The 72089-nt window shown below is 37.6% G+C and overlaps 3 protein-coding genes across 8 annotated transcripts; 1 reads left to right on the top strand and 2 right to left on the bottom strand.

The window, feature by feature from the left end:
• Nucleotides 1-27367: 27367 nt before the first annotated feature.
• Nucleotides 27368-34669, top strand: LOC107820856 (CDP-diacylglycerol--serine O-phosphatidyltransferase 1). Of its 2 annotated transcripts, none has more exons than XM_016647212.2 (13): nucleotides 27368-27757; nucleotides 29190-29393; nucleotides 30678-30743; nucleotides 30829-30888; nucleotides 31256-31346; nucleotides 31502-31556; nucleotides 31675-31754; nucleotides 31859-31975; nucleotides 32086-32170; nucleotides 33144-33235; nucleotides 33395-33648; nucleotides 33734-33822; nucleotides 34291-34669. In XM_016647212.2, the coding sequence occupies exons 2-13, from the start codon at nucleotides 29230-29232 to the stop codon at nucleotides 34416-34418; spliced, it is 1281 nt and encodes a 426-aa protein (XP_016502698.1). In that variant the 5' UTR covers nucleotides 27368-27757; nucleotides 29190-29229; the 3' UTR covers nucleotides 34419-34669. The 2 variants fall into 2 exon arrangements, with proteins under 2 accessions (XP_016502698.1, XP_075096925.1); XM_075240824.1 differs by lacking the exon at nucleotides 27368-27757 and adding an exon at nucleotides 27838-27969.
• Nucleotides 34670-36088: 1419 nt separating this feature from the next.
• LOC107820853 (palmitoyl-acyl carrier protein thioesterase, chloroplastic-like) lies at nucleotides 36089-40111 on the bottom strand. The gene is made up of 6 exons (XM_016647204.2): nucleotides 39509-40111; nucleotides 38963-39096; nucleotides 38391-38504; nucleotides 37740-37908; nucleotides 37401-37469; nucleotides 36089-37313 (listed from the first exon to the last, which is right to left on the bottom strand). The coding sequence occupies exons 1-6, from the start codon at nucleotides 40076-40078 to the stop codon at nucleotides 36963-36965; spliced, it is 1407 nt and encodes a 468-aa protein (XP_016502690.2). The 5' UTR covers nucleotides 40079-40111; the 3' UTR covers nucleotides 36089-36962.
• A 2252-nt stretch (nucleotides 40112-42363) lies between these two features.
• Nucleotides 42364-50937, bottom strand: LOC107820854 (uncharacterized). Of its 5 annotated transcripts, XM_016647205.2 has the most exons (8): nucleotides 48389-50937; nucleotides 48243-48298; nucleotides 47850-47902; nucleotides 47559-47630; nucleotides 46427-46553; nucleotides 46111-46279; nucleotides 42807-43194; nucleotides 42364-42725 (listed from the first exon to the last, which is right to left on the bottom strand). In XM_016647205.2, the coding sequence occupies exon 1, from the start codon at nucleotides 50778-50780 to the stop codon at nucleotides 48501-48503; it is 2280 nt and encodes a 759-aa protein (XP_016502691.2). In that variant the 5' UTR covers nucleotides 50781-50937; the 3' UTR covers nucleotides 42364-42725; nucleotides 42807-43194; nucleotides 46111-46279; nucleotides 46427-46553; nucleotides 47559-47630; nucleotides 47850-47902; nucleotides 48243-48298; nucleotides 48389-48500. The 5 variants fall into 5 exon arrangements, with proteins under 5 accessions (XP_016502691.2, XP_016502695.2, XP_075096881.1 ...); XM_016647209.2 differs by lacking the exon at nucleotides 46427-46553 and having other exon boundaries at nucleotides 48389-50921; XM_075240780.1 differs by lacking the exon at nucleotides 47559-47630 and having other exon boundaries at nucleotides 42364-43194.
• Nucleotides 50938-72089: the final 21152 nt, after the last annotated feature.

Below are 72089 nucleotides of genomic sequence, written 5' to 3'. Positions count from 1 at the left end.
CAAAAAAATATGTTTGAATAGAAAACCAAAAAATGTCTTGAAACTTTTCCAATATAAATAGGTTAATCTTTTATCATGATAAAACGCCATCGAGGTCACCATAAAAACAAAATTAGAAAGCTACTACACTTAAAAAGGTGATGCTTGACATTAATATATTCACCTTTGCTTTTATTTCTTAGATAAACTGATGTCCACAATGAGACATTCCACAAGAACAACAACATCGATCAGAAGTAGTAAGTACAAATGACCCATAAAATCTATCAATAAGTATCATCACTACGGATGGTAGAAGAAGCGATAAATATAGAAGAAAAAGTGAAGACTTGTAGGAATTCACCAAAAGAAAAATCAGAAAAATCAGAAGAGTTAAAACTATGCACGCAACATGATTCCAACCAGATGCCAAACGAAACCAAAAAAAATTCGAAGTGACATCAACACTAACAAACAGAAAATCAACAAAAATCGACACCAAAAACCAAAAGATTGAAACAACAAAGATAACACAAACCTACCTCAAAGGAAAGCAATTTGACTCTTTGTTTACAATTCTTTTCTTGTAGCCTTAATCGTCAAATTCAACTTCAAAATTGATACCTTTCGGGTTGTTGGGTGAAGCTAGAAGATGACAGGAAGGTGTGGTAAGAAGAGTATGGAGGAACCAAGAATCCGTAGGTTTAGAGACTCCTAAAAGAACTAATTTACCAAAAAAGGCTCAAAGTTGGCTTTATTTTCTAGAATCATTAATCCAAATTATGTAATAAACCCATAAAGCAAGGGCAAAAGGGTGTCGGTGATAATAAAGTGTCTGGTTTGGTTATGCCAATATGTCGTAACATTTGAAGCTAAAATTATTTTTTTAATTACCATTTTACCCTTCATAATATCATAATAACTTTCACGATACAAAAAGATTTGCACAAATTTACTAGCATTCCTAAATATTTCCAACGCACGACGAAGGTAATCGAGGCAACCAAAATAGTAAAGGGAATAAGAGAAGAAATTACAGCAGGTTGTAAATTGAACAATGAACCATTCTTATTTGATATTTCATAACCTTTTCCAATCATGAAGTCTTCCAATTTCCAATGACACCGGACATATAACGACCCGACCGAGTGTTTCATGAGTTACCGTTTCGTTTTTCCCATTTTAGCTTCTTTATATGTTGTTCAGCTGTGTTTCATTGCATCGTGTTTGTTTTTCTGTGTTTAGAGTGGTTTTGTATAGAAATGAGACACTTAGTCTCTTAAGTTGGTTATTTAGTTGGAAAAGTCAACCGGAAGTTGACTTGTGGAGAAATGATCTCGGAATTGATTTTTTATGATTCGGATAGCTTTGTCAGGTGATTTGGGACTTAGGAGTATGACCGGAATGTATTTTGGAGGTCCGTGGTAGATTTAGGCTTGAATTGGCGAAGTTGGAATTTTGGCGTTTTCCTGTCGGCAGTGGAAATTTTGATATCGGGGTCGGAATGGAATTTTGGAAATTGTAGTAGGTCCGTTGTGTCATTTGTGACGGGTGTGCAAAATTCCAGGTCATTTGGATAAGGTTTGATATTTTTTGCATCATTTGCGGAATTTGAAAGTTTGGAAATCCTTAGGCTTGGATCCGATGGTGATTTGATGGTTTGATATTGTTTAAAGCATTCCGAAGGTTGGAACTAGTTTGAATAATGTTATGAGATGTGTTGTCATGTTTGGTTGAGGTTCTGAGGGCCTCGGGTGAGTTTCGAGTGGTTAAAGGACCATTTTGGACTTTGGAAAGTTGGCAGAATTGCTGATACATTTGTTGCAGAAAACCCTTCTTTGCGTTCGCGATAGGCCCTCGCATTCGCGAAGGGTTGTTGAATGAGGTTGCAAGTTTGTTCTTCACGTTCGCGATGCATTTCCCGCGTTCGCGAAGGTTAAGGAGCGTAAGGCAACGCGCTCGTGACTAGAGTATCGTGTTCGCGTAGAGTCAGCCAGCTTAGGCATCGTGTTCGCGAGTGGGTCCTCGCATTCACGTAGAAAGTTTTTAGTGCCTGAGACATTTGTGCTTCGTGAACGTGAGGGCACTACCGCTTTCACGAAGGGTAAAATTTGGGAGGCAGTATTACATATCTAAATCGAGGGTTTGAACCCATTTATCATATTTTGGACTATAGACCACGAAATTGGGCGATTTCTCTTTGGGAATTTCAGAAAAGTGATGGAGGTAAGTGATCTTCACTTGTTTTTTTGTTAAATTCCATGATTGTGTCTTGATTTTCATCATCTAAATTGGAAATTGGGGTGTAAAATTTGGGAAAAATGGAAGAGAATTGGAGAGTTTGATTTGAAGATTTGAGGGACCAATTGAGGTCGGATTTTGATGAATTTGGTACGTATAGACTCGTGAGTGAATGAGCTTTCTAGTTTTGTGATTTTTGTCGGATTTTGAGTTGTGGGCCCGGGGGTCGGGTTTGGCCAATTTTAGGATTTTTGGGCTTCGTTCCTTTAGCGTATATTGATGATAATATACTGATTTTGGTTAGATTTGGAGCATTTGGAGGCCGATTAGAAAGGCAAGGGAATCGCGGGCTAGAGTTTGGACCGGTTTGAGGTAAATAATGATTGTAAATGTTGTCCTAAGGGTATGAAACCCCGGATTTCACATCGTTGTGCTACTTTGAGGTGCCACACACGCTAGACGAGAGTGTGGGGTCGTGCACCATTGGGGATTGTGACTTGGTCCATCCTATATGACTATTAAGTCGCGTATTTGACTGAAAACTATTTGATATCATTGTGTTTTGGAAAGTATTACTATGTTTTGGGCTGAATGCCATATTTGGGCCTCGTGCCGACTATTTTGGACCTTTAGGAGATTTTTACTACTATTCCTCACTGTTTTGACTTAATATCTATACTCAGTCATGCTGTATTTTTACTGATTTCATAACTCAGCCGTATTTACTCCGTTTTACTACTTTAAATGATATTTTTGGGCTAAGCATCCTATTTTATTGTTGCCCGAGTGGCTTGAGAGGTTTCTGACTGAGTGAGGCCGAGGGCCTGTGTTGTGAGGATATTATGGGATTGGGCTGCATGCCACAGTAGATTGTTACTGATTCATGATATTGTGAGGCCAAGGGCCTGATTGATTTATTCCACGAAGTGGCTTGATTGTTGTTATGAGGCCGAGGGCCTGTATGATTATGCCACGAGGTGGCTTGTTATAGCACTTGGGCTGTAGGAGCCCTTTCGGAGTCTGCACACCCCCAGTGAGCACGGGTACCCTAAGTGAGTGATATGATGTAGCCCGAGGGGCTGGTTATGATATGATATTTTGCCCGAGGGGCTGTTCTTGATCTATATTTTGCCCGAGGGGCGGTTCTTGATTCATGATGTGCCTGAGGGGCTGATTACGAGTGATTATGAGGTAGCCCGAAGGGTTAGTTCTGTTGATATGATGCCCGAGGGCAGTTTATGGTACATGTTTTTGCCCCGATGGGCCATTTATGTTTATATCATTTTTACTCACTGTTTTATCGCTCGTTTAAAACTATTTGAAACATGTTTTTTTTAAAAAGAAAAGGTTTTACTGAAATTGAGCTTGATTTACGAGATAATTGATTTATGTACTGTTTAGAAATGTACTGTAATTGTTGTAGTGCTATGACATGGAATTACCTATTTTCTTACTACTTAGCTTTCATTTACTTTTGTTACTTACTGAGTTGGCGTACTCACATTACTCCCTGCACCTTGTGTGCAGATTCAGGAGTTATGGGACGCGATAGTGTATATTGATTGTCCAGTTAGCAGGATTCCGAAGTCGACAAGGTAGATCCATGGCGTCCGCGGCCCTGTTCTTCTCCCTCATATCTTACTATTTCATTAGAGTTGTATTCAAGACTTGTTAGACTTTCGTACTAGACAGAGTTGTAGTTGCTCATGACTTGTGACACCCCGATGTCGGGCTTATGTTATTTTCTTCCGTGTTGGTTATTTAGACTTATATTATGGGATTTTAATTAATTAATGGCTTTAAATGACTTCTTATGATTCTCTGGTTGGTTTGAAGTTTGTGTCGGCTGGCCTAGTTTCATCATAGGTGTAATCACGACCGAGTCAGTTTTAGGGTTGTGACAAGTTGGTAGCAGAGCCTAGGTTACATAGGTCTCACGAGTCATGATCGAGTTTAGTAGAGTCTTGCAGATCGGTACGGAGACGTCTGTACTTATATTCGAGAGGCTGCAGAACCTTTAGGAAAACTTCTTCACATTCTTGAATTCCTGTCGTACGAATCTGTTGATTCTGGTAACTAAACTTCTGCTATTCTATTCTCTCATAGATGGTGAGGATATGTGCTACCGGTCAGGACGGACGACCACCAGTACCATTAGTTGGGGAAGCTAGAGGCCGGGGGCGCGGTCAAGGCTGTAGTAGGGGCAGAGGTGTAGCCCGCACAACAGCTAGGGCAGCACCTGCAGATCTACCAACCATCCCAGTTCAGGATCAGGTCCCCGTTGCGGATGCTCCAGCAGTACCAGCTCAGGCACCAGCTGTGCCTATTGTTATCCCAGGCCTTTAGGAGGCCCTAGCCCAGATTCTATCAATGTGCACTGGCCTGGCTCAGGCGGCCTCAGTTACTATGGCCGCAGCTACTTCTCAGGCCGGGGGAGGCACTCAGACTCCCGCCGCCCGCACACCTGAGCAGGTCATGTAAGGACTTCAGACACCAGGGGTACCTCCAGCCCAGCCGATTGCGCCTGCCCAGGATTATGTGGTACTAGTTATGCCTGACGACGAGCAGCATTGATTGGAGAGGTTTGGTAGATTTCGACCTCCGACTTTCAGTGGCAGAGAGGGCGAGGATGCCCAGGGTTTCTTGGACCAGAGTTAGATAATTCTTCGTACATCGAGTATTCTGGAGATCAGTGGGGTCTCATTCACTACCTTTCAGTTCTCTGGGGCTGCCTTCACTTGGTGGGAGGTGTATGAGAGGCGTAGGCCTGTTGGTGCAGTGCCCCTTACTTGGCAGCAGTTCTAGATTCTCTTTCTGGAGAAGTATATACCGCAGTCCTACAAAGAGGAGCTGCGTAAGCAGTTTGAGCTGTTGCGTCAAGATGATATGACTGTGATGCAGTATGAGATGAGGTTTTCTGAGTTACCCCATCATGCTATTTGGTTGGTTCCCACAGACCGAGAGAGGATCAGGAGGTTCGTTGATGGCCTCACTTATCAGCTGCGGATTCTTATGACCAGGGAGAGCGTGTCTAGTGCTTCTTTTGAGGAGGTTGTGGACATTGCTCGGGATATAGAGTCGATCCTCCGTCAGGAGCGAGAGGAGAGGGAGGCAAAGAGGCCTCAGGGATCTGGTAGTTTTGGTAGTATTCCTTCGAGGGCTCAGTTTCACCGTGGCAGAGGCCGTCCATTCAGGCATGCTTAATCAGCTCACCTAGATTATCGGGGGGTATCATTTGGCCATGGTTCTCATAGTTCTCATCAGGCTCATTCATCACTCAGTTGCCTACTAGCCCAGAGTTCGTCCCGTGCTCCATCAGTTCAGGGCTCTTCCATGTTAGGTTCTTCTGCTAGTCATCCCGGTGCGAGGGGTTCCCTTTAGTCCCCGTCTCCGTCACCGAGGGTAGTTATGAGTGTAGAGAGTTGGGGCATATGCGGAGGCAGTGTCCTCATTGTCTTGGGAGTTCATCTCGGCGGAGGAGTCAGCCATCGACTTCAACACCAGTTACGTCACCACCCACCCACCAAGCTACGGGTAGAGGACAGTCAGCTAGGGGTCACCCTAGAGGGGGAGGTCGATCAGGTAGTGGTTAGGCCCGTTTCTATGCACTCCCAGCTAGGCCCAATTCTATTGCTTTAGATGTTATGATCACACGTATTGTCTCAGTTTGCCACAGAGATGCCTCTGTATTATTTGATCTTGGCTCCACTTTTACATATATGTCATCATATTTTGCTCATTATTTGGATATGCCCCATGAGTCTCTTGTTTCATCTGTTCGTGTATCTACTTTGGTGGGCGATACTATTGTTGTGGACCGTGTGTATCGGTCGTGTGTGGTGACTATTGGGGGTCTGGAGACCCAAGTGGACCTTTTGTTGCTTTGTATTGCCGATTTTGATGTGATATTGGGCATGGATTGGTTATCTCTGTGTCATGCTATTTTGGACTATCATGCTAAGATAGTGACGTTGGCTATGCTAGGTGTGCCACGGATTGAGTGGCGAGGTTCGACTGATTTTGTTCCCAGTAGGGTGATTTCATTTCTGAAGGCCCAATGTATGGTTGGGAAGGATTGTCTTTCTTATTTGGCCTTTGTGAGGGATGTCAGTGTAGAGACTCCCACTATTAATTCCATCCCAATGGTACGAGAGTTCTCAAATGTGTTTCTAGCAGACTTGCCGGGTATGCCGTCTGACAAGGATATTGATTTCGGTATTGACGTGGTGCTGGCAACTCAGTCCGTTTCTATTCCACCATATCGTATGGCACCAGCGGAGTTGAAGGAGCAGCTTCAGGAACTCCTTGATAAGGGGTTTATTCAGCCTAGTGTGTCACCTTGGGGTGCGCTTGTTCTATTTGTATAGAAGAAGGATGGCACTATGAGGATGTGCATTGATTATAGGAAGTTGAACAAAGTTACAATCAAGAACAAATATCCTTTGCCTCGTATAGATGATTTATTTGACTAGCTTCAGGGAGCGAGGGTGTTCTCCAAGATTGATCTCAGGTCGGGGTATCACCAATTGAAGATCAGGAACTCGCATGTTCTTAAGACATCTTTCAGGACCCGATATGGTCATTATAAGTTCCTTATGATGTCTTTTGGGTTGACCAATTCCCCAGCAACGTTCATGCATTTGATGAACACCGTGTTTCGGCCCAATCTTGACTCGTTTGTTATTGTATTCTATTCATTGATGATATTCTGGTGTACTCGCGTAGTTAGAAGGAGCACACTGAGAATCTGAGAGTTGTATTGTAGCGGTTGAGAGAGGAGAAACTTTATGCAAAATTCTCTAAGTGTGAGTTTTGGCTTAGTTTAGTGGCTTTCTTGGGACAAGTGGTGTCCAGTGAGGGCATTCAGGTTGATCCGAAGAAGATATAGGCGGTCCAGAGTTGGCCCAGGCCGTCCTCGGCCACAGAGATTCACAGTTTTCATGGTTTGGCGGGCTATTACTGTCGGTTTGTTTAGGGATTTTTAGCTATTTCATCGCCCTTGACAAATTGACTCAAAAAGGTGTTCTATTCAGATGGTCGAATGAGTGTGAGGCGAGCTTTCAGAAGCTCAAGACTACCTTAACCACAACTGCAGTGTTAGTGTTGCCATCAGCTTCAGGTTCATATACAGTGTATTGTGATGCTTCTAGAGTTGGTATTGAGTGTGTGTTGATTCAGGAGGGTAGAGTGATTAATTATGCTTCTCGTCAGTTGAAGCCCCATGAAAAGAACTACCTTGTTCATGATCTAGAGTTGTCTGCCATTGTTCATACGTTGAAGATTTGGAGGCATTATCTATATGTTGTGTCTTGTGAGGTGTTTACCGATCATCGTAGCCTCCAACACTTGTTTAAATAGAAGGATCTCAATTTGAGGCAGCGGAGATGGTTAGAGCTGCTAAAGGACTATGATATCACTATCTTGTACCATCCAAGGAAGGCCAATGTAGTGTGTCGATGCCTTAAGTAGGAAAGCGGTAAGTATGGGCAGTTTGGCATATATTCCTGTTGGGGAGAGACCTCTGGCAGTTGATGTTCGGGCCTTGGCCAATCGGTTTGTGAGGTTGGATATTTCGTAGCCCAGTCAGATCTTAGCTTGCGTGGTTTCTCGGTCTTCCTTGTTTGATCGCATCAGAGAGCGCTAATATAATGATCCTTATTTGCTTGTCCTTAAGGACAAATTTCAGCACGACGATGCCAGAGATGTGACTATTGGTGATGATGGGATGTTGAGGATACAGGGCTGATTATGTGTGCCAAATGTAGATGGGCTTCGGGAGTTGATTCTAGAGGAGGCTCATAGCTCGCGGTATTCCATCTATCCTGGTGCCGCGAAGATGTATTAGGATCTGAGACAACACTATTGGTGGAGGATAATGAAGAATGATATTGTGGGATATGTAGCTCGGTGTCTCAATTGTCAACAGGTGAAATATAAGCATCAGAGACTGGGTGGCTTGCTTCAGTGGTTAGATATTCCAGAGTGGAAGTGGGAGCGGATCACTATGGATTTTGTAGTTGGACTCCCACGGACTTTGAAGAAGTTTGATGCTAATTGGGTGATTGTGGATCGGCTGGCGCACTTCATTCCTGTGTGTACTACCTATTCTTCAGAGTGGTTGGCAGAGATCTATATCCGAGAGATTGTTCGCTTGCATAGTGTCCCGATTTCCATCGTTTCAGATAGAGGTTCTCAGTTTACATTGTAGTTTAAGAGGGCAGTGTAGAGAGAGTTGGGTACGCAGGTTGAGTTGAGCACGACTTTTCACTCTCAGACGGACGGGCAGTCCGAGCGCACTATTCAGATATTGGAGGACATGTTGCGCGCCTGTGTCATTGATTTTTGGTGGTTCATGGGATTAGTTTCTACCGCTCACAGAGTTTGCATATAACAACAGTTATCAGTTGAGTATTCAGATGGCTCCATATGAGGCTTTATATGGGAGACGGTGTAGATCTCCAGTTGGTTGGTTTGAGCCGAGTGAGGCTAGGCTTTTAGGTACAGACTTGGTGTAGGATGCTTTAGACAAGGTGAAGATGATTCAGGAGCGACTTCATACAACACAGTCGAGACAAAAGAGTTATGCTAACAGGAAGGTTCTTGATGTGTCTTACATGGTTAGGGAGAAGGTTCTACTGAAGGTTTCACCTATGAAGGGTGTTATAAGGTTTGGGAAGAGAGGTAAATTGAGTCATCGGTTTGTTGGTCCTTTTGAGGTGCTTCGGAGGATTGGGGAGGTGGCTTATGAGCTTGCTTTGCCACCCATCTTGTCGAGTGTGCATCCAATATTTTATGTTTCTATGCTCTGGAATTATATTGGCAATCCGTCTCATGTTTTGGATTTCAGCACGGTTCAGTTAGATGGTGATTTGACTTATGATGTGGAGCCAATGGCGGTTTTGGAGCGGCATGTCCGAAAGTTGAGATCAAAGGATATAGCTTCAGTAAAAGTGCAATGGAGAGGTCGGCCCATAGAGGAGGCTACCTGGGAGACTGAGCGGGAGATGCGGAACAGATATCTTCACCTATTTGAGGCTTCAGGTATGCTTCTTAACTCGTTCGAGGACGAACGTTTGTTTAATAGGGGAAAGATGTAACGACCCGGCCAGTCGTTACATGAGTTACCAGTTCGTTTCCCCCATTTCAGCTTCTTTATATGTTATTCAGCTGTGTTTCATTGCATCGTGTTGGTATTTCTGTGTTCAGAGTGATTTTGTAGAGAAATGAGACACTTAGTCTCTTAAGTTGGTTATTTAGTTGGAAAAGTCAACCGGAAGTTGACTTGTGGGTAAATGATCTCGGAATTGGGTTTTTATGATTTGGATAGCTTCGTTAGGTGATTTGGGATTTAGGAGCGTGATCGGAATGTATTTTGGAGGTCTATGGTAGATTTAGGCTTGAATTGGCGAAGTTGGAATTTTGGTATTTTTCGGTCGGCAATGGAAATTTTGATACCGGGGTCGAAATGGAATTCCAAAAATTGGAGTAGGTCTATTGTGTTATTTGTGACGTGTGTGCAAAATTTCAGGTCATTCGGATGAGGTTTGATATGTTTTTGCATCATTTGCGGAATTTGGAAGTTTGAAAATCCTTAGGCTTGAATCCGATGGTGATTTGATGTTTTGATGTTGTTTCGAGCGTTCCGAAGGTTGGAACAAGTTTGAATGATGTTATGGGATGTGTTTGCATGTTTGGTTGAGGTTCCGAGGGCCTCGGGTGAGTTTCGGGTGGTTAACAGACCATTTTGAACTTTGGAAAGTTGGCAGAATTGTTGGCGTTTTTGTTGCAGAAAACCCTTCTTCGCGTTCGCGAAGAGTTGTTGAATGAGGCTGCAGGTTTGTTCTTCGTGTTCACGAAGATTCAGGAGCGTAAGGCTATGCGTTCGCGACTAGAGTATCGTGTTCGCGTAGGGTCAGCCAGCTTAGGCATCGCGTTCGCGAGTGGGTCCTCGCGTTCGCGTAGAAGGATTTTATGGCCTGAGGCATTTGTGCTTCGCGAACACGAGGGCACTACCACATTCGCAAAGGGTAAAATCTGGGAGGCAGTATTAAATATCTAAATCGAGGGTTTGATTTCATTTATCATATTTTGGACTAGAGACTACGAAATTGGGCGATTTGTTTTTGGGAATTTTAGAAAAGTGATCGAGGAAAGTGATCTTCACTTGTTTTTGGTTAAAATCCATGATTACGTCTTGATTTTCATCATCTAAATTGGAAATTGGGGTGTAAAATTTGGGGGGGGGGAATGGAAGAGAATTGGAGAGTTTGATTTGAAGATTTAAGGGACCAATTGAGGTCGGATTTTGATGAATTTGGTACGTACAGACTCGTGAGTGAATGGGCTTTCTAGTTTTGTGATTTTTGTCGGATTCCGAGACGTGGGCCCGGGGGTCGGGTTTGGCTAATTTCGGGATTTTTGAGCTAATTTGATTATTTTCGCTTGGGCTTCGTTCCTTTAGCGTATATTGATGATAATATACTGATTTTGGTTAAATTTGGAGCATTTGGAGGCCGATTCGAGAGGCAAGGGCATTGCGGGCTAGAGTTTGGACCGATTTGAGGTAAATAATGATTGTAAATGTTGTCCTGAGGGTATGAAACCCCGGATTTCACATCGTTGTGCTACTTTGAGGTGACGCACATGCTAGACGACGAGCGTGAGCTTGTGCACCGTTGGGGATTGTGACTTGGTCCGTCCCGTATGACTATTAAGTCGTGTATTTGACTGAAAACTATTTGATATCATTGTGTTTTGGAAAATATTACTATGTTTTGGGCTGAATACCATATTTGGGCCTCGTGCCAACTATTTTGGGCCTTTAGGGGCTTTTAACTACTATTCCTTATTGTTTTGACTTAATATCTATACTCAGTCGTGTTGTATTTTTACTGATTTCATAACTCAGCCGTATTTTACTTCGTTTTACTACTTTAAATGATATTTTTGGGCTGAGCATCTTGTTTTACTATTGCCCGAGTAGCTTGAGAGGTTTCCTACTGAGTGAGGTCGAGGGCCTGTGTTGTGAAGATATTATGGGATCGGGCTGCACGCCACAACAGATTGTTACTGATTCATGATATTGTGAGGCCGAAAGCCTGATTGATTTATGCCACGAAGTGGCTTGATTATTGTTATGAGGCCGAGGGCCTATTTGATTATGCCACGAGGTGGCTTGTTATAGCGCTTGGGCTGTAGGAGTCCCTCCGGAGTCTGCGCACCCCCAGTGAGCGCGGGTACCATAAGTGAGTGATATGATGTTAGCCCGAGAGGCTGGTTATGATATGATATTTTGCCCGAGGGGCTGTTCTTGATCCATGTTTTGCACGAGGGACGATTCTTGATTCATGATGTGCTCGAGGGGCTAATTACGAGTGATTGTGAGGTAGCTCGAGGGGTTGGTTTTGTTGATATGATGCCCGAGGGGCGGTTTATGGTACATATTTTTGCCCGAGGGGCCATTTATGTTTATATCATTTTTACTCATTGTTTTATCGCTTGCTTGAAACTATTTGAAAGATGTTTTTTAAAAAAAGAAAAGGTTTTACTGAAACTGAGCTTGATTTACGAGATAATTGATTTCTATATTGTTTGGAAATGTACTGTAATTGTTGTAGTGTTATGACATGGAATTACCTGTTTTCTTACTGCTCAGCTTTCATTTACTTTTATTACTTACTAAGTTGGCATACTCACATTACTCCCTGCACCTTGCGTGCAGATTCAGGAGTTGCGGGACGCGATAATGTGCATTGATTGTCCAGTCAGCAGGATTTCGGAGTCGACAAGGTAGCTGCATGGCGTCCGCAGTCCTACTCTTCTCCCCCATATATTCCCTATATTTCATTAGAGTTGTATTCTAGACTTGTTAGACTTTTTCGTACTAGGCAGAGTTGTAGTTGCTCGTGACTTGTGACACCCCGATGTCGGGGTTATGTTAGTTCTTTCGCATTGTTTATTTAGACTTATATTATGGGATTTTAATTAATTAATGGCTATAAATGGCTTCTTATGATTTTCTGGTTGGTTTGGGGTTTGTGTCGGCTGGCCTAGTTTTATGACAGACGTCATCCCGACAGGGAGGGGAGAGTTCTGTCACACCTCCTTTTTCTGCCCCCGCGAGGGTACAAGGGAGTTTTTCCAATTAAAGGACAATCGAAACGGGATTTGTTTATTTATTTCAGAGTCGCCACTTGGGAGATTTAGGGTGTCCCAAGTCACCAATTTTAATCTCGAATCGAGGAAAATAATGACTCTATATTACAGTCTGCGTACCAGAAATCCGGATAAGGAATTCTGTTAACCCGGGAGAAGGTGTTAGGCATTCCCGAGTTCCGTGGTTCTAGCACGGTCGCTCAACTGTTATATTCGGCTTGATTATCTGATTTTATACAAGTGTGAACTTATGTGCAAAATTTAACTTTTAACCGCTTTCATCATTTACTGTTTTTATCAAGAATTGCAACGTTGTGAAAATGTATCTCGAACCACGTTACAATCAATGTACCCGTGGTCGTCGACACACTTTGACTCCGTTGAGATTTAGATTTGAGTCACATCAATGTGCACCCGAGTTTAAGGATATTAAATTATTAAAGGCGTGCCTAACGCGACTAGCGTATTGTCATTTTGGGGAAGGCCGTAAAATTCGCTAACCGGCCTGTCCCGAATTCTAAGTGTTTTAATATATATACATTTAGAGGGCCCCGCAACTTTGTATTTTTTATTTGTCGAGGCTCATCTCATTCTATTATTAAAAGGAATTTACAACGTCATGGAAATGCATCTCAAACCACGTCACAATCAATGCACCCGTGATTAGAGACATATTTCGATTTCATTGAGATTTGGATTTGGGTCACATAAATGTGCACCCGAGTTTAGGGAGATACATTATTAAGACGCGCCTAAAGCAACCAACGCATTATTATTCTTGGGGAGGGCCGTGAAATTTGTTAAACGGCCCATCCCGGAATCTAAGTATTTAATACATATATTTTGTGAGGGCCCCGCAATTTGTCCCTTTTATTCGGCGAGGCTCGTCTCATTTTATTCTTTATTATTATTTTTTTTTCTTATATTTTTAAAAGGATGCCATTTTTACGTCTTTAACAATACTAAAACTTACAGCCTCTTTACAACTAAAATCCCATGACTTGTTAGAAGTTTAATAAAAGGAGTTTAGTGAATGAGTGTTTCGGGAGTAGTAACAGCATGCACTAATACTATTTTTTCCGAATGACCTAACCAAAGGAAAGGACGAACAGATTAACGTCAAACTTGTGTCATAGAACGACTAGTCCAACTTAATTAAATGACATCAAATAAACAAGAATAACATAACATGAAAATGAACCAAAATGCAGACAATGAAACATAGGCAGAAAATTTCCATACCAATTTTTATATTCCATCTCGAACATTCAACGTAAAGTTTATTTATCTAATACATCGAGGTTTACTAACCTTTGCACCTCGACAAACTCAGAACGACAAACACGACTCCGACGGAACTTAAGTCGGACCTCACTGAATCGAGGGACAACGACGAAACCTCGGAACAACCTCGACGTACCAGACCTCGACGAACGGCAACGACCTCGATGGAGACTGAAAGCTTGGCCAAAACTGTCAACGCACAAGATGCTGGCTGCTGCTGGATTTTCTCGACGCAGCAGGTTGGTTCGAGAGAATGGAACGAAAGGGGTCGTTTGGACAGCAGGGTGGTGTTTCGACGTGAGGGAGTCGATGGGGGAGCTGGTCGCGACTGGTTTTTTGGGTAGGGTTGTTGCTGGTGGTTTGTTGGTTTCGGACGTGAGGTCGTCGGACTGGGTAGTGATGATGGTGGAGCTGGGAGGAGGAGGGTGGTCTGTTGGAGCAGGTGGTCGACGAGCAGGTGGGTTTGGACGTGAGGTTGTTGACGGAGTGAGTAGGGTTTGTTTATGGTGGTTTCACGGTGGGAACGAGGGTGATGGTGGTGATGGGAGCTGAAGGTTTGTTGATGGAGGTTCGTTGGAAGCTTGGTGGTCAGTGTTGGGTTATTGTCGTTGGTCGTGGTCGAAGGTGACGGACTGGGCTGGAGGTTGACGACGAGGGGGGGAAGCTGTTGGTCGTGGTGTTGGGTTGTGACGGGGTGGTGTTTGGGAGTGTGGGCAGTGGTCGACGGAGTTGGGAGGAGCCGGGGTGGACAACAATGGTGGTTTGTTGATGGTGGTGATGGAGTTGTTGAGGGAGGTGGAACGATGGTGGTTGGACGTGGAGGTGACGGGTTGCTTCAATGGAGGGAGCGTTAGGGTTTTGTTCTTCTCCTTTTGGAGAAGATGAACAGTGGTCGACGATGGTTTTTTCTGGTTTTCGTCGATGGAGAGGAAGAAGACGATGCACGGTCTTTTTTCTTTTTTTTTTTAATCCTCCCAAATCTCCTCCCTTCAACATGTTTTTGTCCGTGTGTATTTAGCATGGGTTTGCCCAGAAAAATGAGCCCCACGCGTGGTGGGGTTCAAGGCATATGTCCCCCACGCGTGGTGGGGTTCCCCACGTGTCCTGGACTCGGTTTATTATGGGCTAGGTCCGAAAATTAGGCCTAAAACCGGGTAGTTTGAACCCGAATATTATTCTTTTGCCCGGACCCGAGAAATAGGAACACGCTGCTTAACTAGTCCTATGTAAGCAAAATAACTACCAAAAATAAGACTAGTATTTAACAAAACTATATCTTTTTAAATATTTTTAAGGATTTAAAATAGCTACAAAATATTAATAAAACTATTTTTGTAATTTTCGTAAATATTAAGATAAAATATGAAGTAATATTTTTGTATTTTTTCAAAGTTAAAATGACTATAAAATATTAATAAAACTATTTTTTTTTGTAATTTTCGTTTTTTAATAAAGACAAAATATAAAATAATATTTTTTGTATTAAAACGACTACAAAACATTAATAGAATTATATATATTTTTTGTAATTTTCGAATTTATATAAAGTACCAAAATAAAGTACAATTTTTTTTTGTATTTTTCAAGTTTATGAGAAATACATAAACTAAAATTATATATATATTTTTGTGATTTTTCTTTTTGCAACGAAATAAAGTAAAATAGTTAAAATGACTATATTGGACTCAATTACATATTTATGCTAAAAAAATGTGAAAATCCTCGGGGAGGGTCAAAAATCACGTGCTTACAACAGGACACCCCCAAAAAAATATGTTTGAATAGAAAACCAAAAAAATATCTTGAAACTTTACCAATATAAATAGGCTAATCTTTTATCCTGATAAAACGCCATCGAGGTCACCATAAAAATAAAATTAGAAAGCTATTGCAGCTTAAAAAGGTGATACTTGACATTAATATATTCACCTTTGCTTTTATTTCTTAGATAAATCGATGTCCACAATGAGCCATTCCACAAGAACTACAACATCGATCAGAAGCAGTAAGTGCAAATGATCCATAAAATCTATCAATAAGTATCATTATTGTGGATGGTATAAGAAGCGATAAAGTTAGAAGAAAAAGTGAAGACTTGCAGGAATCCACCAAAAGAAAAACCAGAAAAATCAGGAAAGTTAAAACTAATCACGCAACATGATTTCAACCAGATGCCAAACGAAACAAAAAAAAATCAAAGAAACATCAACCCTAACAAAGAGAAAAATCAACAAAAGAGACCCAAAAAACCAAAAGATTGAAACAAAAAAGATAACACAAACCTACCTCAAAGGAAAGCAATCTGACTCTTTGTTTGCAATTCTTTTCTTGTAGCCTTAATCGTCAAATTCAACTTCAAAATTGATACCCTTCGGGTTGTTGGGTAAAGCTAGAAGATGACAAGAAGGTGTGGTAAGGAGAGTACGGAGGAACCAAGAATCCGTAGGTTTAGAGACTCCTAAAAGAACTAATTTACCAAAAAAGGCTCAAAGTTGGCTTTATATTCTGGAATAATTAATCCAAATTATGTAATAAACCCATAAAGCAAGGGCAAAAGGGTGTCGGTGATAATAAAGTGTCTGGTTTGGTCATGCCAATATGTCGTAACATTTGAAGCTAAAATTATTTTATTAATTACCGTTTTACCCTTCGTAATACCGTAATAACTTTCACGATACAAAAAGATTTGCACAAATTTACTGGCATTTCTAAATTTTTCCAACGTACGACGAAGGTAATCGAGGCAACCAGAATAGTAAAGGGAATAAGAGAAGCAATTATAGTAGATGATAAATTGAACAATGAACCATTCTTATTTGATATTTCATAACCTTTTTCCAGTCATGAAGTCTTCCCACTTTCGCTGACACCGGATACCCCCCAAAAAATATGTTTGAATAGAAAACCAAAAAATGTCTTGAAACTTTACCAATATAAATAGGTTAATCTTTTATGCTGATAAAATGCCGTCAAGGTCACCATAAAAACAAAATTAGAAAGTTACTGCAACTTAAAAAGGTGATGCTTGACATTAATATATTCACCTTTGCTTTTATTTAGATAAACCTATGTCCATAGTATCCTTCGTATTAAAACCAATGTAGCGTATATTATTACTCTATTTTCCTGTTTATATTGTCTCTTAAACATCATAATATCTTAATCATGTATCCTTTCCCCCCTTAGCACCAGGCAATTCCCCCTACATAGATTGTGAAAATAAGAGAAATACCATCTATTATAGATTACAACTAGTTTTAGTGTACATACATTGCACTCATTTAGTCCTGTAAATTGAACATAATGTTGGGATCGAAATAATCAGGTGTCATGCGGAAGCTAGTAAAGCAACACTTGAATGACGATATATCAGATAACAAAAGAGAATTAATATATCAAAAAAGACACAAACATTTAACATGATTCGGTCAACTGACATACGTCCATAAATGGAGATGAGCAATCCACTATAAAAAAAAATACAAAATAGCAATAGAACAACCTCACGAAGAGGCAAACACAAGTGACACACTAACACTTGTCCCGTAAATTTCTCCTCCTAAACACGACTCTTAAACCCCATATGACTACATTGTGAATGCTACTAAATGAGAAAGAATGATCCTCAATTTATAAAAGTCTAAAAAATTTCCTACAAGTAAAAGGACTAGCCAAATAATGGGAGATTTATAATTTTTTTTTTAGAAGAAAAACTCAATTATGGTAAATGTATTGTTCTTTCCTTCTAGAGATAGAAAAATCAAATATGGTAAGAAAATCATGACAAATACCTAACATATAAGAGCTGGACCCAAAAGACTAACGTATTAAGTAGGAGAGCAGGAAGCCCTGAAATAAGGAGCTCAATTCAAACACTAGCTTAATAAGTAAGAGAACACATTCAATCTAAAAGTTTCATACTAATGGCGGACTAAGTAAGACAATAGGTTGTTTAACTGAATCCTCTACGTCGAAAAATTATATTGCGTAAATAGAATAAAAATGATTTTTTGGTTATATGTGAACTGTTAAATCTCCTTGGCATGAAGAAAATATCCAAGTGTAGTGGTAACAGAATTTTGAATCTATTTATATATAAAGGGAAACTACCAGCTATGTCCATTTATAAGTAGTTTATTACAAAAAGTGGCAAATTCATAAAATATTACTTATATTAGTCAAATATTACTAATATTAGCCAATTAGCTATTTGTAGCAAAAAATATCAAATTTTTTTTTTGAGTGAGTGTTATTATAATAGATTGGTTACATCTTAAGGATCTTGAATCTCAGTTTTTGGAAGGTTTGGTGAAGTTTTGAGCTGGTTTGAATTGAAAATTCAAAGTGAAAACATGAAAAAAAAAGATATGTGTATCACACTGTGTATCATTTGTGTATCACATATGTATTATATTTGTATCAGTTGTGTATCATGTATATCCATATATACTTGTGTGTGAGATACATGCGTGATACATGTTTGATACATGTGTCGCAGAAGAATTTTTTGAACTCGATTTAATTACGAATTTTGATACAAAACCAGTCCAAATCACCTCCAATCTTCCTCAAATTTTGCATATTGACTTATCTATATGTTTTCAATGAATTTCAACTATACCCATTGAAAAAGTTCCTTTTTTGCTTAGATTTTGGAATATTGTATATATATATTTTTTGTATTTCATCACCTTATTAGGTACCTCATCCATGAAATTTCCTTTCCGTCTTGCATATAATATTGCTAATCACGCTTAGAAATATGAAAGGTGATTTTTGCATATGATTCTTTGAGAGAAAGAACTTTATTTATTTAGTCTTTTAATTTTTATATGTATTTGGCTAGTTTTGATAAGTCTATAACTAATGGCTAGAGATTGATAAGTTAAGACTTATTTGGGATATTTGTATAAGTTTCCCTTGTATAAATTCCTTGGTCCGCAACTCCTTCTTACCAATTGTCAGTGAAATCCATGAGAGTGGTCCATCCATTCTATAATCCTTTACTACACTAAGCTCGGTGCACAAACATCTTATATTTATACGGGATTCGAGAAAGGATCGTACCACTAAAAATATGACATAGACAGCATATACCCTCATGTAAGACAATAACACTCAATTGGTTTATTACAAAATGCTAGGAATTCTAGACCAATCCTTGGTAATAGAGGTGTATATGGACCGGATTGATTCGGTTTTTATCAAAATCAAATCAAACCAACTATATCACTTTGGTTGGTTTGGTTTTGTCGGATTTTCGGATTTTTATTACTTAAATATTATTTCAATCTTACTTTATTAAATTTTTTATAAGTAAATATATGTTAGTAAAAATTTAAAAAATTACAAACCCATTATCTATTAAAAGATTCTTATAGAAAAATTTTCTTAGTAACACGTGATAGTTATTTTTTTAGTTGTCTCACAATAACTTTTTTGTTGATGTACACTTTCAAGGTTAACTGAATTTAGTAATTAAACATAAACATCAATATAATACCAAATTCGAAAAAGATATAAGAATTTAATAGATCTTGACATATGAATATGAAAGAACAAAGAGATTGATGCATTTCAGTAACACTTGATAAGAAAGTGATCATACAACCCATTATTATAAAGTTAATAAATATAGAACACTTCATATACTATTAAATATTATATCGCATAAGAGAATCTCAAATATTTCTGAATATTTTTTTTAAAGAAAATTCTATATAAAATCTTAAAAGTATATATAAAAATTATATATTTATATGTCGGTTTGGTAAAGTTTTTTTACTCAATACCAAACCTAGTCGAGTTATTTTAATCGATTTGGTTTGACTTTTCGGTTTGGTGCGATTTTTCGGTTTGATTTGTACATCCCTATTTGGTAATATTTTTTTTTATAAAAAAAAAAAAAAAAAAAAAACAGCCCTCGAAATGGGACAGTGATCTGGATGTCGGAATCATGAAATTAGATTAGGTGAATAATGTTAGAGAGAAATGGAATCTGACCATATAAATTTGAGACATCAAGGGTAGCCTCTGCTCTTTTCTGTCTTCTACATATTTTTTTACTAATTTAAAATCATGATTTTTTTGTCTATTAGACCAAAGCTTTTGCCATTGTTTGGCCATTAGAGAACAAACCAATTTTTCCCTCTTAGTCCAAATGCCCTCTTGTTTGCTGAGGCAAATTCAAGATTTAAAGTCAACGAGCTTAGAATGAATTCGATATCATATAGAGGAAATGATCATATTTTCTCACACTTACTCAATGTAGGGTCCGAAAATTTGACATACTTTTTTTAGAGCGTATAATAAGAGGAAAAGAGCTCTTGCATCGTTAGTCGCTTTTCAGCATTTCCTGCCATTATCCGAAAAGAAATTGAGCAACTTTGAATTTCGTTAAACTTTTGGTTTAATATTTGGCATGTTGTAAGGAAACAATTTCATTTTCGGCCTTAACACTTAACGAAGCTCCAATTTAATTAAGGGTAATTTTAAATCACAATAAGAAATTAAATGATAAATTTGGACCATTTTTTGAGAAGAATTCGGACACGGGAGGTCCATTCATTTTACGCTGGAGCTCTATTAATAATAAGAAAAAGTATCATATAATTGCTAATGCAAAATTTGGTAATCAATACCGTAACAAATGACACAATTGAGCAATTCCGAATATTACAAGAGCAAAATTTGGACCTTTTCTCCTTTACTATAAGTATGTGTATATATATATATAATGTGTTCAGTTGAATCTACAAAACTCCGCCTAGATCTGCCTCTGGTGGATTGGAATTCTCTCGTCAACATTATGGATGGTAATCAATAGAATACCAAATGACAAAAATGAGTAATTCCGAATATTACAAGGTCAAAATTTGGACATTTCCCTTTATTATAAGTGTGTGTATACATAATATGTTCAGTTGAATCTACGAAATTCGACCTAAATTTGCCTTTGGTGGGTTGGAATTCTCTCATCAACACTATGAATGGTAATCAATGGTATAGCGAATGACAAAATTAAGCAATTCCGAATATCATAAGAGCAAAATTTGAACCTTTTTTCCTTTATTATAAGTGTGTGTTTATGTAATGTGTTCAGTTAAATCTACAAAACTCGACTTATATCTGCCTTTGGTGGGATGGAATTCTCTCATCAACATCAATTTATATAAAATATGTAGGTAATATGTCTGACTTATAATGACTCAAAGGACCAACAATGTCTGAGAAGACACCATTAAATCTTTGTCAATTTGGTTGTAATGTTTTGCTTGTTGTCTCTCTGTGTGTGTGTTTTTGTGGTGTATGTGTGTAGGGGTCAGGAAAGGGTGTCCACAAAAGGAATAGTGTCACATTCATATTCACATGTTCCAAACAACCCTTAAAAGTTAGTGTCACATCTTCATTTGAGTAGACACTAAAGTTGAGGCATAGAGGAACCTTGACACTTACTTTTTTCTTTTTCTTTAAACCTCTTCTCTTTGTTTTCTGGTTTTCTACTCAATATTCGGTATTCGTACTGAGGCTCCGACTAATTCAACAGTCCCTTCTGTTAAGATTTTTTTCATACCTAAGGTTCGAACTTGAAACCCTGGTTAAGGACGGACAGATTCTATTCACCCAACTAATTACTTTTAAGAGTCATTTGGTAGGGTATATAAAATAATACTGAATAGGGTATATTAGTAATGCTAGATTTAGTAACCCTAAGAATAGTTGTGTTAAATTTATTTTTTATCGAATGTTTGGTTTGGTATATTAAAGGTTCTGAAAGAACAATTTCTGTCTTTATACATGCTTATTCATATATTAAAAATCATGATATTACTAATGTCATTGTATGTTATGTATAAGAAAAGTACTGATCAACATGATATTAGTTATACATAGGATGATATATATATATATACACACACACACACACATACATTTTGTATGTTATATACAAAAATTATATAAATTTTATACACTTTTTCGGTTACCAAATATAAATAATTTCTACCGCGGGCTAAAAGTGATAATACTTTTTTTTTTTTGGCTGAAACTACGATCATGTTTAATAGAACTTGTCTCCCTTTTGCATCAATTGAGATGCACATTTACCAGTTACAAGTTGCCAATTGAATATGGAAAATGTTAAAAAAAAAAAAAAAAAAAAGGAGTAGCAAATATATATATAACAAATTCTTTATTTTCACTATTTTGTTTTTATATGTACACCAAATAAAAATCTTACTGTAATTAATTATTTTGGGAGGATGGAGATGGGGGATTCAATATTTTCTTTTTCTAAATCTGATCCATATTTGATTTGGATCTCAAATTTGAAATTCTCTTTGGGAATTCTTTTAAAAATAAGTGGACAACATATTTTGGTCAAATCTCAACAACATATAGTAGTGATGAAGGGTTGTCAGTATGAAAAATAAAAAATTAATTATTAATTTGGTAGATCCAACAATTGGATTGAAGACTAAAAAAAGGGTTATTATTGACAACTTGTTTCTTTTGGCCAATCATTTGTGATCAGTAGTTCAAGAAAAAGCCACAATTATTATGGTCATTAAAGCTAACAACTTTTGATATTTGGTCAAAATCCAACAATTATTGTCCGAAAATGATACTGTATAGTCCCTGTAAAAATTATAAATCGAAAAATGTATAAAATTGTATTTTTTTGTATATATATACATTATGTATGTTATATACAAAAAATATACAAATTTTATATTTGTTTTGGCTACCATATATAAATAGTTTCTGGAGCGGGCTAAATGTGATATTATCCCATTATTGTCCTCTAATTCCTATTGTTTTTCCTTTTTCTTTGTATCTTTATTGTTTTCTTTTAAAAAATGACCAAAATGAGTAGAAGAAGTAAAAGGGAATGAGTAAAGAATATTCAGCTCTATTGAACTAGATACCTTTTCTTTATGCTTTTGTGCGTAATGGATTTAAAATATTAAAGAAAATTAAGAATTGGCTTCCTTTAAATAATTTATTTTATTTTCCCACTTTACTTTATCCTATTTCTTTTTAAAATATTTTGTGGGTATTCTTAAAAGTACACAATTTTGTAGAAGAAAATGAAGAGAGAAAGGTAAAAAAAATAATATTAATCAGCTTTTAAAACTATCCTAGAAAAATAGCTAATTAACTATAGCAATATGGTGTTACCGCAAAATGTTAAAATAAATAAAGTTATCTCCATATTACCTATAAGTCACGTCTTCGAGCCGTAATTTTATCCACTAATGCTTGCATTAGGGCAGATTGGCTATATCACACTCTTGTCTCCGTGTGAGCTATAGGTCACAAATTCGAGACGTACAATCAGTTACTAATCTTGTATTAGGATAGACCATTTACATTATGCCCTTTAAAGCACGACTTTTCTACGGATCATGTGTGAATACGAGATATTTTGTGCACCGGACTACTTTTTACTAAGTCCTACAAATGTTGTAATGCACCAAATTCACCTCTTGAGCTTAAAATCACCAAATTCATTTAAAAACCCTCCTAAACAAATATATGGTCAACCATGAAAATTTTGGTCAAAATCAATTAAATTTTGTCGTTATAAACTTATAATTTATTCTGTTTCCCCATTTCATCAAGTATTGAAAACCATTCCACCATATGGGTACTGTTCCCTAGGACCTTTTTTTAATATTATTTTTTTATATAATTTTGGAAAATATTAAATATATATTATTTTGTCCTCACTTCTACCCCTTCCCTAGGAAAAAAATGGTTTTTGTGTGTGGGGTGGGGGGTGGGGGGTGGGGGGAGATATATTACTCCATGTTACGTAAAATTCAAGAATATGGGACATTGATACACATACAATAAAATATTATTTCTTCTGTTTATTTTATTTAATACTATTTTTATTGAATTTTGGAGACTCAAATAACCTTTTTTTATTCATAACTTTATTTATATATGCGTATTAAATGCTTTTAATTATAAAAAATGCAACCTATAGAACATTTAATGCAATCTATAGAACATTTTACTATGTAATTGTTATTATTATTTATGAAATATCAATTATTTGGATACTCGTATGTCGAATTCATTAGTTTTTTTTTAATAAAAGAACAATAACTTTCTATTAAAGAAAGAAAAAAATATCTTTTCATTTATTCAAGTTTTGGTCGATAGAATTACTAAGACCTGCACCGATAAGATATTGAGGCACCATGTAGAGTTGAGGTACGCGTAAATCGGCTCGGATCAAAATTATTGAAAAAATGGAAAGAATAAGAAAATGGATACGAAAAGATAAAGATGATAAGAACTTGAGCTAAGAGTTGACGAATAGTAAAATAAATTGTCTCTTTATGTTTGGAATCTTTCACTTTTTTTAATTGTACCAAATTGAAGTGGTTGTTTTGTACTTTTACAGATGTTAAAGGGCTTTAATAGTTCATTTAAATGGAATTTTGGGCCCCATTGCAATTTAATGGTTATAAGCCTAGTAGCAGTATGCCTACTCCCCTATATTTGTTTTTTGTCCCCCTATTTTAAGTCAAAATTACCAACTTTCCCCTATTTATATATATCCATAATTTGGCCTTTTTTCCCATTTTAGCACTCACTTTTTAAAGAGCTAGTCTTATTAGTGTACGTGCGTTGCACTTATTTATTGCATCAATAATAAAAAATTATTGATAAAATATATTTTTCACCGTATAAATAATATTAATATCATGTTTTAATTGAATTAAAAGAGTTTCGATTAAAACATTTGAACTAAATATTAAATAATGTGTCAGCACAAGTTGCTTCGTATTTACACAAAATTGTAATTTTAGCAACAAAAAAAGAGTTAAAGCTTATACTATTTAAAGAATACTAATATTTTACTTTTCACTTTTAATTTTTTTATAAGTTATTAGGTCTTGATACGTTTTTTTGTCTTCTATCTTTTCAACTTCAATTTTTAATCCACCAACTTTTATAATTTCTTGTAACACCTATACAATTAAATGTCTTCCAACTTGATGTCCTCCATTTATTGTATTAAGTTTGAAAAGAAAGACAGAAATTTTACCTACGCTCGTGACTATTTATAATAAAATTTGTTGTTAAAAAAAGCAGGTTAGGTAAAAGTAGGGTTGTGCACGGATCAGATTTAGCATATTTCGGATTCGAATTTCGGATTTCGGATTTTAGAAAATGCAATCTGAATTCGATCCGAATTATATTGGATCGGATTTTAAAGTTTGGATCAGATAGGATATCGGATCGTATTATTATGCCTCAAAGTTAAACTAATATGTATATTTTCTTTATAAAAGAGGCAATACATTAAGAAAAATTCATGTTTATGCAATTATGAGAGTACTATGGTGCCAATATAGCTAAATCTAGCAATTGTAAAGGTAATAACTTGAGGTTGATGTAAATTAAAGTGTAGTATTTATACATGTCCTAATAATTTCGGATTTCGGATTGGATTGGATTAAAATATACCAATCCGAAATCCGAAATTTTAATAAACATAATCCGAAATCCGATCCAATCCGAATTCCGAAATTCAAAATTGAATGGATCGGTTCGGATTTTGGATATCTGATCCGAATGAACAGCCCTAGGTAAAAGTAAGAAGTGTATACATATATAATAATTTAAAATTTAATTGCTTCATTTTCAATCATAGGTGGTGTTTAGTTTTTGATATATAAAAGGGACATACCTAAAAAAATTCTTAAAATTTCATTTTTCATGAGAAGGCAAGAAGACTTTAGTATTTCATGTTATATTTTTCTGTTAAATAAAAAAACTCATATAATTTTATGGGGAAATCAGAGTTCAATAGATTAATGAACTTCTTTTTTCCATATATATGTACTTTTTCCTTTTACAAAAAGAAGAAAAATTATTTTGCTTCCCTTTTTTTATCATCTCAATCAAAGTCAATTTGGGATAATATCATTTTTTTTTGTTGTAATTTGGGATAATATCATGGTTATTTAATTTTAGATATTTTATTCACACAAAAGTTATATTCGATCTCCAAGAATATTCCAAAATGATAGATATCATGTTGAAAAAGCAACACAAAATCATGTTCCCTTTTTCTTCCTCCTCTTTCTATTAAAGCAAATACCTACTCTTCTTTCCTTTCTCCTATTTGAAACTTTTCAAAATTTTGTAGATTAGTCAACTTTATTTACTACTAAACACATTCAAATAACTTGTAATATAAAGCACTCTTAATTCTTTAAATTTATTTGTGTAATTCATGCGTGCAAGTTAAATATGTTTTTAGATTAAACACTAGTTTTAGTAGTAGAAGAATTAATTCAAATAGTCGATCATCAATCGCTTAAACAAAAAATAGTCGGCAGATATATATTATATATATATACACACACGTTAATTCATGTTTACTATACGTATAACCGTGTATAATTCAGTGACGAAGTCAGAAATTTCTTCAAAGGTGTTCAAATTTGAAAGAAAAAAATATCCGACAAAGGGTGTTCAATATATGTCATATGCCTTTAAAACCTAATATTTTATCTCTATATATAATATAATTTTTTGGCGAAGAGTGGTCAATCGACCACCTTTAGAAGAGCATAGTTCGCTCTGGTATAATTAATGAATAATCTATGTATACCGGCTAGAAAATAAGCATTGAATCCTACTGGCTTAAGAATTCATTTTTCTTAAATATATGATAGAGACATTTGACAACAAAATTGTCTTAGTTAATGGAAAATGCTTAAAAAATTATTTTTTGATAAAATATATTAAAAGAGTACACCATAATTAGAGAAGCAGAAGACAGACGTTACCAAAATTATTGTCCCTAGGCAAAGGGGACTTTTGTCATTTCATAGCACAGTACAAGTACCAAACAATAGAGCATATACCTGAAGTACATACATAATCCTAAAACCCTTAAATAAGAGAATATTCAAAAAGGGTACTTTAGCAAAAAAATTTAAATCAAATTCCTTCGAATCATCTACGTCACGATAGACTGCTTGCATCACACCCCTTTGAATACGATCATTTTTCGAACTCTATGTGACACAAACTCTCAACAACAACAACAACAACAACAACGTCCCAGTATAATTTCATATGTGGGGTCTGGGGAGGGTAATATGTATGCAGATCTTACCCCTACCCCGAGGGGTAGAGAGACTGTTTCCAGGAAACTCTATGTAAACATAAAATACTTTATGCACCAGCCTGTCATTTTTCTTTTATTTCTTTCGACCTATTATTTTTCTAGAATTATTGTACCTTAAAGAAACAATAATAAATAAGATTAACTACTATATTCACTAACGATATAAAAATCGCAAATAAAATTCACTAATAATTAAAAAGAATTTTTTAGCTATTGTTAGACTTATAATTTTTTATTGATTTCTTACTTCTTTGAAGTTTCGATTAATTCAAAAAGAATCATTTCGATGTTTCTTGATTTTTCACTTGAGGTTTGATATTCGTTTTAATATTCAATTAATTCAAATTCGAACTGCGTAACATCCGTTAGAACAAAAAATACTCTTTGCTAAGGTTTTTTTTTTCTTTCTAATTTTAAAGTTTAAACCAAAAATATTTAATTAATAACGAGAAATCTTATCAATTCCATCACAATCTTTAATAATATTATTACTATATATAACTTAAATCCATAATAAATACTCCTTATAATCTTCAAACCAAATCTATGTTTGACCCAAAAAAAAAACCGCATTTTCTCTCTCTATTTTCTCCTTCTTCTCTTTCTCTCTCTAAAATCACCGCCTTTCGCCGCTGTTTACTGCCAGAGAACTTCAGTCACCTTTCTTCTTTTCCCCCTTTTTCCCTCTGAAAAAGCAAAAAAGTTTGCTTTTTTCTTTTAAAAAATCAATTTTCTTGTCAAAAATTCAATCTTTTTTGCCTTTTGATTCATTACAATCTCAATGAATTTACTTCATTTTAGTTAAAACAGTTAATTAACTACAAAACCCATTTCCAGAAAAATTTCCCCTTTCTTTGATCCAACGGCGAAGATTTACCCGTTCAGTCTGTTTATTTGTCAGCTTTTCTTTTTTTAGTTTATTTTTGTCTTCTCTACGTAAGTTTCTCTCTGTCCATACTTTTTAGTTACTTATTTCTATAAATAGATTTATGTATGTATATATGAATGTATTTATGTATTTATATAGCTAACGGAGTATATTACTGTAACTAAAAACTGAGTTTTCTTCTTACTGTAGCGTTTACGTAATAAGTATAAATTAATAGTTTTTTGCATTCGAGGAGGAATTTGAGATTGGCATGCACTATGTACGTTACAATTTGGAATTTTTTTTGAATGACCTTATTGTTTGATTTTCATTTGATAGTTACACTCCTTCCGGTTTTGTTTTTGGGTATTGAATTTGTGTGATTTGATGAATTTTATGATTGAATAGTTAATTCTTTGTGGTATTAAGAACTGATTTTTGGTTAATTAGTATCACAAATATGGTTTAGAAGTTACTACTATAATTTGCTGGTGGATAGTTGTTTGAATTGTTCTTATTGTTGTGCTAACAGTCAACTCTAAACTCGCCAAGAAAAATTGTTATTTTGGTATCTAGGATATATTGTGTTGATTAATTAGAAAAGATTCTGAACTGAATTAGGATTACTAGATTCTAAAATTTAGTATAGGTCACGGGTTGGGGCTGTGGAAGATGCTTGCATCAGGGTAGGCTGCCTACATCACACCCTCTTGGGGTGCGGCCATTCCCCGGATCCTGCGTGAATGCGGGATGCCTTGTGCACCTGGTTGTCCTTTAGATTCTAAAATTTAGCAACTTACTTCCCCGGACCCCGCGCTTAGTAGGAGCTTAGTGCACTGGACTGACAATATTCATAGAAGCTAAATATAATCACACTCATTTACTGAGATATAAATTTTATTTTTAATTTTGAAGTTGCTTTATGTTTCTGTATGCTTCTATATTTTAAGGTCAGTTTTGATACAAATAGAGAGCTAAAGTCTGAAATACAATGGATTATGTGTTGGTAATTTCCATTTTATTTGGGGTGAAGGTGATAGACTTTCTTGTATATTCTTTACTGAGGGTCAGTAAATTAGAACATTGTATAGGTATGAGATTTTTTGGATCCCTTCCTTTAGTTATTGTATAGGATTCCTATCTTTACTTGCAAATTTTCCTTTAGATTGTGTTTGCTTTTAGTTTACCATTCTCAATAAAAAGAATGGGTTTGCTTTTCCTTCACTTTCCGTCTTCTTTATCCTGCTGTTGCAGAAGGAAGTCTGCTTACTTTTCTAGGATTTGCAGTAATAATTTAGTTTTCATAAGTTTGTAGTATTTGACAACGTACCTTTGATCAAATTTATTGTCATTTGTTTGTTTTATACTAGCTTGAGCCGAATAGGAAACATCCTACTATGATGTTCAATGATTTTTTTTTAAAAATGTACTCCTTATTTTTCACAACTAGAATCACTATATGAATTGGTAATCACAAACCCGTTTCTTTTTTTTATGCAGTGAAAAGGCTTAAGAAGTTGAATTCTGGCAAACTAGGCGTATGGAGCCTAATGGGCATAGAAAGGGTAACAAAAAGAATTATGTTACCTTACAAAATGGCGGTCTTAGCACATTGAATATTGATGATGAGTTGGATCCATGGACTGCTTGGGCGTACAAACCTCGCACTATTACGTTGTTGCTTATTGGTGCATGTTTACTCATGTAAGTTTGTTGATGAATAGAATCCATATTCATAGGTAAAATTATTGCGGCTAACGGTTATAATTTTTCTCGACAACTTTGTTGGGACTGAGAGGAAATTTATGGAAGGAATTCTAATTCCTCATGTCACATTCTCATGTTTCTTTGAATCTGCACACTTAATTTTTTTTGATAAGGTAAAATAATCTTTGAATCTTTATACAGTATTCGGTATCATAAATATTGGTATTGTCTGATTCTTTGTTTACTTGTTTTGGTATGGTGTAGGATTACAAAAGGAATCTCTAGATTACTGCATTTCCTTGCCTCAAACAAATTATAACTTTTAGGGAGAAAGTGGATTAGAAAATCTTACACTCGTATATTATATGGGATCCTGCATTTGGAGCTCCATATAGTTTCTCATTGAAAGGAGCAATTACTTTAGATACAACATAATTTGGCTGTTCTAAATCTTGAACTTTTGATGAGTGAAAACTAAAGAAATGATGGAAAAAAAACTAAAAAACATAGTAATTCCTGCTCCTCAGAACCCCTTTGAGGGGGAAAACACTTACAACAGTTAGAAGGTTGCACACTGTCAAGATGATCTTGTGGAGATTTTTTCTGTGTATGGTTTGGCAGAAACAAAATTTTCGGTTAATGATGTGATTATACACAAAAGAGACATCGAGTATCAAATTTACCAAGACTGCTATTCGGAGCTCTTCTATCATAATATCCTCTTGAATTTAGCAACAGTAAGCCCTGAAATTTTTCCAAATATATTTTCCTTGCATCTATTGCATTCAGAATTACTTAAGATTGGTGAAGACGTGTCTTTTTCCCTTTCTGTATGTGCCTCTTTCCTAGTTGACCTTCTTTCCTAATGTTTTTGAGCTCTTGTTGAGCTCAAGGGTGTGGTAGAGAAAAGCACTTGAAATGTTCTGTATGATCTCTTCCTTACTCATTTACTGATTGTTAATCCTTTCTTTAACTTTGCTAGCCATTGCCGAGCTTCTTCCTATTTTCCACAGCCAGTGGCATACATGGTTGAAAAGTTTCGCGCTGCCGTATCTGTGGTCTTACTAAGTTTACGATTGTGGTAGACCACCTTACTTCATCAAAAAAAAAAAAAAGAAGTTTACAATTGTGGTGGGCAAAAGCGTCTGATAAATATGATGCCTTACTAATTACTTACTGATTATTGGTTCCTTCCATTTTTGCTTGCTATTATGAAGTTTTCCTATTTTTTCTAAGGCCAATATCATATTTTTTTACTTGCTTATGTCATCATTATTGCAGTTGGGCAAGTGGAGCTCTTAATCCACAAAGCACTCCTTCTGGTGATCTTGTGGCATCTGTGAAAAGGTGTGCCGCTTTTAACATTACATTTCTGTTTATATTCTTCCACAATTTTCACGAGAAAGCTAAAGTCGTTTTGTGCCTCTTTTAGGGGTGTTTGGGCAATGATTGCAGTGTACCTTGCTTACTCTCTGCTGCAAGCCCCCTCAACGTAAGTTGTTGCTACACCCCTCCCTCCCTCCCACCTTCCCTCATCCTCTCTCTCTTGATTTTGTGGTGACTGTTGTTACAATGTGGTTGGTGAAAATGATTCACCTAAAAGAAATACTAAGACATGACTGCATTTATTCTTTGTATATCTTATTTATTGAGTGTTCTCTTCACTTCTACTTTACTACTTCTTGAATAAAAAAAAGGAATCTTATGATGTTCTCTTTTTGGTTGTGGTCTTGTGAAAGTGCTAGAGGTTGGAGTTTCTTCTTACTCTTGTTTGGTTTATCAATTAAGTTGTATTGTTTATCAATTGCAATTTATGAGCGATTTTTACCATAGTTATCTTTGATGTTCTTTCTTTACAGGGTGCTCATTAGGCCACATCCTGCCATTTGGCGCCTGGTTCATGGAATGGCTGTCATTTACCTTGTCGCTTTGACGTTTTTGCTTTTTCAGGTGGGTTTGTTAGCAGAAAGTGTTGTTCCTAATTGTATGAAGGAATGAGATAATACAATAGTTTTTATTTCTTAGCTCTCAGTTTCCTTTCCGGTATTAATCCAGCCATTCAATTGTTGCTGTGAGATATGAATACTTTGTTGTCTTTTCCTCAGAAGCGGGATGATGCTCGGCAATTTATGAGATATCTGCATCCTGATCTTGGTATTGGTAAGAATTTTGCTTGTTTGTGATGGCATTTTTGAGTCAATCAGTAATAAAATCTGTGCTGTTTATCTCCTTTGCCATGTGAATTTACAGCTTCGACATATTTTAACTTACTGTGCAGAGCTTCCTGAAAGATCCTACGGTGCTGATTGCAGAATATATGTACCTGAAAATCCCACAAACAGGTTTAAGAATCTTTATGTATGATATCTTCTTTCACAATCCTTTTACCTTTTCTTTTTTCAATTTGCTTTTTTCAAAACCTTGTATTTACAGCTTCTCTGATTGGCACATTTGCTCTGTAGGACACACTGTTTGATGAGTTTGTTTTGGCTCATATCATAGGGTGGTGGGGAAAGGCCATCATGATTCGTAATCAACCTCTTTTGTGGGTTCTATCCATTGGATTCGAGTTGATGGAGGTCAGAACCTTTCTCAGATCCTCTTGAATGGTTTCCAGCTTTTCGTTTTCCAATAACAAATAGGGAAGCGGTTCAATATTTTCCGTACTCATTAGTATTTATGTTTTCAGCTTACCTTCCGCCACATGTTACCAAACTTCAATGAATGCTGGTGGGACAGCATTATTCTTGACATATTGATCTGCAACTGGTTTGGTGAGAATCCTGAAGCCATTTGTCTTGGGCTTTTGTAAACTTTACATTCTTGACATGCTTAGGTAAACTGAGGTCCAGGGCCGGAGCTTTACGGATTCGGCCGAACCCAGTAGCTTTGATCCAAACCCTGTATTTGTCTTAAGACATTCATTGATTATGTACAAATTGTTAATTTAGAACTCAATAGCTTGAATGTACTAGAATCCCGAATCCGTAATCTTCAAATCCTGGCTCCGTCTTTGTTAATGTTATATAATCAACTGTTTATCCCACGAGTGTTTGGTTTCCCCAACATGTGATTATGGATACTATGGTTAGTCTACTGATGTTTGCATGTGCTGGTCTCTCAATTTCCGGTCATTTATAGTCAATCAAAGGGGTAAATGTGCAATCTTTTGCTTGTTAAGTGTGCTTGTTCATTTGAATTCTGAAAGCATTCCCAGATTGATGAAGTTTATCACGTGTTGTTAAATTTGCTTCTTTTAATTTGGTCTGATATGAATTACTGTATGCTGAGGTACAGTAAATAAAGACCACTGCTAGAAGAAGAATTAATCATGAGAAGGATGAAGTTTTTAATTTATGCCTTTTGTTTGTGTGAGAGAATCCCCCGTTCCCTGGATCTTAAGGGAAATTTTTTCGATAATGTCCTGAATTTGCGTCTTATTTCACCAACAGCAAATGGTAAGGAATTGTGCCTGTTTACAGAGATTAGTTGAGATAATAGCTGTTCAAGCGTGATGTTTTTGAGGCTTGACATGCATCAATATGATTATTATTTTTTTGTTAAATAAGGACTACAAGGAATAGCCACGATAATAAAAATATTAAATCCCATGGGCTGGAATCACGATAATGAAAACATTCTGCATAATTACTAATCTGTGGTTTAAGTTTGATTATGGTCATACAATTGTGTCTCATTCTCCTGGATTTTTGTGCACTAACATTATCTTTTTGATTTCCTATCTAGGCATATCGGCTGGAATGCGTACTGTTCGGTATTTTGATGGAAGAACATATGAGTGGGTTGGTATAAGCCGACAGCCAAATATCATGGGCAAGGTATGTCTGGTTAAGTGCTATGTTGGTTGTATACTTGGTTCTGGATTTTGAGGAACAACAGATATGGGGCGTTGCGTTATACATGTTCGGTACAGTTTATATTGGAAGCACTATGGTTTTGGTGTTGAACAAACGCAATTTCTGTTTTTTGTTTTGTAGGTCAAGCGAACACTTGGCCAGTTTACTCCAGCACATTGGGATAAGGATGAATGGCATCCCCTTTTAGGTCCATGGCGATTTATTCAAGTCCTTACTCTCTGTGTTATATTCTTGACCGTAGAATTAAACACATTCTTCTTGAAGTTCTGTCTTTGGATTCCTCCGAGAAACCCTCTGATAGTGTATAGGTTGGTTTTCTGGTGGTTAATTGCATTACCGACAATCCGCGAGTATAATTCTTATTTACAGGACAGGTATGTCCTACCAATAACATTATGAATAAGCTCTCTTTCATTTTTCCTAATTTCACACTTTTCCATTTACTGCTATCATATTCAGAAAACCGGTGAAAAAGGTGGGAGCATTTTGCTGGCTTTCACTGGCGATCTGCATTGTTGAGCTCCTAATTTGCATCAAGTTTGGACATGGTGAGCATTACATCTTGAATTCTCATTTTGGGAGTGTTTCAGTAGTTTTTTTTTTAAACCCAGAAATCCCCGAGGACCAGCTAGTGTTGTTCGAAAATCGACAGATAACAGACTGTCCCTTTACCCTTCTCGGCTTAAATAGTAGGCTCTAGTCCGTGCTAGGACATGCGTCTAACGCACAAATCATGCGTTGGCAAGATTAGGGCCCCGGGGGTTCATTAGTTTATATATTTTTTACTTGAAGGGGAGCCTTGGCGTAACTGGTAAAGTTGTTGCCATGTGACTAGGAGGTCACGGGTTCGAGCCGTGGAAACAGCCTCTTGCAGAAATGCAGGGTAAGGCTGCGTACGATAGACCCTTGTGGTCCGGCCCGTCCCCGGACCCTGCGCATAGCGGGAGCTTAGTGCACCGGGCTGCCTTTTCCTTTCTTTTACTTAATCTTTTTTTGTTTTGGGCCTCTTCTTTCAGGATTATTTCCCAACCCAATGCCCAAATGGGTGGTAATTTGCTGGTCATGTATTGGTACCGTCTTTGTGATATCTCTTGCTGCGTGGTCGTGCCATTTACATAGAACAATGAGGAGAAAGCGCGACTAAGTTTACCTTTGTAGTTCATCATTCTTTGCGTTCTTTTGGGTAGAATCAACCATGTTGTAAATACCCATTACCTTGTAACTGTATATGCTTTGTTATTTTTAGGTTAGATGTTACAGTTTAAACATTTAGTGAATCTCAATTCTCAATTCTTTTCAATAGGTTAAAGGTCAGTAGATGTCTTGTTTATTGAGTTGCAATATTGCTGCCTCGATTTTGCAGGCAATTTTTCGCGTTTATACAGAGTGTTGAAGTATTATCAGTTTTGACTCCCTAGTCATCTGTCTCTGTCTCTATGTGCGCGCTCACATCTTAGTCCCCCGCGCGAAAAACGCAGACTGAAGCTGAGAATCACAAAATGCAACACAACAAGGGGGTCTCCGAAACAAACGGTCCATTTATTGATGGGCGAACGACGGGGATTGAACCCGCGTGTGGTGGATTCACAATCCATTGCCTTGATCCACTTGGCTACATCCGCCCCTACCCTGCGTATCTTAGTCTTATTTATTTAATCCAATCTAATTCACATTGAATTTGAGAAAGTGGGCATGTGATATACCTATGCACTGAACTGGAAAGGAAGGGAATGAAAAGTGTGGGAAGAGTACTTTATAGTTACTTGTTTTGGGTGGAAAATAATGAAAGAGAGAAATGTTGGTTTGTGACAGCCAACTCCTCATAAGATAATAAAAGCATCGTATCAACAACAACATACCTAGTATTATCCCACATCGTAGGGTCTGGGGAGGGTAGTGTGTACGCAAGGGTAGTGTCAAGTGTGTACGCAGACCTTACCCCTGCCTTGTGAGGATAAAAAAATTGTTTCCAATAGATCCTCGGCTCAGAAAAAGCATCATATCAAGAAAAATATAAAAGATCCATATGGGAGTAAACCTGCAATATACTCCACTCAAACAAGACGGTCATTCTTGAAAGTTTCATAGGATATATAATGTGGAAATGACACTAGGTAGCCGTTTTTAAATATGCTATTTAAAATATATTCACAATTTACAATGTATTTAAAGATAATCAATTCACAAACTTTAGGACATTGTGTCGTATAGTTCGAATATTATGTCCAGAAATTAGAATTTTATGTCCTGAATTTTAAATTAGTAGCTCAGAAATTCAGGATACTAAGTCTTAAATTCCAAATTAGTAGCTCAAAAATTTAGGATACTTAGTCCCGAAATTTGGACGAATTGAATAATTTTTAAATATATTGTAAATTATGGATATATTTTAAGTAGCAGGCTTAAAAGCGGTTAATAGTGCACTTCGCCCATATAATGACGCTTTGCTGGTACAAATTGTGACAAGTACATGCAACCACTTTTCTTCATGTTGACTTGTGAATATAAATATTCTTAGTCTAAAATACAGAAGTTGACTGGTTATTCTTACTGTTTGCTTGTGTCTAAATGAAAGAATTCTATGTATTTAACTTGTATTTTAGCTGTTCTTTTCGTAGTTCTATCAACTAATTATTTATATTTGATGCTATACTCCTTGTTATTGTAAAAGAAGAAATAAGATTCTCCCATTTTAACTATGCATTTTTCTTGGGGAGAGATAAAGGATCAAAATGGTCTATTAATGAAATTTCTTGTTGGCTCAATGTAAAATACTCATTTAGCCAAGAGTTTTCAACCACATGGTAAGCTAAACAGGTCCTGACAAATAACCAACTAGTAATAATGCTATGGATGATCCATATGAATAAAAGGGCAGTTCGGTGCACTAAACTCCTGTTATCCGGGGAATTTGAGGAAGGGTCAGACCACAAAGGTGTATTGTATGCAGCCTTGCTCAGCATTTTTCCAGGAGACTGTTTCCACGGCTTGCCTTCTGACCTTCTGGTCACGTGACAACAATTTTACCACTTACACCAAGACTCCCCTTCAATGGATGACATATGAATAACTGTAATAGTATACATCGGAAAACTAACTAATATTCTCATGTACTTTCAGACATGCTGAGCTTCAAATATTCTTTTATAGTCAAAGAAGATCAATTTCGTAAAAGATGAGATCCGTAAATGACAATGACAATTTGCTGAGTTTTTTTGGGAGAGACAAGAGGAGAGGGGAGGAAAGATTTATATTCTTCAAACCAACTCATATTTGAGAATCATATTTCTATAATCACATAGATGAATACACACTTTTTCACTCAACAATAATTTGTTGGTATCAATTCTTTTCTATGATCTATACTTTTTCTTCTTTCCTTTGATCTAAAAATATCCTTATTTCCTAAAAATGCTTCTTTTGCAAATCCATGATCTTTGAATCTTCAGATTATGCTGCAATTCTCCCCTATGACTTTTACTTCAAAATTACCATATTTATTTGTATCTTCACTCAAACGTCCTTTTTAATAACAACAACAACAACGACGACCTAGTGTATTCCCACAAGTGGAGTCTTGGGAGGATGAGATGTCCGCAGCCTTACCCCTACCCTGGACGGGCAGAGAGGCTGTTTCCGATAGACCCTCAGCTAAAGAACAAATTTCCCTTTTAATAATACTTGTAAATTATGCAGGAAATGGCATAGATGGTATCTTTCTCTTCCAACTAGTCTTTCCTCTAACAATTTCTTCATTCTTGATCTGTTCTTTTATCCGAAGTAAATGTGTATAACTAAATGGCCTTTGATTAAATGACTCAAGCAATCCATTTGACTCAAGAATTCCTGATCCAAATGAAAATCCATGTAGTACACTAATTCTTCTCTTATGTTGATATTCATCAACTCCATCGTCGAAAAATCCCTCTTCATCTGGTTCACAAAGGGATTGAACAATGTTCGCGCTTCCACATTCTCTCCTATATTCTAGTATAATACTAGACAACTGATGACTCTCCAAAAAATGGTCAGGAATACCCTGCAAAAGCACATAAAACATAACCAAAAATTATTGTAGTATGTGTTTTTTGTCGTCAAGAATCATGTTGTTAGATGTTTATCTCACCTCTAGCATCCAACGAACGTATTTTACATTATTTACATGGTGATTCATGTCCAAATCACTTCTCTTTGGCTGCAAAAAAAGTAAAGATCAAATGACGAGTAACAATGAGTCTTTGGCATATATCGGAAGGGATGTTGCCATGTGACTAGGAGGTCACGGGTTCAAGCCGTGGAAACAACCTCTTGCAGAAATGCAGGGTAAGACTGCGTACAATAGACCCTTGTGGTCCTGCCCTTCCCCGGACCCCACGCATAGCGAGAGCTTAGTGCATCGGGCTGCTCTTTTTAGTCTTTGGCATATCGAGGAGATGTGAAATCTTGTTAAAAAATGCATGATCACCTTCAAATTGGAAAGGACATATTTAGCAGTGTCATCCAACTTCTCTATCTTAATTGGATTTTCTTCTTCGATTGCTAGTTTATTGATGAACCAAGGTGAGATCTCAGCCCTCACTTCTTCTGGCATCTTAGAAAGGCGCCTCGTTTGCTGGTTCATCATCACCCATGTACTGTGTTTCACACAAGAACTAAGTTACGACAATATGTTACAATAGCAACAACATACCCAGTGGAATCCCACAAGTAGGGTTTGGGGAGGATAATGTGTACGCAGACCTTACCCCTATCTTAGGAAGGTAGAGAGGCTATTTCCGATAGCCCCTCGAATCAAGAATAGTGAATCAATAGGCGTAACCGGTCACACAAGAACTAAGTCATAACATTATGTTGGTTTTACTTAGAAAAAACTCAAAAAGAGGAAGGGGAACCTTAACGTTTCTGGTAAAGTTGTTGCCATGTGACCAAGAGATAACGAGTTCGAGCCGAGGAAATAGCCTCTTGCTGAATGTAGGGTAAGGTTGTGTACGATAGATCCTTAATCCCTTATGGTCCGGCACTTTCCCGAACCCCGCGCATTGCAAAGGCTTAGTGCACCAGACTGTTCTTTACCTAGAAAAAAGAGATTGTTGAAAGATTAAAGTGGAAGCTATACCTGGTTGCCCTGGAAAATACAAGGCCTGTGGCTTGACTTCTAATTTGCCAATCTCTTCTCATTCCATTTTTGCCTGATGCTCCAACCCATGTGTCTATTTCTATTACTTCACCCCTGTGATCAAGTGTTTCAATCTTTTGTTAGGCCTATTACCATCTTCTTTACTTCTATAAAAATCAAAATTCCTAGCACAGTTGTTTGAATAAATGAATCCTTGGTACAAGAAACTCGAAAAGTTTCCTAGCGCAAAATCAAGAATTCGTGGCACGAGTAATCTCCAGCTTTACTGTAACAACAACTATGCCTCGATATCAAGTAAGTTAGGTCGACTATATGAATCGTTACTGTCCATGTTGCTCCATTTAACCTCATCTAATACCATATTATAGAAAATATTGAGAAAACTAAAAACTAAAAAGCACTAGACGTTCTCTATATTTTCTACTGGCATAACGAGCATGAGATGATCTAAAAGACTCCTCGAAAACATTGGACATAAAGTAAATATGGTAATATGACTAAGATCTAATTTCAGCTAGGTTAAAATGTTTGATAAGAGAATTCAATGTTACCATATTGGATAATGGTCTACTTGAACTTGCATTCTTGAAACCACCCATATGAGGTTGTGTTTCATCATCCCATGTGTAGCACCAAATCCATCACTAAGTAGTCCTGACATCCACACATGATTCAATGCTGTTTCCTGCAAAAAGACGGCACGAATTTGGATTAGTCGGGCCAGTAGGTTCTGGACACCGGATAGTTAAACAAAAGTACTACTACAACACTTCTATGCCTCAATCCCAAGCAGTGAAGGAGCCAGGATTTGAGAGGCTGCGAGTGCACTTTTTAATTCAACCAAAATCTATTTTGTATATAGGGTTTCTACTATTAATATATCATTATATTCTAAAGACATATACATGTACACATGAAATTTTTGCCGAACTTTACGGGTGCCGGTAACTCCTCTACCTAGGTCCGCCTCTGATCCGAAGCAAGTTGGGATTAGCTATATGAATCTACCTATCCATTTCGCGCTATTTATCCTCGTGGTTCGAGTTTAACAATTACTAACATTAAAATTAATGAAATTAAATTTTTTTTATTATCACCTGAAGTAAGTTAAGGATGCTTTCAATGGTAGCAGTTTTATCAGGACCAACTTCATAAGACCTTATAACAACTGTCTGTCTATATGCTCCTTCAACAATTAATCCCTGTCTATAAGTATCCACAAGTTGCTTTTTTGAAGGTATATTTTGCCTAACTTGTGACATTGGTATGTACAAAGTTTCATCACAAGTTGTTGTCACATGACCATTCTTGGATTTTAACATGTCCAATTTCACAGCATTACCATTGATAGGATTTTTGGATTCTTGATTCTCACTTGGGATTGAACAACTAACTATGCTAAAATGAGATGTAAAAATAGGGCAGCTCGGTGCACTAAGTATCCCGTGTTTATACAGGGTCTGAGAAAAAATCGCACTCCGAAGGGGTGTAAAATCAGTTGTACGAAGCATCCCGCGTTCACACATGTTCCGAGAAACGACCGCATTCCGAAGGGGTGTAAAATCAGTTGTACGAAGCATCCCACGTTCGCACAGGGTCCGGGGAAGGGCTACACCCCAAGGAGGCGTAAAATGGGATGTAGAAGCAGAAAAAAGGGAACACCACATTTTTATTTTGACTTTTATTATTTTGTGGGGTTATTCCCTTTGGTTTGAAGAACCAAATTGAGGGGTTGGACATAGATTTTATAAGGCAATTTCAAGAAGAGTTGACAAAAGAAAATGATCATCAGCATTAGCAAGAAAATTGGAGCTTTGTTGTATAGTTTGAGAATCTCTAAGTGATTCTAAGTTGTTGCTATCTTGCTGATGTTAATTAGTTTTAATGAGTATTTTCTTAGCAGTAATCGACAGATTGAAAGTGTACAATTTAGGATACAAATGCTGACTTCTAGTTTTTTACCACTTTTTTGGTGTCTCAAAGCTCAAATTTGGACTATCGGAAACAACATCTTTATCTTTATAAGGTAGGGGTAAGGTGTGCGTACACACTACCCTCTACAGACCCCAGTTATAGGATTGCACTTTTTTTTTTGTAAAGCTCAAATTTAGACCACCAAGGGGCGTGAAAAGGTTCGGATTCCTCCTCCCTTAACTAGAAGTCTCGGTTTCGCGGCTTGAGAATAAAGAGCTTGTTGACAGGGAGCGCTTCATGCGCTTTGTGAGCCTACCCAACGCGAATATAAGTTAAACGAGTCACTGAATTTTGGATATCAAATGGTTAAAACAAAAACAAAAAAAGAAACTCAAAGACTCAAACTATGGAAAAGAGTATACGTGTGTCCTTTAATTCTTATTCAATTCAACCTTTTAAACCTTTCTTCCTTTTTGAACATGCAATATGATAGATTTATTTATGTATAAAGAATTTAGATTCTAATTACCGGAGGTAAAAGTTGTTATCATGTGACCAAGAGGTCACGGGTTCGAGCCGTAGAAATAGTCACTTGAAGAAATGCAGGGTAAGGCAGCATGCAATAAATCCTTTTGGTCCAGCCTTTCCATAAATCTCACGCATAACGAGAGCTTAGTGCATCGTGCTTTTTTTCCCCGAGGCAACACATTTTTGGATAAATTTGGAACTTACTTTGGTAGTGGAAATTTTTTGGAATTAGCTGCTGATTTTTGCAGACATATTTGGTCATTCTTCATTTATAAAAGTTATTTAGAAACAAAGAAAAAAATATTCTTAAGAAATAAAAAAAGAGAAAATACCTGAGAGCTGTCTTTTGGCAAAAAGTACAGCCATTGGAACTTTGATCAGAATTTCTTTTTCATTCCTTTCTAATTTTATTCTTTTTATTTTCTCAATCAAATAATTTTACATATTTAAAGCTTAAAGTTATGATTATGTAGTCATCAAATTTACAAAAAATAAAAGGCGGCGCAATATTTGACGGTTAGTCTCTAACTTGACGTACATTATTATGTGATTATCGTTCATAGAACTGAAATAACCAGTGGAATATATTGTTTAGTTTTATAATATTCATTCTGTATTTTAGTCCTAAATGGTCTGATTTCCCTAGTTAAATAATTCTGTCTTTGCTCCAATTTCCTAAATATTCTTCCATTTGTTAACTTAGAATTTGAACAATGTAGTTCACACAAAACAAGAAAAGGATAGCCATTTATTTGGATGCCAAGCTTTGGCCACAAGAGATAACAGATAGAAGAATTAATCTAAATAGCCGCTTACTCAAAACAAAAAATAGCCAGTAGATATATAATTTATGTATAATATATATATAATTTATGTATATTAGCTAACAAAAGTAAACAGTAAATTCGATCGGTCGGCCGTTTTTGTAAAGATCCCCATAATGAATATGTTAGCATCCTTGTCAAGTGTATTTCACAAGTTATGACCTTAAGATTCAGTAAAACTAAATTGGTGTATTTGGCATGACTTGGGACATAGTTAAATATTAATATTTACCTTGTTAACTCCTCTATTTAAACTTATTGCCTTTGAGAACAATTTGCAGTTATTAATTAAAGATAATTCATGTAATTAAAAACAATGCATTTTAATTTGTCGATTGTTTATTTGCTCAATAATGGGAAATATTTACAAGTTTCATTGACACTGAATCAATTAAAAGAATGTGCATCTTCTTTCGGTGAGCAATATAGACAACAAAGGGTAGCCCGGTGCACTAAGCTTCCGCTATGTGCGGGGTCCAGAGAAAGGCCAAACCACAAGGGTCTATTGTACGCGGCCTTACCCTGCGTTTCTGCAAGAGGTTGTTTCCACGGCTTGAACCTGTGACCTCCTGGTCACATGGCAGCAACTTTAACAGTTACGCCAAGGCTCCCCTCCGAGCAATATAGACAACATGGAAGAAAATTACTTCTTTTTCTTTGAGGTTAGGAGAGGGGTGAAAACCAGCTTCAGCTCTTTTGAGTAAGTAATACTGTATAAACAAATGCAGTTACAAGAAGTTAACAAACACACACAAGAAAGTTCTACTTTTTTTTGGGGGGAGGGGGGGGGGGGGGGGAATGGCGGTGTCAGGACCAGCTGCCCGCAACAACAACAACAACAAACCTAGTGTAATCCCACAAGTGAGGTCTGGGGAGGGTAGTATATATGCAGACCTTACCCCTACCTGGAGCAACTTGCGCGCACCTCAACTAATTCCAAGGGGTACAAGAAAGTTCTATAAGAAAGTTCTACTTTGAAGAACTTCAAAAACATGCATCCTTTCTCATTAGAACACTTTACAGCCTTTCTCCAACCAAATTGTCAAAGCTGCAAATATTCAGAATTATGCTGAGATTCAAATTTTGCTTTGCAATACATCAATGTCTGCAAATGGTGATAAGGCTGTACCTTTAAGTGAATAGCAGATCAAATGGTGATGCAGTTTTGAGTGGAAGAATGAACTTATCAACCTCCACCATTCAAGATTTTGCACACATTCTTGTAGTGAATCCCACATGGATACCTTTATCACAGTGTCTCAGCTCTCAAATATATTGCTCTTGGCGAGTTCTTTCTTTCTTTTCGTCGTTCTTCTTTAATAAAAATGGTATCCGGACCAACTTGCGCGCACCTCGTCTATTTTACTCTGTCCCTGCTACCTCCCACCGCAACACGTATTGGATTACTCTTCCACCAAGGCTTAGGAAAATGGGATGCTCAGTGATCTCAAAACTTGCATTTGACCATTTACCGCTGCGTTTCAGGCAGCGCACATGGAAAATAAACGACCTGATATCTGTTGCCCAAAAACAATGTGGATGTCAGGGCCTCTGTTCTTAACCAGCACATAAATACTTCTATAGCTCAGTGCGTTATGAGAAAGCAGGAAAGGTACAGAACATCCACAATGCACAAAGTGCTCAACTTGCCAATTAAATAACCCAGGGAAACACCAATTCACTATAGATTATACATAAACATGTGGTCAACACTAGTTTAATGATTTATGCATTCATTTATGATGACGTATCTGTTCTTCCCCTCCTAGGTAAGGTTGAAGGCTCTCTATGTTGGATGGCCATCTCCAGGAATCACATATATCAATCACTAAAGAGAGAACACCCACCTTAGATAGAGGAAGAAATGCAACTACAATTTCACCTAAACGTTATCGCCTATATAGATTTTTTTCTTTCTACATAACGCGGTCATTTTTAATCTTGTCTAATCTTGTATACCTTCATATCCATCTTAGTATTTGTTGATGATTTGCTTCAGTTACTATTGCATTTTTTTAGCATAATAAGTCGGCTTAATTTTAGGATAAATCTACTTTTTTGAATTTAAATTTCAGTTAGATTTTTTAGGTTTGTTGAGATATTTTAGTTTTTTTGAATTCTTGTTATGCAGATTTTCTGCAGATTATGTTCCTGATTGGCTATTTAAAGCCTTGTTATGCTTAATAAAATTATTGAGAGACATTTTCAATCAATACATTTAATCTTTTTGCTGCCCCATCTTTTAAAAAACCAACAGTTGTATCAGAGCCTCATTGATCTTACGGGATCTGTGAATTCTTCCAAAAACCATTTTCAAATCATTTTTAACCAATATCAATTTTTAAACCTATTTTCAAGCATGGCAAGCAGCAGTCTCTCTTTGAATGCCTCACAAACTTTCACTGGTGAAAACTATGGTCAGTGAAAATGAAATCATATCTTGAAACCTATGATTTATGGGAAGTTGTAATGGAAGATAGACCATTACAACCACTCCCTGCAAATCCTACTCTTGCCCAAATTAAAAACCATTCAGCAGAGAAAACCAAAAAATACAAAGCCAAAACTATGATTCAAAATTCAGTTGCAGATTCAATTTTTTCTAAAATCATTGAATGTGAGACAACAAAAGAAGCTTGGGAAAAGCTTAAAAAGAGTACCAAGGAAGTGATCGAGTTAGACAAATGCAGATTTTAAATTTGAAAAGGGATTTTGAATCTCTTAGGATGCAAAGACGAGACTATCACTAGGTATTCTGATCGGATTTCTTCTATTGTTAATAGAATCAGGTTGCTTGGCGAGGATTTTAAAGATGACAAAATAGTTGAAAAAATTCTTGTGACGGTTCCAGAGAGATTTGAATCCAAAATTTCCTCTCCAGAAAAGTCTAAAGATCTCTCTACCATCTCTGTTGCAGAATTAATAAGTGCTCTTCAAGCATAAGAACAACGAAGAGCATTTAGACAAGAAATGATTACTGAAGGTGCTTTTAATGCACAAAACAAAAAAGAAAAGGTCAATTGTCCTCTTTGCAAATACTGCAAAAAGAAAACACATCTAGAAAAATTTTGTTGGTGGAGACATGATGCAATATGTGGTATTTGCAAACAAACAGGCCATGTTACAAAAATGTGTAAGTTCAAAGACGCTTAACACAATCCTCAAGCACAAACAGTAGAAGCAGTAATTGAGGATGAGCAATTGTTTTAGAGCAACTGAAGCAAAGGAGGAGTGTTGATGATTTGCTTCAGTTACTATTGCATTTTTTTAGCTTAATCAGTTAGCTTAATTTTAGGATAAATCTACTTTTTTGAATTTAAATTTCAGTTAAATTTTTTAGGTTTGTTGAGATATTTTAGTTTTTTTGAATTCTTATTATACAGATTTTCTGCAGATTATGTTCCTGATTGGCTATTTAAAGACTTGTTATGCTTAATAAAATTATTGAGAGACATTTTCAATCAATACTTTTAATCTTTTTGCTGTCCCATCTTTTTTAAAAACCAACAGTATTAGCATATTTACGACACTCACCTTGTGGATATGGACTTTAGAACCCAACAGTCACTCCGATATAACATTTCTGGTCTTATAACGGTTACATAGAACTTGACTCACTTTTGTAGGTAGCATTCTATCACATAACACTCTGGTAGCACTTGTATATTTCAACAACCTTATTTTATTTCAGTGTGTAACATTTCCATCTTTCATACCATTCATCTTTCATATGGTTCTCCTAGAATATCGAGCTAGTCCATCCACAACTAGAGTAACAAGTAAAAGTTCAATACCGAAACCTATTGTAAACCCATTGTTACGGGTACTCCTTTGCATCCCCTACTGTTGTTCTCACACTAGTGACTGCTCCTTCGTACCTATCCTTTATGACATTTACATATCCAATATAAATTGCTTTCTTCCTCCGCAACCACCAAAAGATTTTTTTTTGGTGCTTTATCATATTATTTCTCTAGGTCAATGAACATGTATAAATCTTTCCTCTTTGTGATAAATTTTTATGAACATTCTTCACGAGAATATAGCTTCCATTGTAGATCTACTATGCATAAAGATGTAAACTAGTTCTCTGTTGCACTTGTAGTGTCCCTAAATCTACACTCTATCACTATTTCCGAGAGTTCCATCGGATGACTCATAAGTTTATTGCGACGATAGTTCGGTGCACCTTTGAAACTAAATGCTAAATTTGGATTAAATAATCAGGAATATTCAACTCAATAAATGCTTGTGTGGACACATATGTTTAGTTTGGCCAACAGGAAACATTTGGAAAATAGAAGAATAAAAAAAAAAACAGGCATAGCACCAACCAGTGGGAAGCATGTAAACCAACAAACATGCCGCATGAAAAGGGTGAAACTTTATGACAAAACTTAGACTTTAAAAGGCCTCAGGTAAGTAACTATTACCACGCTTTAAATGATTGAATTTGATATGGCAGATTCCAGCAGAATAGCACCATCCTCAACGATCATTTATCCACTGCTCACGACTTCCAGAGTATGTTGCATTATTTGCTTTACTGCTTTGACGGTTGGGTAGAAATATTCAGGGATCGGAGCAACACGTGCTACTGACCTGACAATTATTTGATATCTGGTCAGATAGGCCACAAATATGTATATCCTAGTAGCGGAACTAAGCAGGTATATAAACTTAAATACAGAAGCATACAGGATAAATTTCTCAGATTTCATTAAATGAAGAAAAAATTTATATAAGTACCAGCGCAAATTTTTCAAGAATCTGCACGCCACCACATTCATAAGAATGTCCACAGGTTCAGAGGACACAGAAGAAGGCATAAATCACTCCCTGATACCTCTAAACAGCTAGGATAAAACAATGCTTGCTGTAAGGAAAAACAATGATCAAATAGATCATATCAAATAAGATAGCTAGGTTTTACATAAAGTGGCAAATACAGGATTAGAAGCAGTGTGATAGACATCAAAAGAGACACTTCTCATCTCTAGATATAGAACAATGATCTACTTCTGATTGGATATATAGTTCACATCCAATCTATATCCTAATTACCTAAACTATGTCACATTTGTTTGATATTTCAGCATCGACTAATATAAAATGGTATGATTTCTACTTAATCGTATACTTTTGTTTTTTGTACATATGCATGTTCCAAAGACAGAGAGTCCATGTTGGTTGGGATGGGACGGGTGCAGTTGGAAGGAAGAAAGCCCTTAAACCAAGAGCGAAATGCAGGAAGAAGTACTTGTAAGTCTCACTTCAAACATGATACTTAATGCTTTAACCCAATATCCAACCATCAAACAGTAAAAGAACGAACAAAGGTAAACTAATGTTCGTGAAAGGAACAATACAAGCACATGCTTAAACAGACTGCCAAGATGAAAACTGGGATAATAAAGTCATAAAGTCCACAACCATTTTGGTAGAGGGTAAGACTAACCAGAGTTTTATTCATTTTAAAAGGCAAGACCAATCAAAACAATTCATTAGATCATTATATAATTGCAAATTAGTTATATTTATATCCATTGGATTGTTTTTCCTAGCCAGAGGATCTTTAAGGTCAGACCGAAAAGGTAAAAGGGCTAGCCGACATATTTTCATTCAGATTCACAGCTGAAGTTCCACAACCCTCTGAATATCACAGCCTCTTATTGGACTACTATCTTCTGTAACAAAGAAAACACATTCCATTCCTTACGGTAGCTTTTTGGAGCACATATGCTTGCCACCAGCTTATATTGGAAATAGGCATAAAAAGGCCCTATGAGTACAGATTATAGAAAGATGCTCTTGAAAAAAATCAAAAGATGTTGCATTTCACTGAAAAATTATAAGTTTCTCAACTGCACCAAGATCTTACATGTCAATCCCGGCTTTCTGCACTGTACAGACAGCAACAAAGTAGGTTGAAGCTAATAAGCCCGTCCTAGTCCTATTTAACAAGACAGTGGTAAGCAGAAGATGAATAGATGCTACCTCAGCAGACTGAAGTACTTTTGCAAGTCCTACCAGATATCTTTAGGGCGTTTCCAAAACTTAGAAGTTTTAAACAGGAAGACAGACCAATAACCGAACACAAATGCAAGGAAAGCCCAAGAAAATGGATATTGATAACATTTGAGACCCTCAACTGAAATTAAATACCACTAACCTGCAATAGAGTTTTGTGTTATCTGGAAATGCACATAGACTTTTGTGTTTGCCCTGCAAAGAAAAATAAATAAATAGGAGGTGACATTCAACAAGAAAAACTGAAAATTTTTGCCTCCAATATCTAGCATCATGTTTAATTTCCTTTGAAAGAAGAAGGTTTAGAGCAGATACTCAACCATGATGTTGGAGCAGATTATTACTAATTAGGCTTGTATGCAAGTGAAATGGCGATAAAACTTTTAGAAAGGAAACAGAGGGAACAAAAATGAGGAAAGGGCAAATTAAGAGCCAGTTATTAGATGAGAGAGAGAGAGATATGAATGAAAATTTTATTCAAATATCCATGCATTAATTTGAAGAGAAAGGCAAAGTAGGTCCAGCAATCTTATACCAAATATGAAGCAGGCCCAAATCCAAAATGAACCATGACAGCTCTATCTGCTTCACCTAATAAAAGGATATAAAAGTTGTAAATGCATGGTGGAGAACAATGATAAAAATAATTAAAGGTCAGAATCACATATACCAGACACATACCAGCAGCTATTACAGAGGTTTCTGCACGAAGCTCACAGTGTTATACCTTCGGATCAGAGTTCAACAACTGAAGGTAGTCATTCAAGAATTCCAGTGGTCGTTCACGGATTGCTCAACTCTTTGCTTCAGCAGTGCCTTCATCATCTTCATCACCTAAAATTATAAAGTCAAGGTATTCTATGGCATGTGAATTACAATCTTTGCCGAGATTTTTCAACATCGCACTGTACGTTAAAGAATCAGGTTGGATCCTTATATCCAACATCTCTTTGAACAGTCTCGAAACCTCTTGCCAATTACCCAAATCACAGTTCTCATTTATCAAAATGGTGTATGTGTATTTATTAGGGCCAATTCCTCTTTCTTTCATCTCAGCAAAGTAACTGTAAGCCTCATTTATTCTTCTATATGTGCAAAGGCCATTTATCAGCGCATTGTAGGTAATCACATTTGGCAGAATGCTCTTCTGTTGCATCTCCGAAAAATACATATGTGCAAGCTCAAGCCTCCCCTTACCAGCATGCGCATGAATTAGCACTGTGTAAGTTACAACTGTTGGAGATATCTCTTTGCTTATCATCTCATCAAACAACTCTCTGGCTTTCTTTAGGTTCCCAAATTCGAGGTAGGCATGAATTACACTGGTATATGTTACATGGTCAGGCATAAGGCCGTCGCCAACCATCTTATGTAACAACTCAGTTGCTTCTTCTAGATTACCCAGCTTAGCGATGCCATCAACAAATACATTGTAGATTATTATATCTGGTGGGAATCCCTTCACCGACATTTCCTCTTGTAGTTTGCATGCCTTCAATATGTCACCCAACCGCAGTTCACCTGCTATTCGAGTTGTGTAGGCAACGGAGTCCGGCTCCAACCCCTTGTGTAGCATCTCATCAAAGAGTTCTTTTGCCAACAGTAAATTTCCCGCCTTGCAGGAACCATGAACCAGAATCGTGTAAGTAAACACATCAGGAGAGATACCGCATCTTGTCATTTCGTCTTTCAGCTGCATAGCATCCTCTAACTCACCTTTTCCACAGAGTCCATCCATAATTGTATTATAGGTGACTACCGTAGGAAAAATGTCACCACTTCTTAAATCATGTAACAATGAAAAGGCATCATTAGTATTTCCCAATCGACAATATCCATAAATCAAAGTGTTGTATGACCTTATGTCCGGCACCAAATTCTTCTTCAACATGACGGGAAACCACTGCCTTGCTTCACTTGCTCGCCCCTGCTGACAAAGCGCATAAATAAATGTATTATAAGTAGACACAGTCGGTGAAACTCCTCTTATCTCCATCTCTACTCCAAGACCCAATGCTTCAACAACCATTCCCTTCTCACAGTAACCATAAATTAAAGGGTTATACGTATAAGCCGAAACCTCTAGTCCTTTACTCAACATCTCTCCAATTAAACCTCTAGCCAAGTTAAACTCCCCTTTCTTCGACAACCCATTAATCAAGATATTGTAAGTAACATCATTCGGATAACACTCCCTCCTCTGCATTTCTGATAAAAGATCCAAAGCCTGTTGCACTTCACCTTCTCTACAAAACGAATCCAGCATCGTATTATAAGTAACTATACTCGGCTTTATCCCGACCTCGCCCATCATCCTATACACTTCTCTCGCCTTCGCAACCATATTCCTATCCCTTAAATTCCTTAAAATTCTATTACAATTCTTCACATCAGGCAACAGCTGATTCCTCAACATCTTTCCAAAAACTAACAAGCACTGCTCCACATTGGCGTTCTTCGCGTAAACTCTCAAGAAAAGATTAAGTATCTCAACAGAAACTTGCAAATTCAAATACCCATTAACCAAAACATCGACAACTCTATGCACATTACAACTAATCACCCTTTCAACAACCCAATACGCAGATTTAAACCAACCATTCTGTATTAAAATATCAAGAATAGTACAAAAAACAAACTCTGAATAATTAAACCCTTTTTGCCCTTCAGCCCACTTGAATAATCTCAACGCCACATTCGGCCTACGACGAATTGAGCTAAGAGTTTTCACTAACAAATCAGAATCATAAACCAAAGAATTAAAACAATCTGGAACAACCCAAATTTCCTCATCAAAATCCCATCTGTTCTCTTCAATTTTCTTTAAGAAAAATTCCTTAAAGTCTGAATCTTTAATGGGATTATCAGCCATAGCACCATTATTGTTATTATAACTCCTCTTAATATTATCAATATTATTACTATTGGCTCTAATATTTGTTATTGTGAGTTCAGAGGGGTATTGAAAATGATGAAAATGAGATGAATAGAAGATTAAGCGTTTGAGGGAAGAAAAGAGAAAGTTGAAATCTTTAAGATTGGATTTTGAAGCTCTAACATAATAAAGGATCATTCTGTAAAAGAGAAAAATTATGAAAAAAATGCATTGAGTTTTGGGTATTGACAAGAATGAGTAGTACCTGAAACTGACGGCGTAGTTACCTGAAATGGGTATTGGATTTTGGCAACTGTACGCACATCAGAAGAAGAAGAGAAGCAAAGAAGCGAACGGCGAAGAAGGTAGCTGCGTGTTGTGTTTACTGTTGGATCTTTAGCCCGGAATCCGGACCCGATTTTGGAACCAATTGTGGGTCGGACTTGAGGATCCGTTTTTTAACAGGTCCTACTAAAATTTATAAAAAGTCTTTCTTTTATATGTACGTTGTTATCAACCAAACTACGGAGAAATTAATTTAATAGCCAGATTTATAAGTGATCATTGAAAAATAACTATGGTTTCAAAAATAATCAAAATTTAGCCATTTTTCATATAAAGATAAATTTGAACGAAAACATTATTCAAAATCCAAAAAAATTTCCCGCATAATATACTAGATGTCACACCTCCTTTTTCCGGCCCCGCGAGGGGCGTAGGAGTTTTTTCCAATTAAAGGACAATCGAAACGGGATTTATTTATTTATTTCAGAGTCGCCACTTGGGAGATTTAGGGTGTCCCAAGTCACCAATTTAATCCCGAATCGAGGAAAAGAATGACTCCATATTACAGTCTGCGCACCAGAAATCCGGATAAGGAATTCTGTTAACCCGGGAGAAGGTGTTAGGCATTCCCGAGTTCCGTGGTTCTAGCACGGTCACTCAACTGTTATATTCGGCTTGATTATCTGATTTTATACAAATATGAACCTATGTGCAAATTTTATCTTTTAACCTCTTTTATCATTTACTGTTATTTTTATCAAGAATTGCAACATCGTGGAAACATATCTTGAACCACGTCACAATCAATGTACCCGTGGTTAGAGCCACATTTCAACTCTGTTGAGATTGGGATTTGGGTCACATAAATGTGCACCCGAGTTTAGGAAGATAACATTATTAAATACGCGCCTAAAGTGACTAGCGTATCATTTACTTTGGGTAGGGCCGTGGGATTTTACTAAACGGTCCATCCCGAAGTCTAAGCAATTTTAAAGCAAATATTTACTGAGGGCCCCGCAATTTTTGTATTTTTGTTCGGCGAGGCTCATCTCATTCTTATTTTTTTTAAAAGGAATTTGCAACGTCATGGACACGCATCTCGAACCACGTCACAATCAATGTACCCGTGATTAGAGACACATTTCGACTCCGTTGAGATTTGGATTTGGGTCACATAAATGCACACCCGTATTTAAGAAGGTAGGATTAATTAAGACGCGTCCTAAAGAAACTACGTATTGTTGTTTTAGAAAAAGGTCGTGAAAAATTCACTAAACGGCCAAATCCAAAGTCTAGTAATTGTTATGTATTTATTGAGGGCCCCAGCGATGTGCGATTTATTTGGCGAGACTCGTCTCATTTTTTATTTTAAAGGATAAACCTACAGTGACTACATTTGTTCTATTAAGTTTGTCTCTAAAATAAAATAAAATCTCCCAATTAATTACATGCTGAAAAACGTAACTTATTAGTTATTAGTTTACGGCTAATACGAATGGAAAATTGTGATCGAGTTTGTACAAAGAAAGACTACTTTCATTCTATATTCTATTATTTAATAATACTAGAACATGAGATTGACACACCATAATATCAAAACAAATTAACTAGTCTTTGATTAATTTAAACTAACATTATTAGATAAAGAAGTTATACATATGCAACCCCATTACTCATTAATCAGTCAACTACATCTTTATACAAAGAAGGGAAAATTCTATTCCAACACAAATCTAAACAGGAGGAATTCAACCGGAACAGAGCCGGATTAATATTTCATTTCACTTCAAGCCGAGAGTGTACAAATGTGTACCTGGAAATGGCAGTACAAGAAGAAAAGAAGGAGGAGACAGCAGCAGTAATAACACAGCAACAGCAGATTCAGCAACACCGCAAAACCAGTAACGACCAGTAGAATAACCCAGTAACAGATTGAAAACTCAGCAATACCAAAGTGCAATCGCAGTCAAAGCAGAAGAGAGACGGATACAAGATGCAGTAGTTTACTGATTTTGAATAACACTCGAGGAAAGGCAAACGGAAATTATTCAAGTGAAAGTTCAAATTGTCTTTCTCTTTTCAAAACTCTACCACACTTCTTCAGATTTTCAGAATGTATTACTCTCAAAAAATATTCTCCCCAAAAATCTCTCTAGAAAAAAATCCTCCTCATCATCCTCCTCTCATCCCCCCTTATATACAAAGCAAGACCCCCTTTTACCGCTTTCCCCTTTAACTTTTATTATTACCCACACTTTTACTTTAGTAAAAGTAGTCAACATGGGCCCCCGTGTTCTCTCTTTTTGAAAAGTAGTCAAAGTGGCCCCCCATGTTCCCTCTTTTTGAAAAGTAGTCAAAGTGGGCCCCCGTGTTCCCTCTTTTTGAAAAGAAGACATCATTATCCACCTTTTCCTTTTTGCTTTTATCATTACGTCTTGTCCCCCACCATAATTAAATAATCTGCAATTGGTTAATTCCCGTATTACCCCTAAAACTACTGTTACTGCCCTGATTCAAAATCTGTTATAACTTCAAAAATCTGTCCAAATAACAATTATCGCACATTTAAATAGCAATTAACTATAAAAATCACACAATTTAGACGTTAAATGCTAAAAATGCAACGTACATTATTTTTATGATTTTGTAAAACAAACTTAAATAAATACTAAATGCAAATGCGACATATTTTTGTAATTTTTTATTAATTTAACCAATAAACACGCACAGACAGAAATACAAATAATTATCAAAAATGTCACAAAAATTCTCAAAATTGCACCCCAATGAAAATCATTTTATTTTGAATTTTTTGGGAATAATTCTCATATAGGGCAAAAATCATGTGCTTACACTAGAATTCCAGTATAATACTCCGATCCAGCATAATATGCTGAAAGTTCATACACAAGTGCACCAATCTTCAGTATATTATGCTGGAACTTTCCGTGTTGCAGCAAAATAGTGACTATTTTCAATGACTTTGCAAACGTTGGCTATTTTTTAATTACCAGTCCGAAAATTGGCTAGCCCGTGCTATTTTTACCCCTAATTATGGTTAAATTAGTATATATTTTTACACTAATTTATTATTTAAACATAATAAAATTCATGTGATTTGATGCAAAGTATCAGGTTGAGCCAAGTTTTTTTCCTTATTATATTTTTACACTAATTTATTATGTGTATATTTGCACATGAATACTAATTCAATACTTGTTTAATCATGAATATTTGTAAATATTTGTCACGACCCGGATTTTTCACCCTCGGGAGTCGTGATGGCGCCTACTAATGTGAGCTAGGCAAGCCAATCCTTTAAACTAATTACTCCATTATCCAATTAATTCTTTTTAACAGATATAAAGTGATAAAGTATAAACAACGGAATATTTAATTAAGCGGAAGAAAAATAATAAAATCTCTGAATCTGTAGCTATTACAATTACTTAAGCCTTAATCACCCAAAACCTGGTGTCACAGACGGTCTAAGACTGCTAAATACAAGGTCCGAGAATGAAAGACACATTGTTTCTGAAGCAAAAAGATGAAACAGGAAACAAAAGATAGAGGAGACGCCAGGGCCTGCGGACGCCTGCAGGTCTACCTTGGATCTCCGCGTGGACTGAAGGCAGCCTCCAACTACGATCCAAGAGTTGCTCCAGGATCTGCACATAGTGCAGAGTGTAGTATCAGCACAACTGACCCCATGTGTTGGTAAATGTCTAGCCTAACCTCAGCGAAGTAGTGACGAGGCTAGGACCAGATCACCAAATAAACTTGTGCACTTATATAATATACAACGAAAAGTAAAGCAGGAATAAACAAGTAAAGATGGGAGGAGAAAACATGTTTTGAGGAATAACAGGTAAAAGCAGAATATCAAAAGAATAAAGGAATCAAAATCCAACCACTAACAAGAATAAGGAAAACAAAAGCAGATTTCACTTTCTTTTCACATCTTGTTGCAGGCGTGCAACCTGATCCCATTTCATGTATCTCATGGCAGGCGTGTCACCCGCTCCCATTTCATGTACCTCGTGGCAGGTGTGCCACCCGCTCCCATTTCATTTATCTCGTGGTAGGTGTATCACCCGCTCCTATTTCATTATATCTTGTGGTAGGCGTACCACCCGCACCCATTTCATTATATCTTGTGGTAGGCGTACCACCCGCTCCCATTTCATTATATCTTGTGATAGGCGTACCACCCACTCCCATTTTATTATATCTTGTGGTAGGTGTACCACCCGCTCCCATTTTATTATATCTTGTGGTAGGCGTACCACCCGCTCCCAATTACAAGCCAACAATAATCATAAGAAATCTAAGCAAGGGAACAAGAGCAATATAACAACTTCCTGGTAAGGGAACAATGATATTTCAACAACATCCAAGCAAGGGAACAATAATATCAAAACAAACATCCCGGCAAGGGATCATTAATATCAAACAAACATCCTGGCAAGGGAACAATGGTGATAATAACATATGAAGCGCAATAAACCACAACGAAGTCATAACAAATATAATACAAGACTCACGGGCATGCTTGACACTAACGTATAGATAATCGTCACCATGCCTATACGTCGTAATCCATAATTAACATGTAGCAAATAGGACACAACTCCTAATCCCTCAAGCTAAGGTTAGATCAAACACTTACCTCGATGCCACGAACACAATTCACGATTCAACTATAGCTTTACCTCTTGATTCCACCACCAATTTGCTCGTATCTAGTCAAACGTTACTTAACTACATCAATAAACGCTAAATGAATCAACCCTAATGCATGAAAATGAGTTTCCTTAAGTTTTACCCAAAAAGTCAAAAATTGCCCCCGGGCCCACATGGTCAAAACCCGAAGTTCAAACCAAAACCCGATTACCCATTACACCACGAACCCAAATATATAATTTGTTTTGAAATCGGACCTCAAATCGAGGTCCAAATCCCCAATTTTTGAAAAACCTAGGTTTTACCCAAAACACCCAAATTCCCCCCTGAAAATCATTGATTTTAAGTTGAAATCATGTTAAAAGATTTTAATGATTGAAGAAAATGAGTTAAAAACGGCTTACAATTGATTTGGAGAAGAAGAAGCCTTTGAAAAATCGTCCTAGGGTGTTTATGTTTTGAGAGAATAAAAAAATGGGTTTAAAATCGGTTAAGTATAAAAGTTGCAGGTCGCAGGTATGGGAAATGCGAACAGGGGTTCGCAAGCGAACCCCGACCTCTACTATGTCGGGAAATGTGAAACAGGGCTCGCATTTGCGAACCCTTCAGGAAAATATGGACCTTCGCATTTGCGAACAGCATGTCGCATTTGCGACTTGGGAATTGCGAAGAATGGGTCGCATTTGCGACCCAAGGCTGAACAAGGATTTTCGCATTTGCGAAAGAATACTCGCATTTGTGAGCAAGGCAGGCCTGGGCTATTTTCTCGTTTGCGATCCAGCCTTCGCATTTGCAAGCTAGGCTTCGCATGGCCTGGGCACACCAGCTAAATTCTGCAATTTTCTAAGTTCAAAATGCACCCTGTGGCCTATCCAAAACTCACCCGAGCCCTCGGGGCTCCAAGCAAATATACACACAACCTCAAAATATCTCACGGACTTATTCGTGTACTCATATCACCAAAATAACATCAGAAACTTCAAATTAAACCTCAATATCAATAAAATTTCTCAAAACGTCTTTAAACACCAAACTTTCCAATTAAGGTCTGAATCACGTCAAACGGACTCCGTTTCTTACCAAACTTCACAAAATTATCTTAAATCATATATAAGACCTATACCGGGCACCAAAACCAAAATATGGGCCCGATACCAACATGTTTTAATCAAAATTCATTTCCAAATCCTTTAAACAATTTTAGAAAATAATTTTCTTTAAAATTCATTTCTCGGGCTTGGGACCTCGGAATTCGATTCCGGGCATACACCTAGGTCCCATATTTTCTTACGGACTCTCCGGCACCGTCAAATCACGGGACCGGGTCCGTTTACCCAAAACATTGACCGAAGTCAAATTAATTCATTTTATAGTCAAAATTTATCATTTTTTCATAGATTTTCACATATAGGCTTTCCGGCTACGCGTCCGGACTGCGCACGCAAATTGAGGTGATGCTAAAAGAAGTTTCTAAAGCTTCGGAATGCAGAATTCCTTTTAAAAATAAGTGATGACCTCTTGTGTCATCACATTCTTCACCTCTAAAACAACTGTTCGTCCTCGAACGGACATAAGAAGGAAGTACCTGAGTCGGGGAAAAGATGGGGATAACGGCTCCGCATATCGGACTCCCAGGTCGATGCCTCAGCAGGCTGACCTCTCCACTGAACACATACAGAAGGAAAACTCTTCGATTTCAACTGACGAATCTGCCGGTCTAGAATAGTTACCGGCTCCTCCTCATAAGACAAGTTCTTGTCCAACTGGACAGTGCTGAAATCTAACACATGGGATGGATCGTTGTGATACTTCTGAAGCATGGACACATGAAACACTGGATGCACGGCTGATAAGCTCGGCGGCAATGCGAGTCTATAAACCGCCTCTCCCACTCGATCAAGAATCTCAAACGAGCCAATGAATCTAGGGCTAAGCTTGCCCTTCTTCCCAAATCTCATCACGCCCTTCATAGGCGACACTCGAAGCAATACCCGCTTACCGACCATGAATGCTAAATCATAAACCTTGCAGTCGGCATAACTTTTTTGCCTGGACTGAGCTGTACGAAGCCTATCCTGAACAATCCTGACCTTGTCCAAGGCATCCTGAACCAGATCTGTACCCAACAACCGAGCCTCTCCCGGCTCAAACCATCCAACCGGAGACTGACACCGCCTACCATATAAAGCCTCATAAAAAGCCATCTGGATACTCGACTGGTAGCTGTTGTTGTAGCCAAACTCTGCTAAAGGCAAAAACTGATCCCACGAGCCTCCAAAATCAATGACACAAGCTCGGAGCATATCCTCCAGAATCTGAATGGTCCGCTCGGACTGCCCATCAGTCTAAGGATGAAATGTTGTGCTCAACTCAACCCGCGTGCCCAACTCTCGCTGAGCTGCTCTCTAGAAACGTGAGGTAAACTGCATGCCTCGGTCCAAAATGATAGAATCGGGCACACCATGAAGACGAACAATCTCCCGGATATAGATCTCAGCTAACCTCTCGGAAGAATAGGAGACTGCCACAAGAATGAAATATGCTGACTTGGTCAGCCTATCAACAATAACCCACACTGCATCGAACTTCCTCCGAGTCTGTGGGAGTCCAACAACTAAATCTATAGTGATCTGCTCCTACTTCCACTCGGGAAGCTCAATCCTCTGAAATGAACCATCGGGCCTCTGGTGCTTGTACCTAACCTGCTGACAATTCAAATATTGAGCCACATATGCAATGATATCCTTCTTCATTCTTTGCCACTAATAATACCGCCGCAAATCCTGGTACATCTTAGCAGCGCCCGGATGAATAGAGTACCGGGAACTATGGGCCTCCTTTAAAATCAACTATCGAAACCCATCCACATTAGGCACAAAAACTCGACCCTGCAATCTCAAAACTCCATCATCACCTAAGGTAACCTGCTTGGCACCTCCGTGCTGCATCGTGTCTCTAAGGACACATAAATGGGGATCATCATACTGTCGATCACGGATACGCTCCAATAAAGAAGAACGAGCGAGCAAGCTAACACCCGGTTGGGCTCAGAAACATCCAACCTCACGAACTGATTGACCAAGGCCTAAACATCCAAGGCAAGCGGTCTCTCACCGACCGGAATATAAGTAAGACTGCCCATACTGGCTGACTTCCTACTCAAAGCATCGGCCACCACATTGGCCTTTACCGGATGATATAAGATGGTGATATCATAGTCTTTAAACAACTCCAACCACCTTCTCTGCCTCAAATTGAACTCCTTTTGCTTGAACAAGTACTGCAAACTCTTGTGATCCGTGAACACCTCACATGCCATGCCATATATATAGTGCCTCCAAATCTTCAAAGCGTGAACAATGGCTGCCAACTCTAAATCATGAACCAGATAGTTCTTCTCATGAATCTTCAACTGCCGCGAAGCATAGGCAATGACCTTGCCATCCTGCATCAACACTGCACCAAGTCCAATACGAGATGCATCACAATAAACTGTATAAGGCCCTGGACCTGTGGGCAAAACCAACACCGGTGCCGTAGTCAGAGCTGTCTTGAGCTTCTGAAAGCTCGCCTCACACTCGTCCGACCATCTGAACTGGGCACCCTTTTGGGTAAACCTATTCATCGGGGCTGTGATAGATGAGAACCCCTCCACGAACCGACGACAGTAGCCTACCAATCCCAAGAAACTCTGAATATCTGTAGTTGATGCTGGTCTAGGCCAGTTCTTGACTGCCTCAATCTTCTTCGGATCAACTTAAATACCCACTATTGATACAACATAACCCAGGAATGCAACTGAACTCAACCAGAACTCACACTTCGAGAACTTAGCATATAACTGAATATCCCTCAAGGTATGAAGAACCACTCTAAGATGTTGCTCGTGCTCCTCCCATCTGCGAGAATATATCAAAATATCATCAATGAAGACTATCACAAATGAATCCAAATAAGGCCTGAACATTCGGTTCATCAAATCCATAAAAGTTGTTGGGGCATTTATCAACCCGAATGACATAACCAAGAACTCATAATGCCCGTACCGAGTGCGGAAAGCTGTCTTAGGGACATCGGATGCCTTAATCCTCGACTGATGGTAGCCATATCTCAAGTCAATCTTCGAAAATACATTGGTATCCTGAAGCTGATCAAACAAATCATCAATCCTTGGCAATGGATACTTATTCTTGATTGTAACCTTGTTCAACTGCCGGTAATCAATACACATTCTCATTGATCTGTCCTTCTTCTTAACAAACAACACCAGCGTACCCCAAGTTGAAATACTGGGTCTAATGAAACCCTTCTCAAGCAGGCCTTGCAACTGCTCCTTTAACTCTTTCAACTTAGGCGGGGCCATACGATACGGCGAGATAGAAATGGGCTGAGCGCCCGGAGCCAAATCAATGCAAAAGTCAATATCCTTGTCGGGTGGTGTAAGCACGTGATTTTTACCCTATATGAGAATTACTCCCAAAAAATTCGAAATCAAATGATTTTCCTTGGTGTGCAATTTTGAGTATTTTTGTGACATTTTTGGATAATTATTTGTATTTGTCTGTGTTTGTTTATTTGCTAAATTAATAAAAAATACAAAAATATGTCGCATTTGCATGTAGGATTTAATTCTATAATTGTTAGTAATTAAATTAGTTTTACAAAAATTAAAAATTACAAAAATAGGCAGCTTTTGCATTTTTAGCATTTAATGTCCAAATGAACAATTTTATGCTTAATTATTACTTAATTGTGCGTTAATTGTTATTGGTAGTTAATTTGCGCTTTTATAACTTAATTTAGTTCTTAATAATAATTTAAGTATTTTTATAATTTAGTTTTAGAAAATAAAAGAAGAAAAGAGAACAAAAATACAAAGAAAAATCGGATTGGGCCACTTCTTCAATTGTAAGCCAAAGGCCCAAAAAATTGTCCAATCTTCTCCATGACCCAGTCCACTTCATACCGGGTCGACCCGGTCCGCCCCATTGACCCACTAACCCAACACACTTTCTTCATTTGTCAAAACACAAAACAAAAGACAAACGAAAAAACCCTAAAAAACCTAAAAAACTACCCGCCCCCTCTCTTACTCTCTTCTTCTCCATCTCCATTTACACAGCCATGGCTGCCCTCACCAAGCTTCATCAGCCTCCACCTCCAAGCTCCTCATCGACGCACACACACACACAGCTGCGTCAACACATTCACACGAGCACATCTTCCCCGTCATCCACTTCATCGTCCCCATTCGAGCTTCTGCCATGTCCAACCATGGCTGAGCTTCGATGCTCTCACATGGTAGTTGCCAATGTTTCGTCATCTCCAACCAGCCGCAGTTTCCTTCTCATCGTCGTCGACTTCCAGCTGCTACTGCCCGTCGAACCCACGCGGACACCACCCAAACCAGTCCGGCAGTCCCCCACGCGTGCACAGTTTCTGTGTCACCTCCGAGCTACTGCTGTCCGCCATAGCCTTCCTCCTCGACGAGCAGATGCTCGACGTCCTTGATCCAAACGGACCCATCGAGCTGCTTCACCATGAACGACGACAAGCAGTCTGTCGTGGCTGCTGTCACTGCTCCGTCGTCACTGTAGCAGCTGCTACGTCCAACGCCTTCTTCATCTTCTTTTGGTCGAGTCTAGTCTTCCGTCCCAAGTTTTAGTCAAGGTCGCCTTCAGTCCCAAAACATGATTCGACCATCTCGTTTGGTCGAGTTTTAGTCGAGGTCGTCGAGCGTAGTTTTGAGTTCGCCAAGTTTAAAAGGAAGTCGAGTTCGTCGTTGAGTTCGTCGTTGAGTCCGGACAGATTTATTCCCATCTGAGGTTCGTCGAAATAGTCCATACAATCGAATTCGTCGTTGTTCGATCCGGTTAGTAGTTTTTGAGTTTTATTTTGTCCATATTTTTGTTTTGATATTTTCGAATCTAAAATCGGCAAATGTTTGTTTTGTTCATGTCTATGTTTAGATATTTGATTTTTGGATTTGTTCATGTTCATGTGTTTTTGTTGAATTAATTTTCAGATTTCAAATGGAAGTTAATTAGTTATTTTTCATGTTTATTTCATGTTTGTATTGTTGTTTAAGTGAATATTTGTTAGTTTAATGTTTGTTAGATTCAAATTGAAATTTAATTGGTTATTTCTTCAATTTGTTTCATGTTGTTATGTATTTTCCAGAAATCATTAATGTTGTTTGAGTCATGTGAATCCGTCATGTTTGTTGCTAAAAATAGATTTAATTCATGTTCATCTTTGTTTGAAGTTCATGTTTAGATCCAGTGATTTAATGTGAATTTATGTTTGTCTTTGATTTGTTAATTTAGTTTGAATCATGTGTTTTGTTGTTCGTATTGTTGTGTTCTTGCTCATACATTCATGGTCTAAATTAACCAGGATTGGTTCCCGATATGGTTAATTCATTCCATTAATTTTGAGTTGTGTTGTTCATCGTGTTCATGTGAGTTGTTGTTGAAGATTGTTGAGAAATTGGTCATCTTGACTATATTTTGGTTAAGTTATGATTAATTGATTGTTTAGAGCTGAGGGGGTAGTTTGGTAAATTGCATTGCATTCGGGGGTAGAATGGTAATTGCAATAAGGTCGGAGGGGTAGTTTGGTAATTGAACATTATTTTGATTCTTTATGTTAAGCATGAGGGACAAATATAATGGGGTGGGGTTTTTGATGTACTTGTTTAATATAATGGGGGACAAGACAAAACATAATGGGGAGAAATCTTGTACTTATTTAATGTAGGCATGGGGGACATATTGTAATGGGTTGGGAATCTTGTATTTATTTAATGTAGGCATGGGGGACAATATTTAAAATAAAGAAAACATTAAGTAGTGGGACAAAGCATGCCATTGGGGGAATAATTTGGGGTTGGGAATTGAAGACTTGTCTTGCTATATATAGAGTCATTCTTGACTTGAAATAGAGAGGATTTTGAGGAGAGTTTTTAAGACTTGAGAGAACATTATTGGAGGACTTAGAGATTATTATTGAGAGAATATTTTTGAGAGTAATACATTCTGGAAAATTTCAAGAGTGTTAGAGAGTAAAAGAGAAAGACAACTTGAACTTTCACTCGAATAATTTCCGGTTGCTTTTCTCGAGTGTTATTCAAAAATCAGAAACTACTGCATCTTGTATCTTTTCTCTCTTCTGCTTTGACTGCGATTGTACTTTGGCATTACTGAGTTTTCAATCGGTTACTGGGTCATTCTACTGGTTGTTACTGGTTTGCGGTGTTGCTGAATCTGCTGTTGGTGTGGTATTATTGCTGCTGATTTCTCCTTCTTTTGTTCTTGTACTGCTGTTTCCAGGTACACATTTGTACACTCTCGGCTTGAAGTGAAATGAAATATTAATCAGGCGTTGTTCCTGTTGAATCCGAACTGTTTAGATTTGTTGTTTGAATATAATTTTCCTTTCTTTATATAAAAATGTAGTCGATTTATTAATAAGTAATGGGGTTGCATGTGTATAATTTCTTCATATAATAAATGTTAGTTAATCAAAGAGTAGTTAATCTGTTTTGATATTATGGTATGTCCATCTCGCATTCTAGTATTATTGAATAATAGAATATAGAATGAAAGTAGTTTTTCTTTGTACCAACTCGATCGCAATTTTCCATTCGCATTAGCCGTGAACTAATAAATAAGTTACGTTTTTCAGCATGTAAATAATTAAGAAATTTTCCTTTATTTTAGAGACGAACTTAATAGAGAAATATAGTCATTGTAGGTTTATCCTTAAGAATAAAATGAGGCGAGTCTCGCCAAATAAAAATGCAAATCGCGGGGCCCTCAATAATTAGTCATAATAAATACTTAGAATTTGGGATGGACTGTTTAGTGAATTTCACTGCCTTCCCCAAAGATAATAACGCATTAGCCTCTTTAGGCGCGCCATTAATAATTTAATTTTCTTAAACACGGGTGCACATTGATGTGACCCAAATCCAAATCTCAACGGAGTCGAAATGTGTCTCTAATCGCGGGTACATTGATTGTGACGTGGTTTGAGATGCATTTCCATGACGTTGCAAATTCCTTTTAAAAAATAAGAATGAGATGAGCCTCGCCGAATAAAAATATAAAATTGCGGGGCCCTCAGTAAATACTTGTTTTAAATTTGCTTAGACTTCGGGATGAACCGTTTAGCAAAATTCCACGGCCCTACCCAAAGTAAATGATACGCTAGTCGCTTTAGGCGCGCCATTAATAATTTAATTTCCTTAAACACGGGTGCACATTGATGTGACCCAAATCTAAATCTCAACGGAGTCAAAGTGTGTAGACGACCACGGGTACATTGATTGTAACGCGGTTCGAGATATATTTTCACAACGTTGCAATTCCTTGTAAAAATAATAATAATAATTATGAAAGCGGTAAAAAGTGAAATTTTGCACATAAGTTCATATTTGTATAAAATCAGATAATCAAGCCGAATATAACAGTTGAGCGACCGTGCTAGAACCACGGAACTCGGGAATGCCTAACACCTTCTCCCGGGTTAACAGAATTCCTTATCCGGATTTCTGGTACGCAGACTATAATATGGAGTCATTCTTTTCCTCGATTCGGGATTAAAATTGGTGACTTGGGACACCCTAAATCTCCCAAGTGGCGACTCTGAAATAAACAAATAAATCCCCTTTCGATTGTCCTTTAATTGGAAAAACTCTCTTGTCCCCTCGCGGGGCGGAAAAAGGAGGTGTGACAGGTGGAATACCCGGCAGATCCGAAGGGAATACCTCAGGAAACTTACGAACAATGGGCACAGAGTCAATAGAAGGAACCTCAGCACTAGAATTACGAACATATACCAAATATGCCAAACACCCCTTCTCGACCATATGTCGAGCCTTCACATAAGAAATAACACTACAGGTAGAATGACCAGGAGTCCCTCTCCACTCTAAATGAGGTAAACCCAGTAAGGCTAAGGTCATAGTCTTGGCATGACAGTCCAAGATAGCGTGGTAAGTTGATAACCAGTCATCCCTAATATGATATCAAAATCGACCATGTCCAAAAGAAGCAAATCTACACGAGTCTCAAGACCTCCAATCACAACTATACAAGAATGATGGACTCGATCTACCACAATAGAGTCACCCACCTATGTAGACACATAAATAGGAACACTCAAAGAATTACTAGGCATGACCAGATGCAGTGCAAAATAAGATGACACATACGAGTATGTAGACCCTGAATCAAATAACACTGAAGCATCTTATCACAAACCAGAACCGTACCTGTAATAACTACATTAGAATCCACAACCTCGGGCCTAGCTGGAAGATCATAACATCGGGGTTGGGCCCCACCACCTTGAACTACATCTCTGGGATGGCCTGCTGTTGACTGGCCTCCACCTCTAGCGGTCTGAGCTCCACCTCTAATACCTTTACCTCCACCTCCAGCACCTCTACCATACGAATCCCTACCTCAAGATGAGGTACCACTGAATCGGCCTGAATGATGAGGCATCTTGTCAGACCCCTAACCACCTCCATGCGATAGAACCATCTTAACTCTTCGGGCCACATTGGCCGCCTCCTGGAAGGAAATCTCACTCCCTGTCTCCCTAGCCATCTGAAGACGAATCGACTGAATAAGTCCATCAATGAACCTCCCCACCCTCTCTCTCTTGGTGGGAAGTATGACAAGAACATGACGAGCTAGGTCGATAAATCTGGTCTCGTACTGGGTAACAATCATTGAACCCTGCTGGAGATGCTCAAACTGCCTCCGATAGGCCTCTCTCTGAGTGATGGGGAGAAACTTATCCAAAAATAGTTGAGTAAACTTCTCCCAAGTCAAAGCTGGCGATCCAGCTGGTCTAGCCAAACAGAAATCCCTCCACCAAGTCTTGGCGGATCCAGACAAGCGAAAAGTGGCAAAATCGACCCCATTGGTCTAAACTATCCACATGTTCCTGAGAATCTCATAACATCTGTCTAGATAATCCTAGGGATCCTCAGTAGATGTACCACTGAAAGTAGTAGTAAAGAGCTTGGTGAACCTATCCAGCCTCCAGAAAGCATCGGCAGACATAGCTGCTCCATCACCGGTCTGAGCTACCATACCCGGTTGAACTGATCCAACTGGATGAACCGCTGGAGTCTAAATCTGGGGAGCTACCTACTCCGGAGTGCGAGTAGCAAGAGTTTGGGCTCCTCCTCCAGCCTGAGAGCTGGCTAGTGATACAGGGAGCAAGCCTGCCCGGGTGACACTCTCCATAAGGCCCACTAGACAGACCAGAGCATCCTGGAGTACGGGGGTAGTAATAAACTCCTATGGGACCTGAGCTGGGCCCACTGGAACTGCCGGGGGCCGGAACCTCATCATCAAAGTCAACTTGAGGATACGCCGTTGGTGCTGCTGCTCTGGGCTGAGCTCTGCCCCTACCTCGGCCTCTAGCATGGCCTCGGCCTCGCCCTTTGCCCCTCGTGGGAGCTGCTGCTGAGGGCTTAGGCTGCTGGTCAGTGAATGAGGAAGCGCGTGTTCTCGCCATCCGCGAAAGAACAGAGTAGATATTCAATTAGCTTTGACAAACCAAATCGCACGACAGGAAATAATAAATGTGAGGTTTTTCCTAACTCTGTAGCCTCTGGGGATAAATACAGATGTCTTTGTATCGATACATCAAACTCTATTAAGCTTGTCTGTGAAATGTGAGACCCATGTAACCTAGAGCTCTAATACCAATTTGTCACAACCCGGATTTCCCACCCTCGGGAGCCGTGATGATGCCTATTAATGTGAGCTAGGCAAGCCTATCCTTTTAAACTAATTACTCCATTATCCAATTAATTCTTTTTAATAGATATAAAGCGATAACGTATAAACAGCGGAATATTTAATTAAGTGGAAGAAAAACAATAAAATCTCTGAATCTGTAGCTATTACAACCACTTAAGCCTTAATCACCCAAAACCTAATGTCATGGTGTCACAGACGGTCTAAGACTGCTAAATACAAGGTCCGAGAATGAAAGACACGTTGTTTCTGAAGCAAAAAGATAAAACAGGAAACAAAAGATAGAGGAGACGTTAGGGCATGCGGATGCCTGCGGGTCTACCTTGAATCTCCGCGTGGACTGAAGGTAGCCTCCAACTACGGTCCAAGAGCTACTCCGGGATCTGCACATAGTGCAGAGTGTAGTATTAGCACAACTGACCTCATGTGCTGGTAAGTGTCTAGCCTAACCTCGGCGAAGTAGTGACGAGGCTAGGACCAAACCACCAAATAAACCTGTGCAGTTATATAATATACAGCGGAAAGTAAAGCAGGAATAAACAAGTAAAGATGGGAAGGAGAAACATGCTTCGGGTAATAACAAGTAAAAACAGAATATCAAGAGAATAAAGGAATCAAAATCCAACCACTAACAAGAATAAGGAAAACAAAGGCAGATTTCACTTTCTTTTTACATCTTGTTGCAAGCGTGCAACTCGATCCCATTCCCTGTATCTCGTGGCAGGCATGCCACCCGCTCCCATTTCATGTACCTCGTGGCAGGATTGCCACCCGCTCCCATTTCATTTATCTCGTGGTAGGCGTACCACCCGCTCCCATTATCTTGTGGTAGGCATACCATCCGCTCCCATTTCATTATATCACATGGTAGGCGTACCACCCACTCCCATTTCATTATATCTTGTGGTAGGCGTACCACCCGCTCCCAGTTACAAGCCAACAGTAATCACAAGGAATCCCGTCAAAGGAATAAAAGCAATATAACAACCTCCCGACAAGAGAACAATGATATTTCAACAACATCCCGGCGAGGGAACAATAATATCAAAACAAACATCCCGACAAGGGAACAATACTATCAAAACAAATATCCCGGCAAGGGATCATTGTAAGCACGTGATTTTTGCCCTACATGAGAAATACTCCCAAAAAATGCAAAATAAAATGATTTTCCTTGGTGTGCAATTTTGAGTATTTTGTGACATTTTTGGATTATTATTTGTATTTGTCTGTGTTTGTTTATTTGCTAAATTAATAAAAAATACAAAAATATATCGCATTGGCATGTAGGATTTAATTCTATAATTGTTAGTAATTAAATTAGTTTTATCAAAATTAAAAAAATTTACAAAAAATATGCATCTTTTGCATTTTTAGCATTTAATGTCCAAATGAACAATTTTATGCTTAATTATTACTTAATTGTGCGTTAATTGTTATTGGTAGTTAATTTTCGCTTTTATAACTTAATTTAGTTCTTAATAATAATTAAGTATTCTTATAATTTAGTTTTAGAAAATAAAAGAAGAAAAGATAACAAAAATACAAATAAAAATCGGATTGGGCCACTTCTTCAATTTTCAACCCCAGGCCCAAACAATTGTCCACGACCCAGTCCACTTCACACGGGTCGACCCGGTCCGCCCCATTAACCCATTAACCCAACACCACTTTTCATTTTTGTCCTAACACAAAACAAAACAAAACACAAACAAAAAACCCTAAAAACCTAAACTAAACTATCCGCCCCCACCCTCTCTTCTTCTTCTCCAAGATACCAAACACACCAAGCATCCATGGCAGCACTTCCGTCTCCTCCGGCTCACAACCACCACATCGTCCAGCCCAGTCGCTACTGCCCCATCTTCTTCGCGACGTCCTTCACCTCCGGCGACCATGGCTGCCCGTTCCGTGCTTTGCTTTCGTCGGAATAGCCTCTTCTGTTTCACGTCCAAACATACGCCATTGTTACTGCACTGCTTTCTGCTTCATCGTCCCTCTGTCCCAGCCACCAGTCTCGTCGTCCCGTCGTCACTGCCCAAACGATCCTCCATTAAATCCGACGAACGCTGCTGCTTAGCCTTCGTCGTCACTGCCCGACGTCTAGTCCCCCCCCCAGCTGCTACTTCTTCACCTCCAAACAGACCTCGTCGACCATTGTTGCTGCGTCGATTGCCTCCCCGTCATCACCACCGTTACGCCCAGTCGTTTCCATGGCCAAGCTCGTCAACCAGTCATTTTGGCTGTGTTGTTGCTGCCTCAACGAACAGCTGCTTCTCTCTCTAAGTTGCTGCCTCACTTTCACCATCTTCGTCGTCCGCTTCAAGCTCGCGCTGCTGCTTCATCGTCCACCATTTCGTTCAGTTGAGTTTTAGTCGAGGTCGTCGAGCGTAGTTTTGAGTTCGCCAAGTTTACAAGGAAGTCGAGTTCGTCGTTGAGTTCGTCATTGAGTCCGGGCAGATTTATTCCCATCTAAGGTTCGTCGAAACAGTTCATACAATCGAATCCGTCGTTTTTCATCTCCGGTTAGTAGTTTTTTTTGAGTTTTATTTTGTCCGCATTTTGTTTTGATATTTTCGAATCTAAAATCGGCAAATGTGTTTTTTGTTCATGTCTATGTTTAGATATTTGATTTTTTTGGTTTTGTTCATGTTCATGTGTTGTTTGTTAAATTAATTTTTCAGATTTCAAGTGAAAGATTAATTAGTTATTTTTCATGTTTATTTCATGTTTGTATTGTTGTTTAAGTGAATATTTGTTAGTTTAATGTTTGTTAGATCCAAATTGAAATTTAATTGGTTATTTCTTCAATTTGTTTCATGTGTTATGTATTTTCCAGAAAATATTAATGTTGTTTGAATCGTTAGAATCCGTCATGTTTGTTGCTTAAAGATAGATTAAATTCATGTTCGTCTTGGTTTGAAGTTCATGTTTAAATCCAGTGATTTAATGTGAGTTTATGTTTGTCTTTGATTTGTTAGTTTAATTTGAATCATGCATATTGTTGTTTGTATTATTGTCTCTTTGTTCATCCATTAATGGTCTAAATTAACCAAGATTGGTTCCCGATATGGTTGATTTATTTCCATTAATTTGGAGTTTGTGTTGTTCATCATGTTCATGTAAATTGTTGTTGAAGATTGTTGAGAAATTGGTCATTTTGACTATATTTTGGTTGAGTTATGATTAATTGATTGTTTAGAGCAGAAGGGTAATTTGGTAAATTGCATTGCATTCGGGGGTAGATTTGTAATTGCAATAAGATCGGAGGGGTAGTTTGGTAATTGAACATTATTTTGATTCTTTATGTTAAGCATGTGGGACAAATATAATGGGGTGGGGTTTTTGATGTACTTGTTTAATATAATGGGGAACAAGACAAAACATAATGGGGAGGAATCTTGTACTTTTTTAATATAGGCATGAGGGACATATGGTAATGGGTTGGGAATGTGGTATTTATTTAATGTAGGCATGGGGGACAAAGTTTAAAATAAAGAAAACATTATGTAGTGGGACAAAGCATGCCATTGGGGGAATAATTTTGGGGTTGGGAATTGAAGACTTGTCTTGCTATATATAGAGGACTATTCTTGACATTAAAAGGAGAACTTGAACATGGAGAGGATTTTTAGAGAGAAGAAAAAAAGGTTGAACATTATTGAGAGATTATTGTTGAGAGACTTTTACACTTGAGAGTTGACATACTTTTATACTGGAGAGAGTTTGTGATAGTAAAAGAGAAAGACAATTTGAACTTTCACTCGAACAATTCTGTTTGCTTTTCTTCGAGTGTTATTCAAAAATCCGAAGCTGCTGCATCTCGTATCTTTTCTCTCTTCTGCTTTGACTGCGATTGTACTTTTGCACTGCTGAGTTTTCAATCTGTTACTGGGTCATTCTACTGGTTGTTACTGGTTTCGCGGTGTTGCTGAACCTGCTGTTGCTGTGTTATTACTGCTGCTGACTCCTACTTCTTTTGTTCTTGTACTGCTGTTTCCAGGTACACATTTGTACACTCTTGGTTCGAAGCAAAAATGAAATATTAATCAGGCTCCTGTTCCTGTTGAATTCTTTTGTTTGGATTTGTGTTTGAATATTAGTTTCCCTCTCCTGGTGTAAAAATGTAGTTGATTGATTAAATGAGCAATGATGTCGCATATGTATAACTTCTTCATCTAATAATGTTAGTTTACATTAATCGAAGAATAGTTAATTTGTTTTGATATTATTGTGTATTTATCTCATGTTCTAGCAAATAATAAAATGTGGAATGAAAGCAGTTTTTTTCCTTGTACAAACGCGATCGTAATTTTCCGTTCACATTAGCCGTAACTTAATAACTAATAAGTTGTGTTTTTCAGCATGTAAATAATTAGGAGATTTTTCTTTTATTTTAGAGACAAACTTAATAGAAAAATGTAGTCGCTATAGGTTTATCCTTTTTAAAATAAAAATGAGACGAGCCTCGCCAAATAAATCACAAATCGCCGGGGCCCTCAATAAAATACATAATCATTGACTAGACTTGGGATTTGGCCGTTTAATGAACCTTCACGGCCTCTTCCCAAAATAACAATACGTTAGACTCTTTAGGACGCGCCTTAATAAATCTTACCTTCTTAAACTCGGGTGCACATTTATGTGACCCAAATCCAATTCTCAACGGAGTCGAAATGTGTTTCTAACCACGGGTACATTGATTGTAACGTGGTTCGAGATACATTTTATAACGTTGCAATTCTTGATAAAAATAACAGTAAATGATAAAAGCGGTTGAAAGATAAAATTTGCACATAAGTTCATATTGTATTTAAAATTAGATAAATAAGCCGAATATACCAGTTGAGCGATCGTGCTGGAACCACGGAACTCGGGAATGCCTAACACCTTCTCCCGGGTTAACAGAGTTCCTTATCTAGATTTCTGGTACGCAGACTGTAATATAGAGTCATTCTTTTCCTCGATTCGGGATTAAAATTGGTGACTTGGGACACCCTAAATCTCCCAAGTGGCGACTCTGAAATAATTAAACCAATCCCGTTTCGATTGTCCTTTAATTGGAAAAAACTCTCTTGCGCCCTTGCGGGTGCGGAAAAAGGAGGTGTGACAGCTCTGGCGACTCTGCTGGGGATGAATGACCCAGAACCACTGGTTCAGGGTTAAGAATTCGAGCTTGAAATAATTGTTATTATTTAGCTTTATTTATTATCTGATTTTTTTTACATGTTTGAGCCTAAGGTGCTAAATGTTGCTTTTACCGCTTTGATATTATTTGGACTGTATATATAAACTGTGCCGAAACCCCTCTCTTCCCTCTTGAGGAGTGCACGCTGGTCGTGGCTTCTTTCTGTTAGTGTCATATACCAAAATAGAACGAGGATTCGGAGGAGTTGCAAAACCGGATGGCCTTTTGGTTACCGGTACACAGCTCCCATCCTTGGCTCGAGTTGTCCGCTCGGGTAAGCCAGGTCTAGAACAAACACCTAGGCTTTAAAACTTAGTATAACAAAGCCTCATGCCGGATCCCTAGTAGGAACGCTTATTTGCATCATGTGCATTTGACTTAGGGGACTCAACACAGGGGTTGGGTCCGTCTAGGACTAGCAACCTGATATGAAAAGACCATCCTGATGCATCCTATTTGTTTTCCGTGCATTTATTTTGTCTCACTGACCGGTGTTTGAATATTATGAATATTGTGACATTGAAAAAAAAAAAGAAATAGCGGTTAGGGAATTGATTGTTTATTTTT

The sequence above is a fragment of the Nicotiana tabacum genome, chromosome 20, assembly GCF_000715075.1.
Source record: "Nicotiana tabacum cultivar K326 chromosome 20, ASM71507v2, whole genome shotgun sequence".
NCBI classification, from domain to species: domain Eukaryota; kingdom Viridiplantae; phylum Streptophyta; class Magnoliopsida; order Solanales; family Solanaceae; genus Nicotiana; species Nicotiana tabacum.
The sequence above is the reverse complement of the archived record's forward strand: the minus strand, read 5'-3'. Positions and strand labels throughout refer to the sequence as shown.

Excerpts from the sequence above, each read along its gene's own strand:
- LOC107820854 (XM_016647205.2), bottom strand. The coding sequence starts at position 50,780 with ATGATCCTTTATTATGTTAGAGCTTCAAAATCCAATCTTAAAGATTTC.
- LOC107820853 (XM_016647204.2), bottom strand. The coding sequence starts at position 40,078 with ATGTGGTGTTCCCTTTTTTCTGCTTCTACATCCCATTTTACGCCTCCT. Across the intron at positions 38,505-38,962 it reads GTAGACCATTATCCAATATG|GGGTGAAGTAATAGAAATAG; the intron begins GTAACATTGAAT and ends ACTTGATCACAG. Across the intron at positions 37,314-37,400 it reads ACGTTCGTTGGATGCTAGAG|GGTATTCCTGACCATTTTTT; the intron begins GTGAGATAAACA and ends GTGCTTTTGCAG.
- LOC107820856 (XM_016647212.2), top strand. The coding sequence starts at position 29,230 with ATGGAGCCTAATGGGCATAGAAAGGGTAACAAAAAGAATTATGTTACC. Across the intron at positions 30,889-31,255 it reads CTGCTGCAAGCCCCCTCAAC|GGTGCTCATTAGGCCACATC; the intron begins GTAAGTTGTTGC and ends CTTTCTTTACAG. Across the intron at positions 33,649-33,733 it reads AATTCTTATTTACAGGACAG|AAAACCGGTGAAAAAGGTGG; the intron begins GTATGTCCTACC and ends TATCATATTCAG.